Source organism: Panthera uncia, assembly GCF_023721935.1.
Source record: "Panthera uncia isolate 11264 chromosome D3 unlocalized genomic scaffold, Puncia_PCG_1.0 HiC_scaffold_9, whole genome shotgun sequence".
Classification (NCBI taxonomy): Eukaryota; Metazoa; Chordata; class Mammalia; order Carnivora; family Felidae; genus Panthera; species Panthera uncia.
Genome location: NW_026057587.1, coordinates 4,005,512 through 4,062,715, shown reverse-complemented (window position 1 = coordinate 4,062,715; position 57,204 = coordinate 4,005,512). Strand labels below are relative to the sequence as shown.

General features: G+C 52.6%; 3 long non-coding RNA genes across 3 annotated transcripts; 2 read left to right on the top strand and 1 right to left on the bottom strand.

The window, feature by feature from the left end:
- Positions 1 to 24,781: 24,781 nt before the first annotated feature.
- LOC125915053 (uncharacterized) lies at positions 24,782 to 27,396 on the top strand. The gene is made up of 2 exons (XR_007455547.1): positions 24,782 to 25,039; positions 26,837 to 27,396. It is a non-coding gene; the product is annotated as an uncharacterized LOC125915053 (long non-coding RNA).
- A 3,725-nt stretch (positions 27,397 to 31,121) lies between these two features.
- Positions 31,122 to 31,724, top strand: LOC125915052 (uncharacterized). Its single transcript, XR_007455546.1, has 3 exons — positions 31,122 to 31,240; positions 31,440 to 31,512; positions 31,639 to 31,724. It is a non-coding gene; the product is annotated as an uncharacterized LOC125915052 (long non-coding RNA).
- Positions 31,725 to 31,977: 253 nt separating this feature from the next.
- On the bottom strand, positions 31,978 to 37,411 carry LOC125915051 (uncharacterized). Its single transcript, XR_007455545.1, has 4 exons — positions 37,340 to 37,411; positions 35,748 to 36,728; positions 35,566 to 35,641; positions 31,978 to 35,488 (listed from the first exon to the last, which is right to left on the bottom strand). It is a non-coding gene; the product is annotated as an uncharacterized LOC125915051 (long non-coding RNA).
- Positions 37,412 to 57,204: the final 19,793 nt, after the last annotated feature.

Here is a 57,204-nt window from a genome sequence, read left to right as displayed (position 1 = left end):
GTTCCGTTGTCTCGTCCGTGCACACACTTTAGTTTGCCTTATGTTTTTGTGCATGGACAGAAAGTCTCCGAGTGAATTATCCCCAGATGTTTGTGCTTACCCGTGAATAGGTTAATTCCCTTTGTATCAATCATTTCGTCCCACAAGAATTATGTTTGTACAATGGCTTGACCTGGGCAAATATTCACGGTCAAGTTCCCGATTCTCACTGAGCGACAGAGGAGCAGGGAAGAGCGAAGGCAGCTAGTCCGGGAGCTTGGACTCAAAGGCCATCTGTCCCCTTTGCGCCCATGAAACCCCCTCCAGCACCAGCATTGCCACGTGGCAGCCCACGTAGCTCACCCGTAGGCCGTCCCTGAACCCTGGCCACCGGGCAAGGCCCCCGAAAGTAACACCCCTGTGGACTTAAAGGGAAACCTGGACAGAAATGAACCAACGTAATGATCTGCTGTCATCATTAAAAGGGAAATCCCGGGTATAGACGAGTCTTAGAGGAAACTCCTTTTTTTGATACATAAGCTACTTGCATTTCTTCATGGTTAACGTGACTCCATGGGAACTTTCCTCCCTGCGTCTGTGCTCCTGTTCATAGGGCAGGTCAACTGCCTGTAACTTCCCCTCGTCCCATCATCACCCATGCAGCCCCAGGTCCCCGCCCAGGCCTGGCTGCTGCTGGGGGGCAGGTGGGCGCAGGTTCTGTGAGCTGCCATCTCACGAGAGTCAGGGTGCCCTTTTGTCCCTCCCTCTTCATGTCCTGTTGCTGAGGTGAAATGGGCCTTAACACCCATATGCTGGGCTCTTCTGCAAACGCATTCAGAAAAGACACGCGCAGCCAAGCACACGGAACTGTGATGTTGTGGCTGGTGACAGCTGTTAAAACGGGCGAGATTTCCCATGAAGGATGTAATTACATTGTCACTGTGTTAAATGCAGGACGAAAGGCCGTGCAAGCCCACAGCATTACATTAATCTCCTAAAGCTTCCTGTCCTTCCTGAACCGTCAAGGGTGCCAGGCAGGGCTGCTGTTGGCTCATGACGACGAGTGGGCAGAACATGGGTCCCAGGGTGCGCAGGAGAGGAGCAGGCCCCCAAGCCCCAGTGTCACTGCTGGGCGGGTGCCAGCCTAGGACTGTTGATTTAATGGGACACCCACCTCCAAGCTGTGCTAAACGGAAAAAGCTGAACTCTCACAGGGAGGACCTCTAGTTTGGAGAGGCTGGCTGGTGTCCAGGACGAGGAAGGGACCATAATGGCACGTCCGTCTCCTGCCAGAGTTGGGATGTGGCAAAAATCAGGAACCACGAGGGGGGCGCCCCTCTGCGTGTGGTCTGGGGCTCCCTTGCAGAGAAGCTGGCCCCAGCCCACGTCCCCTTCGGGTCTTCAGTACTAGCACTGGGTTAGCAAACAGGGCTGGATGGGCACCTCCCGAGAAGAACCCCCCAGAAGATCCCACCATGGTAGGCCCGGGGCCCACCAGTGTGGTGGCACTGTTTGCAGTGCTCAGACAAGATGACCCAGGCTTTGACTGGATAATTGAAGCTATTAGAGTAAAAAGAGTTGTTTGTCCTCATAGTCCCAAGAGGAAGGGCGTTTGTGTCATTAACTCCTTGAATGTCTCCTCCCCAGGACGGCAACAGCATCTGGCAGCTCCAAATGAAGACCGGAGTGCTAGGGTCTCAGGTCGCCCCAGGCAAAGCCCTACTCACCCCAGGCCCTCAAGTTCGTGACCGGCCACAAACAGCTGCTGCAAGGGCAGATGAAATGTCATATCGTAATGACATAATTACCCATCTTGATTATGTGATTAGTAAAAACACTGTAATTATACCCTTATAACCTGAAGTAATTTATTAGAGAGGCCCTGTTTGTAACTGTAACTGGGCCCATCATCGAGGTCGTGAGCCTTACGCTGTGCCCCGCAGTGTGCAGCCAGGTGACTTCAGCCGGGTGAAGACGGGCCTCAGCAGACGGGCACGACAGCCTCTTCAGTAGGAAAGGGAGATTTGAAGTGCTGGGAGGATCCACAAGTTATAAAAGCCAACACATTACATAAATAGTAGTTTTCAGATGCACTCTACAAACTGCTGCTTTGTCATTGAGGGTTTCAGAATCACCAATTCTTTAGGAGATTGTAAGACACTCTGCTGTTTTTCAAAGACAAGGGTTGGGATTTTTTCTAAGCATCTTAGAAACAGTTGTGAGTGTATATGTGTGTGTGTTCATCTGGGCTTGTGTGTGTATTTGTTTATGGGAAGTGTGTGCTTGTGTATTCGTTTATACCAAGTGTGTGCACCATGCATTTGTTACAGGAAGTGTGTGTGCGCCCGTGTATTTGTTTATACGAAGTGTGTGCACCGCCCATTTGTTCATAGAGCGTGTAGAAACAGAGTGTGCGTGTGTTTATACAAAGGGGGTGCACCCGTGTGTTTATGCATTGTGTGTATGTGAGTGTGTGTACGTGAGTGCGTGTACGTGTGGGGGGACCCCTTTAGGTCAAAGCACTCTGTGTTAGGGCCACGTGCGGGACTGTGCCTCACTGAAGGGTCGTCCTTTGCAGCTGGGTGTGTGCTGGGAGACACCTACACCAGAAGTGGGTTTGAAACCCTTTTAGTTCAGCTCCATGGTGAAGAGGCTGGGCAGTCAGTGACTAAGAGAAGAGAAGGAAGTCTGGTGAAATAAAGAGGCTGCAGGAGGTGAGGGGAGGGATGGGACCATGTCCGTGCCCTTGGCTCGGCCTCTGGGATCTGGGACCTCTGGGCCAGGGTCACACAGACCACACCTGTCCTGATCCTGCATTTCCAGGAAGGAGCACGCTCTCCTGGGCTCTGCCATGATGGGAAATGAATGCTTGCTCAGTCTTGCTTCCTGCTGCCTGACACCCAGTTGGTCCGCATCTCCTGCAACCCCAAGCACTGAAGCTGTCGACAGAGGACCTGACTGGAGATGGTCAGGGGCTCTGCCGCTTGGGGCCGCTGGGGACTTGAGCTGCTCTGGGGTCATCACATTCTCATTGCTGCTCATATTCCCCTGTTTATGAGCAGGTCTGTTTGCAGGACAGGGAGGGATCTCTTGTCCTCCGTGATGGAGATGCCTGTCCTCATCCCCCAGAGGTGGTTCTCCAGGGGAGTCCTATTTACACATAGACAGTAATTGTGAAGGAGACAGGAGATCACCTGAGCACCTGGATCCAGCCATGCCTGAAGGTATTGCTGTGTATTTTTCACTTAAGAGGACCAGTAACACTCCCCCTTTCAAAAGCCAGTTAGAGGGCACCTGGGTGTCTCAGCCCATTGAGTGTCTGACTTCAGCTCAGGTCGTGATCTCATGGCCTGTGGGTTTGAGCCCCATGTTGAGCTCTGTGCTGACAGCCTGCTTCAGATTCTGTGTCTCCCTCTCTCTCTCCTCCTTCCCTGCTCATGCTCTGTCTCTCTCTCTCTCAAAAATAAATAAAAAAATTTTTAAATTGTTTTAAAAATTAAAAAAAAGAAACAGAAATTGGTTCTGTCACTGACAGAGTCCTGATTGAGGACCCGTCTCTGTCCCTCGCACCCCCGCTTCAATCTCCTGAGCCTGAGAATATTTGGAACAGAGAAATTAGGGGACTGCAGAGAGTCGCGTTCTGAGCACGCGGCCGTCGCAGCCCCTTGCTAGCATGCCGTTGGACTGGTGTTTCCGGACCCCATTTCCAGCAAAGCCTCCATAGCGTCCTGTTGCCCGCTGCCCCTGCGAGCTGGAGACCGCTCCCCAGAGCTTCTCTGCCAAGCCCTGAGCCTTTCCTGACCTGACCCCCACCCATCTGGGCCCGCTCCCCACCTTCTGTCTCTGATGTGGACTCCCTCCTCCGGCTGCACTTGGGCCCCTGGGAGGCGGGAGCCCCCTTTCTTGTCCGTGGTTCCTAGGCTCCTGGCAGGGCCCTGGGTCCCTCAGGAATGTTCAGCACGATTCGCCTGCCACCGTAAATACAGCGTGCTGCCGAATTACAAAGGGTATGGGAGGAAAGGACAGATGGGAACCACTGTTACCATCCTGTGGCTTGGGACGCCTCTTCCGGTGATCTAATTAGGTGTCTATTTCAAGCAGAGCCCACACTTCAAAAACTAAAAGTGAAGTAATTCTGTGCAGGAGGAAATGATGGGTTTTCATGTTCAGTTTCCGCCCCGTGCCCCGGAGGCAGGATTCCCCAGGCTGGGAGTCTGTGGTCCTGACCACAGAAGCCCCAGAGGAGACAGCCTGCAGGAGGGGCCGTTCTCTCCATGTCACTCCTGGAAGTCTGCCCCTCCAGGTCTGGATCTCAGAGCATTCCAGCCTGCGGCTCTGCTGGCAGGTGGGTGGGAGGGGACGAGGCCTCTGGAGAGGATCCGGGGGCGGGCGGGGTGACCCGCTCAGACCCTCCTGCCCCCTCCTCACCCTGTCCTGAGACACAGCAGGATGCCCTCTGGGGAGCTCTGCCATGTGCCCCTCGCTGGGACCCACCCCTGCACAGAAAATGGAAGGCAGACACAGCCACCCCTGTGCAGACCCCGGAACCTTCTGGAATGTTCTGTCAGTGTCTTTCACCACAACAGCCAGCCACACACGGGTCCACACCCGAAAAAAGCCACCCATGAGAAAGGCGGCTGCACTAAGACCCTGTCTGTTCGTTTACGTTTGTTGATCTGTTTTCTGGGGACTAGGATGGAGTTGCCATTATTAACGGTTTAGTGCCTAACTGCTGGCAGCCAGTCATTAGTTTCCACTGCAGTGTTTCACTTGGATTTATTTTTACAGCTTGCATGAAGTACCTTATTTATTTTCCTGAGGGACTCCGAAGCCTTAGCTAATTGACTGCTGTAATTGGCCCCTGCAGCTCCCAGACTGTCAGGAAAGGGGAGCTCTAACCCGGTGCACGGAGCATTCCCTTACCCTCGTGTGCTGTGTCATCGTTCCAGAGTTAAGAACAGCTTTGAAGAGGTTGTCGACCTAAGACATGCACATTTTATGACATTATTTGTGAATGATATCTGAATTTTAAAATTTAGCAAGAAAAAGCACTAATATTCACTCTCCCTTAGCGTGGGCTCTGAGCTGTCCTAGAGACATCACCGTGATTTCTTGTGAAATGAATGTTGTTCTCTTTCTGCGAGTTCTGAGGTTTCTGCTCTGAGATGAGATTAGGACCAGCCTGTGGAGAGGCATCAAACCCTCTATGGGCTCTTCCCGGCCCAGGACCCCAGGGACCTCCTCTCCCCATGGGGACCAGGTGATGCCCACCTCTGCTGAATCACCTTTGCCCGGAAAGCTCCCAGCCTCGCCCACCTGCGCCTGTGCTCAAGGCTGGCTGACTGGGTACCGGGAGGGGTGCGCTGCCCTGAGGATAGATTGGCCTTACGAACTGGAATTCAGACATGTCACGGAGCTCTGCGGGAAGGCCAGGTGCCACCCAGACGTGGGGAGAAAGTATGCACAGCCCCCGGGTTGGGGCCTGGCCCTGTGGCCTCCGCTGGCCCAAGGCAGACACCTTGGCGAGGCAGCACCCGTATTGAATCCTGGCCGGACCCAGCCGAAGCAGACAACCATGAGTAAGGAAAGCCCAGGCCTGCACATCCAGGGGACCCCACCCCACCCCAGGTGACCTTGGACCAGCCTCACTCTGGGCTCAGTGGTCACAGTTGTCACGTGGCCTGCACTGACCTGTGGTATGAACCAGCAGGTGCCACGGTGAACCCCTCCCCACCCCAGCCAGGCCTGTGCAGAGCCGGGCTCCGACCTCTGGGCTATGAGTCAGCACAGAGCAGGCACTCCCAGCTCTCAGCAGCCAGGGACCTCACCGCAGGGATTCAGGAACAGGACACGGAGGCACCGTGTGGCCAACAGGGTCAGAGTGTCACCCAGAGAGTAGCAACAGTGAGAGGCCACAATGACCCAGGGGTGAGGCTGGGAGGGAGGTGGTGCCGACAGCCTGGGGTGCTGGAGCCCTGGAGATGGCTGGGCCACAGGAGGCGGAAGGGAGATGCCCCTCCCTCTGTCCACCTGTCTCCCACCCCTGTCTCCCTTGGCCAGCCGACCACAGGGGACTTGGCAGGGTGAGCCCCCCGGACAGTCAGGGGAGCAGAGATGGGTGTAAGCAGACACACTGGGATGTGCTGTCTTTTTAAAAAAAATTTTTTTTTAACGTTTATTTATTTTTGAGACAGAGAGAGACAGAGCATGAACGGGGGAGGGTCAGAGAGAGAGGGAGACACAGAATCTGAAACAGGCTCCAGGCTCTGAGCCGTCAGCACAGAGCCCGACGTGGGGCTCGAACTCACAGACCGCAAGATCATGACCTGAGCCGAAGTCGGATGCCCAACCGACTGAGCCACCCAGGCGCCCCTGGGATGTGCTGTCTTGACCGGCGTCTCTGCGTGTCTGGGGCCTGGCTGCCCCCAGGGCCCTCAGGTCAGCGTGTCAGCCTGAAATGACACAGGAGTTCCCCCTGGGACCCAGGTCAGCGGGATGGACCGGAACCTCTCAGAGGCCAGCACCTCCGGCCCCTCAGCCACAGGCCGGCATCCAGGAATCCTAGACGGTATTCCCGGAGGGGGATGAGTGTTGGAAGGACACCACAGGTGGGGGGTGGGGACATTGAGGAGCGGGCACCGTTTGGAAGGTATCAGGGGAGTGGGGAGAGGCCCCGGCAGATTGGGCAGCTGTGGGCAGGACGCTGGGGTCTCAGGTCAGGGACGGCCCAGGTCTCGAAGAAGGTCGGGGCCTCGGCCATCCTGCGCAGCATGGCCTGCTGGTGACTTTGCGGAGCGAGTCTGGAGAGGAGACGCCTAGGTCAACTCCGGTGGGGCTGACTGGGCGGCTCCACCCATTCTGTGACTGTAGCACAGGGATGTCCCTGCAGTGCCTTCCGTTTCTGAGACTCGAGATCCATGAGCGAGAGAGGAGGTTCTGGCTGAGAGGCTTCCACACACCCCGGGGGACAGTTTTTTCTGAGCAGAGAATGTTCTCGAGGACCCAGGGCCAGGCAGGGGGAGCTTGGCTCACAAGCACCCCCTCAGGGCACCACGATTCGCTGGTGTTTGTTGGTCCATCCGTCCGTCTGTCCGTCCTTCCATCCAGCCATCCCTGCTCAGGCCTGTATTTATTTAGAGTTGCACTACTGATAGAGACCGTGCAAGGGGGTCTGGTCGGGGACTGCGTGGAGGTGGAGACATTGCGGACCTGAGTCCTACCCCTCTCACTCGCTGTGTTACCTGGGGCAGGCTACTCAGCCTCTGGTCCTCCTCCTTGGGGAGTGATAAACCTGCCTCAGGGGTGGTGAGGATGTACAGTCCTGCCTGGCACAGCCACCCTAGTGCCCTGGGGCTTTCTCCACCTAAGCCCCAGCTCGGGGAACCGCTTCCTTGTCTCCCATGGCTGAGGGGGGCCACGCACCTGCCAAGGCTCAGGCTGCCTTGCAGGGGTGAGTGGAGCCTGTCCTCCGCAGGCTCTTCTGAGATTGAGCAGCTGCCCACATTTAATTCTTAAAAATTCAAACACGCATGTGGCCAGGAAACAAGTAACTCAATCTGAACAGGAAACTCACTTTTTTTTTTTTTTTTAAACGTTTACTTATTTACTTTTGAGAGAGAGCATGAGCAGGGGAGGGGCAGAGAGAGAGAGGGAGACACAGAATCAGAAGCAGGCCCTGGGCTCCAAGCTGTCATCACAGAGCCCAGCGTGGGGCTCCAACCCACAGACTGCAAGATCATGACGTGAGCCGAAGCCAGTCGCTTAATTGCCTGAGCCACCCAGGCGCCCCCTGAACAGGAAACTCACTTTAATGCACATGCCATTTATTAGACACAGTTCGACCCGGTGTGCGTGTTGTATTCTCAATATGTTTGCTTCCATTCCACGTGCATTTTGCAAAGCCACGGGTGTTGTGTGTTGTGGGGCCTGGCACATTGTGAGCTGTGGGCAGGTCCCCCTGTGCCCAGCTCCGGACACAGCCCACTGGGAGGTCTGAATCCACACGGGAAGGAGGACTTTATAGCGTGGGGGGAACAGAGACCCACACTGGGTCCCAGCGGCTGTCCCTGAACTGTGGTGGCAGGATCGCCACCAGCACGTGTGCCCCCTGACACGTGTCCTGGTACCTCCCTCTTGTGCACGTCTGAATCCAAAACTTCAGCGTGGGTGAGGGACATCTCACACAGCAGTAGCAAGGCCACTGAGGTCGCCCAGGTGGGAGGGACCAGCACAGCAGCAGGGGACCCGGAACAGTGGACCAGACCTCACTGACTAGATGGGACGGGGCTGGAGAGGGCCTCTGGGCCCGTCACTGTCTCCTCCCGGCCGGAGTGAAGGAGCGCACCTTGTGGGGGACCCCACTCTGTCCTCTGGGGACCAGTCACTTCCTGCCACCAGCTCCCGACCCCCCCCCCCCTTCCCTGACAGCCCCAGACTCACCAGCTAGGGAAATGTTACTTCCACACTTGCCAGGGCAGAGGCCATGTGAGCTGCTGGGCGCAGGTGCTGTGGGGGACTTGTGAGACTTTGGACGCCTCTGCGGTGCTCTAGGCGGGGCTCCCGGTTGCTTCTGGGATCCCAAGGCAGGGCCCCAGCCCTCTGTGCATCCCCTTCTCACTACGGGAAGCCTCCCTGGGTGAGCGGGCCTGCTGCCCCCTCCCAGGGGTCACTGACAGCTCTGAGATGCCATTAACTGCCACCCATTCACCCAGCACTTAATGAGCACCTAGTGTGTGCCAGGCAGTGGGCATGGGTGGTCCTTGAGCACAAGGACCTGAGTCTAGACCTGACGTTCCCTTGTCAGCTGTGCTGAGGGGACGAAGCAGGGGACTGCCCCGGGGTAGGTGACCAGGGGACATAAGAGTGATTCTGGGGGAGGGGCTGGAGCAGAGACCGAGGGGTGACGAGGCACTGACCAGGGCAGGGAGGGCTTGCAGGCAGAGGGGCAGGAGTGTATGGGTGCAGGGGGCAGGGGCTTCCTGTTGATTCAGAGCCCCCGCCCTCCTCTGCTCTGTAAAACAAGCTCCTGGGCTCCCAGAGCAGGACCCTGCCAGGTCCTGACAACAGGGGTGCTGGTGCAGGGGGCCGGCGCCTCTGAAAGAGAGGGTGTCCCTCCAGCTTCACAGCTTCCCTGCAGAGCCCCCTCCGGGGCTCCCAGCCCTGGCCGGGTGCCCTGCCCCCACGGTCCTGCCCCACACAGGGTCCTTCTGCTGAGGACGGCTGGCGGTGGTCCTGCCCTGCCCAGCGCCCGGGGTGCCCCGGCTCTGCTCACACCCCTCACTCCCTCTGCTGGGGCTCAGCTGCAGCTGCTCATGTCCGCATGGGCCTCGGTCATCCTCTGCCCTCCAGCTCTGCCACCATCAGCGTGACCAAGTCCCGCTTTTCTGTCTAGATGCTGGCATCCCTCCACTTTTCTGTCTAGATGCTGGCATCCCTGCGCTTGAGGCTTGGGTGCCAGGGGAAACCACAGCGGCGAGGCAGTGACTGTGTTGGTGATTTAGAGGGCGGGGCGGAGGCACAGGAGAAGGAATGCAGTTAACCTGGCAAAGGTGTGGGTGGCGGGGAAGGCGCAGCCGTGCAGATGGGTCAAGGTGGACACCTTCAATACGGGTTAGGATGGGAGACCCAGAGCCCGTTACACAGAAGGGGAAACTGAGGTTCAGAGAGGCCTGATCACTCCCTGTCCTGGTAACCGGGAGAGGGAACCGCCTGCAGTCCGGTGTCGCACCTGCTGGCCCCAGACCTCCTTCCGAGGCCACCTCTGCGGATGGTGCCTCATTGTCTTGACTCTTCCTGTTTGAGGCCAAGTGAAGCCAAAATGAGAAATGCAGAAAAAAATTGCTGATGGCAAAAGAGCTTCAACCCCCATCGGTCATCGTTACTGTTTCCACAGACTTGTCTGTGTGCACAGAATGTCAATGTCCCGATGTTGAGGAAAGCTTCCCACACCAGGACCGGGCAGGGGTGAGGGCGCATCAGGGAGGGAACTCCAGGGACTCCCTCCCTGCAGGCTCCTCCCCAGGAAGGGGGGGACAGGAGGACGCTGCCCTTCCTGGGGTTCCGTACAGGTGGCCAGGAGACCGGGCCACAGGGAGAGGAAACAACAATGCTCAGATGTCCGGGGGGCCCGGAGCCGGTCATCCCCCCAGCTGAGGAGGGTTGGGGTTTGCATCACTGGGGGCTTCTGGGCTCCACCCAACAGACAAAAGGCCATCAAGCCATCGCCAGACCATCTGTCCGGGCAGATGTGTACTCTGGGCAGGTGTGCTATGTGGCTAAGTCATGAGCCCAGGTGGAAGCCTGGGGCGGGGCCAGGCCAGCGGGCGGGGCTGGAGAGGAGGGACAGTGCCAGACAAGGGTGGGGCTAGAGGGAAAAGGTGGGGTCGGGTCAGAGGGTTGGCTCGAGCAGAAGGGTGGGGCCACATGAGGGTGGGAGTTAGAGGCGGTGGGTGGAGCTAGGGCAGAAGGGCGGGGCTGCACATGGCAGAGCTAGAGGAGACCAGGGGAGGCTGGTCAGGGGCCAGGCCGGAGGGTGGGGCCCACAGTCCTTCCCTGGGGATGGCACAGGCAAAGTGATGACCGCCTCCCAGCGTCTCCCAGCTTCTGTCCTGGCATCTCCTTCGCTGGACCTCAAGGGAAAGGGGCAGGGGAATCACGCGGCTGCCTCTGCACGTGCGCAGCAGCTGCCTGCAGGCACATCCCCCCCGCCCCCCAGCCTCTATTCCACTCCTAATTACGCATTCACTCTTGCCCTTGGGAAACCGTAAAGCTGTGTTTAATAGTATCCTTTTTACTTTCATTGAATTTTTATGTTATGGTTTTGAGGGTGTTTGAGACTCCTAAGATTTCATTCTTAGGAAATCCTTGAACTATCTTTTTATTTGAAAGTGCTCTTGCAAAATGCCCATTGCTGTTTTGTGGGCATATTCTTTAAACACACGTCGATGGCCCTGTGTTCTAGCTTTCATTCTGTTTAGGACACTTATTTTTACAAATGATTGATTGGCACACGTGCTTGTCGGGAAATACGTTCAGGAATTCCTACGCTTCCGTAAACGGGTTAAAGCTTAGAGCAGAGAGCTGCCACAACAGGGCGAAAACGCCCAAGGTGAGCTAGCGAGATATTGTACTGGGATCACGAGAAACTTGTTGCATCACCTGCAGGAAATTACTTTCCATCTGGCACCAGTGTACCTTGATCAAACACTCCTCTTGCCCCCCAGACCATTTGCTTCTTACACACAAGTTAACATTTGCTCTCTGATGGTTTTCTTCACGTTCACCACGTATGTAAGTTCTTGAGAGTTCAGTAAATACGGAGACGAAAACCCTGTTCAGGGCTCTTGTCTCCTCCCAGACATTAGCCTCTCTCATACTCAGTTTTGTGTCTTCTCTCTTGCTGGACAAGAGAGAAATCCAGACCCCTAGTCTGACATGTGCTCCTATGGCCAAGCGTACAGGAGCTCCGTGGTTCAAACCCACGTCGTCCTCCGAGGCTCGCCTTCCCCGGGCTCCCTCTCCACTGTCCCAGGAGACCAGGAGGTGGCGGCCCCCACAACACGCTCAGGGAAGCCCCTGCTGCACGTCCCTGTGGGGCCGGGTCCACATCTCCCTAGGCGCGTGCTGGAAGGACAGGACCGCGAGCCCCTGGCCCCACCTCCTCTCCCACAGACCCGAGGGTCCCACACACCCGCCAGCCAGACGCCGCGGGCCACGAGGAGACCCCGGGCGGGGCGCGACAGTTCTCATCACAGAGACCTCTTCTCCACGGGGGCCACCCCCCATGCGCAGGTCAGGTGCACATCCGAACATGCAGCCGATACTGCAGAGGAACAGGATAGGGACACACCCACGTCATCCCAGGTAGTTTCCTGGAGAGAGATACGCGATGCCGGTTATAGTTTGATTTCGGACGAAGGACGGAGAAAGTTCCCTCTATCTGGGTCCCCTGCGGTGTGCTCCTAAACACGTGGGGCCTGTTGGGAGGGGATGGGCACGTGGACGGGCTCCACCGCTGGTGATGCCCCCTGAGCCCCCGAACGCAGCCCACCCGGGTGGGGTGGGGGTGACCCCAGAGTGACAGGAGCCAGGGGGAGGGAAAAGCACTCAGATGATCCATGAGAACATGGTCCTGTGGCTCCTGTGTCCCTGGAAGATTCTGAGTGTGTGGGAACAAGCTGGAGCCCGCGGTTCGGGGGTGAGTGTGGCAGAGAAGCGGGTGTTCAGCGTGCAAAGGCCTGGCGCGTGTTTGCGTGTTTCACTGCTGAGAGCATCCAGGAGAGCAGGCGGGGCCGCAGGGGAGGGGCGGGCCCTGGGCAGCCAGTCTGGACGCTCCCAGGGGGAGACCTGTCACTTCCTCAGATGCACAGTAAGCTTCGGCTTCCTACGTTCCCCAAAGGGGAGTGGTTCTGGCTCTTCTAGGGAATTCCTGAATCCAAGACGCTATCCTTCAGAATGTCTGGAGTCCCCTTTTTCCCAGCTGAGATCAAGACCAGTGAAGGAAGGAGGGAACCAGGGCTAGAGATTTGACAAGGTTGGTTAGCGTCCAGTTCAAGGTCAGAATGACCCATCACTTGGAGTCCTGGCTGTCTGAACTTCAAGGAGAAACAGCCCCAAGCCCTGTGAATCAGAAACCCCCTCAGATGTGAAGGAATCCACACCTGACAGCCTTCACTCCCTTTTTAGATTCTTCTCCAGAATTCCCTCTGGGTGATGAAACGCGTCTCCATGGAAACACCTTGAGGGTGGATTACCTGGGCTCTTTTAAATGGCACTGAAAAGAATGTGGCAGGTGCAGAATTGCCTTCCAGAACCTTCCAGCTCAGCCTGGCCAGCAGCTGGAAGCAGCTGAGGGAGTGACCCAGCCAGGCCAGGTGGAGCAGAGAGCCACCAGTGGGGCCCCACCGGAAATCTGACCCCAGGACTGTGGGGAGTCAGGAACCACTGACATTTGAAGCCACAACCCTTTTGGAAGGTCTGTCCTGCAAGAAGAGATAACCGACTCAGAGGGGGCACAGGCGGACTGGCCTGGAGTGTCACCAGCGGGGAGGAGCTCCCAGGTGAGGCTGTCATCTCCTGCCTGGACCCGGATCCCCTCCCACTCAGCTGGGCAGCTACAGCTCTGGGGGCGGGGTCACCCTGTGCACGCCCCCTTCTCCAGGAGGTGCTCTGTGGCCCTCCTGGCGGTGACCTTTGGATTCCGCTTCAGCTTTAACGAGTCCTCCTAACAGCGTGCGGTGACGTGTCAAAATTACTTTCTCCACCTGACGCGGAAGGTTTGATCTTTGATTCCTCCTTATCCCCAGGACGCCTGCGGGCACGGCGATGTCTTGATTCATCTGTGATTTAACACGGGGATCTCCCAGTGTGGGGAGTTGCATTCTGTGTCACACGTGCAACAGTGCGGGCCACCTAGTGTCTCCCTAATTCCCCTGCTGTGTTTACACTGACAAGATGTCTCTTAACTCCCTGCAGTGTCTACACTGATGAGGGATGTCTCTCGATTTCCTGTACTGTGTCTGCACTGACCTTGGGTGTCTCCCTGTTCCCCTGCCGTGTCTCTGCTGGGATATCTCTCTAATTCCCCTGATGTGTTATACTGACCTAGGGTGTCTTTACCCAGGTTAGAATGAAGGGAGCTATCTGCAATGACCAAGGCCTCCCTAGTTTCATGGTAAGTCGACAATGACCTGGGCTTCTGCCCTGCATCCCAAGGTGTGTCTACACTGGTGTGGCCCGGCTGTCTCCCTGGTCCCCCAAGTGGGTCTCTACTGGCCTGGAGTATCTTCCTTGTCACCCTCGTGTGATTCAGTGAATAGAATGTCTTCACAGTTTCCCTGACACGTCTACACCAACCTGAGGTGTCTCCCTGGTTTCTTGGTGGTTCCGCACTGAACGGAGGTGTCTGTATGGTCACCCTGATGTGTCCACACTGGATGGCTCCCTGTTTTCTTAGGTGTTGTCTACACTGTCCTGGCATATCCCTCTGGTCTCCCTCGTGTGCTGACACAGACCAGAGGTGTTCTTGTTCCTCTACTGTATGAACACAGACCTCAGATTTCCCCGAAGTTTCTTCTGTGTCTGTCCATTTCTCCATATCTCCTTAGTACTCCTGCTGGGGTTACACTGCCTTGGATGTCTCAGTGCTTCTGCTCCTGTGTCTACACCCACCCTGGTTATCTCCCTCCCCCTGCTTTATTTATACTGACCTGGCGGTCTCCCCACCTCTCCTGCTGAGCCTACACTGAGCCTGCGGTGGCTCCCCAGCCCCCCGGGCCTGCACGGGCCACATGAGCTCCGTCAAGGTTTGCTGGCAAACCAGCCTGGAGCCGGTGCTCAGGGCCCCTCCCCGCCCAGCCCGCGGCTCTCAGCCAGGAGCACTGGCTCCAGTCTGGAGGCGTCAGTTCGGGACTCTTTCCCGGCCTGGGAATCTGCTTCACACAAACTCTTATGTCAGCAAGTTAACAAGCCCCCGCCCCCCGGGGCAGGTGCCGCCTCCTGCCCTCCCCCCAGCCGGACCGCCCAGCGCGGGGCCGCCTGGGCCGGAGCCGGAGCCACAGAGCAGAGGCCCAGTGGCTGGGAGGGAAAGGCTGGCTTCCTCCACCCTGAGGACCGGCCCCGTGTCCCAGGAGGGGGCGGCGGTGCCCGCGGCCCGTGACCCAGGCACCGAGCCCGACGGAAGGGAGGTGAGGTGGGGTCAGCGGTCGAAGCGAGAGGCCTGCCCGAGTCTCAGACGCCTGTCCCTGCATCTCAGGCCGCAGCCCCGAGGGTTCGGGCCCCTTCCCCAGTCGGGGCCTCTGACAGCCCCCTTGAGGCCCCCCCAGGTGAGGCCCCCTAAGTGTGGACCGCCCCCCCTAGTTATGGGCCCCGGGTGAGGATCCCTCGGTACGGACCCCCCCTAGATACGGACCCCAGGTAAGGTTCCCCCAGATGTGGGCTCTCAGGTGAGGCCCCTTGAGAAGCCCCTACAGGTGAGGGCCCAGAGAGCTGCCTTCGGGGGTCTGAGCTCATGCACTTGACGGGGACCAGGCCTGGCCACGCACGGGGTCTTCTGGGAGGGAGGCCCACGCGTCCCCTGCGCTCACCCTCGGGCCGGTCTCTGGGAACGGGGCTGCGCCTCTCTAGACAGTGGGGTTGGCACCAGCAGTCGGGACGCCTGGGTCCCCACGGTTCCCTGGCCTCTGTGCCCCCTGGGGAACTCAGGGTGGGGTCCGTGCATCGCCCACACCTGCCTGAGTCCCCAGGTGAGTGGCTTTGCAGCAAATGCCCGAGCGTGGGTGGGAGGGAGGGAGCCCTGCCAGGGGCGGCCCAGCGCCCTGCTGGGTGTCACCTGCAGCTCAGCCCAGGGATGAAGGGCAGGTGTGTTTGCTGTGCTCCGCGGCCTTAACTGCAGGTGTGAGCAGCAGCAGGAGGAGGAGGGCGTGTGTCAGGAAGGAGTAAGGAGCTCCTCTGTAGGGAGAGGCTCCGGGTTTCCAGAATGTGGAGCCGGCGTCCTGCCTCAGGGCCCAGCCCGCGACTGGATCACAAGGGGACCCGCGTCCTAGACCTCAGGCCGTGGGGCCGCGTTCGGGGGCAGCAGAGCCCGGCTCCAGGGCGAGGACGTCGTCCTTGCGTGATGAACGTGGGTGCAGGTTAGAAGCGCGCGCGGGCAGAAAGCAAGCGGGACGTGCGGCAGGACCCCCCGAGCCCCAACGGTTCCCTCTGAGCCGCCAGATGGAGCCCCGGCTGGTGCCCGTGTGGGCGCTGGGGGGTTTGCTCTGCCCCTGAGGCTGCAGGAGGGACGGGTCTGTGGGGAGCAGGGGTCCTGGGCACCTGCCTGCTCTGGGACCTGAGGGGCTGTGGGGGCGGCTGGGAGCAGGGGTGACTGGGGGCAGGGGCCCCGCCGGAGAAGACCCGACTCAGGAGAGCAGGAAGTGGGGGTGCAGGATGGAGCGGTGCCGTCTGCAGGGCTGGGCCAGCAGGGAGGGGTTTCCCACCGTCCCGAGGGAGGCTGCCCGACGGGTGGTGAGCTCCCCGTCACCGGGAGGATTCGAGCACACATGGGTGATTGGGGCTCTCCTGGCCCCGGGCTCTCAGACAGGAGCCCTGGGGGAGGGGGGGGGGTGGCTGGCACGTCCCGTCTGTGGAGAGGAGCCCTGGTCGGGGATGACCCGGCCTGGAAGGCACTGGCAGCAGGCAGGACTGGGAGAAGTCTGGCCCCCGGCCCACGGCGGGGTCCCTCGGGAGGGGTCTTCCTGTGGGACAGCTCGGGATGTGCTGACTGAGTCACCCCCTCCCTGAGCTGTTGTGTTTGGTGAACTGATAGGGAGGCTCGTTTCTGATTCAGGACCTGGTCCCCCCCAGTCCCCCAGTCCCTCTGTCACAGGTGGGGGAAGGGGAAGGAGGAAGCCAGGGAGCCCTGTCCCCGTGGCAGCCCCCCTTGGCATCGCCCCTGTTAGGCCAGAGTCCTGGTGTCTGGGAGGGGCAGGTGGCCAGGGCAGGGTGTGGTCTCAGGCGTGTCAGGGGATGCCACACAGGGCGGGGGGGGCGGGGGGCAGGCGGGTGCTCAGGATGCTGACTGCTCCTCGTGCTAGGCAGGTGGACAGAAGCAGAGATGGCAGGACACAGTGCAGCCCCAGGAAGGGCCCCCAGTCTGGCCTGCAGGCCCTGCCTGGAGCGGAACCTGTCCTCTCTGGGACAGTCCCTGCACCTGGGGCCACGGCAAGGAGGGACCCCCAGATTCCCACGGGAAGTGATCCCAGCGCCAGGTGCTCGTGGTGTCGCCAGCGGGGCACGGTGGTCGGGACGGCCCGTGGGCTCTGTTGACCCCGCCAGGGTTTGTCCTGCTTGTTGGAGTCCCCGCAGGGGTGGGAGGGGGGCCTGGGCAGGGTCATCGGGTGAGGTTCGAACATCCCTGGGTACCTGACTGAGCCCCGGGCAGGCAGTGCCTGCAGCCCTCAGGGTCACCTTGGCTTCGTGCCCCAGGAGCTGACTCTCCCAGGGGGTGGGAGCGTCTCTCCCCACTGCCTCCTGCCCAGGGCTGCCCTGACAGCCTCCGCCCAGCTCAGGGGGCTGGCAGTGGGGGGGTGGGGGGACTGCACCCGTGTTTGCACAAAACACCTCGGGTGTCTGCTCTGACCCCATTAGAAACCCAGGATTCGGCCACAAACAGCTCGTCCGATACTTTACTAGAGCTCCCGGGTGCTCCAAGCACACAACCCGCAGAAACCCCCCCGACCTCCCGGGGCCGGGACATCTGCACTTCCCTGGGACCCTTCAGCTGGGGAGGAAACATTTGTCGTTCTGCCCTCTGTCAGATTTGGTGATTTATGTCAGAGCTGTGCTGAGTCATTCAGAAGCTGCTAAAAAATGCGATTTGCTTAGAGTTTTACTAAACATTCAGCAGAATGTTAAATTCTTGTATTTTATTTATTTTTGAGAGAGTGCAAGTGGGGGAAGGGGCAGAGAGAGAGAATCTGAAGCTGGCTCCAGCCTCCGAAATGTCAGCACAGAGCCCGACTCTGAGCTCGAACTCACAAACCATGAAATCATGACATGAGCCGAAGTCGGATGCTTACCTGAGTCACCCAGGTGTGCCCAGAACATTAAAATTATATTTTGCGTGAAAATTTAATGTTAATAAAAAAAAGTTTGCTAGAAGGCCGCCTGGGTGGCTCAGTTGGTTAAGCATCTGACTTCGGCTCAGGTCATGATCTCACGGTTCGTGAGTCTGAGCCCCGCGTTGGGCTCTATGCTGAGCTGACAGAGTGGGGCCTCCTTGAGATCCTCTGTCTCCCTCTCTCGCTCTTCCTTCCTGTTCGCTCGCTCTCTCGCGCTCTCTCAAAAATAAGCAAACATGTAAAAAAAAAAGTTGCTAGGATTGTTAAAACTAAGAATATTTCCTAACAACCCAGTGAAGTTAATTCAGGTAATTCAGTAGGAATCATGGAAACCAAACCAGACCTATTTCTGCTTAAGGACAACCCACTTAAAGACTTTGGTTTTTTATTCCCTTAATTTCTCCTTGAGTGCAACCATAAATCCATTTTATTCCATTTTTAATGAATATTAATTTCTTAAAGGAAATACACAGATGTTCTGATTTTCCCCCCAGGTTTGACATATAATTGGCAGAACGTCATGTGAGTTCAGGGTGTACAAGGTGATTATTTGGAGCAAGCATACACTGCAGAACGATGACACTTGGGCTAGTGAACACCGTCATCACGTCCCATGATCACCGGCGGCTTTTCGTACCGCTCAGGGCTTCCCCTCCGCAGCCTTCAACCAGGCAGCGCGGTACCGTTCCCTGTGCTCACCGTGCCGTACGGTAGATCCCCGGGACTTCTTCAGCTCAGAACTGGAAGTTTGTGCCCTTGGACCAACGTCTCTTGTTCTCCCAGGCTCCCGGCCACCGCCGTTCTACCCTCTGTTTCTGGGTTTGGCTTTTTCAGATTCCACATAAGAGAGATCGTGCAGTGTTTGGTTTTCTGCGTGTGACTTATTTCACTGAGCATATGTTGTCTCAAATGGCAGGATTTCCTCCTTCCTCGTGGCTGAATAACATTTGTATGTGTGTGCGCACATGCGCGTGTGCATCACGACTTCCTTGTCCCTTCTTCTGTGGACGGACGTTTGTGTCGTTCCCATGTCCTACCTAGTGTGAGTAATGACGAATTGAACATGGAGATCCTAATTTCATTCCCATTAACTATATACCCAGAGGATTGCTGGATCGTATGCTATTTCCATTTTTAACTTTTTGGGGAACGTCCGTACTGTTTTCCACCGTGGCCACGCCAGTTTGCATTCCCACTGACAGTGCACGAGGTTCCTCCTTCTCCACATCCTCGCCAACACTGCTTTCTGGTCTTTTGGCCGACAGCCATTCTAACAGGTGTGAGGCGGTATCTCATTGTGGTTTCGATGTGCATTTTCTTAATTAGCAAAGTGAAGCCTCTTTTCACCTGTGTACAAGGTGGCCATTTGTATGTCTTCTTTGGAAAAACATCTATTCAGGTCCTCTGACCATTATTTAAAAAGCGAGTTATTTGGTTTTTGGGGATTTTTTTTTGCTAGTGAGTTGCATCAGTTAACAAGATAGATGGTTTGCACATGTTCTCCTATTTTGTAGTTGCCTTTTCATTTCGTTGTGTCTTCTTACTGTGCAGAAGTTTTTAGTTTGGTGTAGTCCTTTATGCATGGGTTAATTTCTGGGCTTTCGATTCTCTTCTGGCATCTGTTTTGAGGCTAGTATAGCACCATTTTGATTACTACTATTTTAATATAGCTTCAGATCAGGAAGTATGCCTCCAGCTTTCTTCTTTTTCTTTTTTTTAATTTTTTTAACGTTTATTTATTTTTGAGACAGAGAGAGACAGAGCACGAACAGGGGAGGGTCAGAGAGAGGGAGACACAGAATCCGAAACAGGCTCCAGGCTCTGAGCCGTCAGCACAGAGCCCGACGCGGGACTCGAACTCACGGACCGCGAGATCATGACCCGAGCCGAAGTCGGCCGCTTAACCGACTGAGCCACCCAGGCGCCCCAGCTTTCTTCTTTTTCATTATTGCTTTAGCTCTCCAGGGTCTTTTGTGGTTCCATACAAATTTTACGATTGTTTTTTCCTGTTTCTGTGAACAACGCCATTGGAGTTCTGATAGGAACCGCACTGAATCTGTAGATGGCTTTGGGTAGTATGGAGATTTTAAACATTAATTCTCATCCATGAGCATGGGATGTCTTTCCACTTGTGTCTTCAGTTTCTTTCATCAAGGTCTTACACTTTTTAGTATACAGATTTTTCACTTGTTTGGTTAGGTTTATTCCCAAATATTTTATTGGTTTTGGTCCTATTGTGAGTGGATTCCCCCTCCACCTCCGCCCCCCGCCAAAGTTTCCTTTTTTTGCATATAGAAAAAGCAACTGATTCTTGTGTGCTGATTTTGTATCCTGCAATGTAACAGAATTACTGCTTAGTTGTAACAGTTTTTCAGTGAAGTCTTTAGGATTTTTTCTATAGAAGATCATATCATCTGCAAATAAAAATAATTCAGTGCCTCCTTTCTGATTTGGAGGTCTTTTGTGTCTTTGTCTTGTCTGATTGCTCTGGCTGGGACTTCCAGTGCTGTGTTGAACAGGAGTGGTGTGAGTGGACATTCTTGTCCTCCTCTGAGCATAGAGGAAAAGTCCTCAACCCTTCACAGTTAACTGTGGGCTTGTCATATATGGCCTTTATTGGGTTCATATACATTCCTTTTAGACCTAATTTGCTGACAGTTTTTATCATAAAAGGATGTTGTGTTTTTTTCAAAACTTCTTCTGAATCTAGTGAAATGGTGTGATTGATCTGTCCTTCTATTAACATGGTGTGTCATGTTTTTGTGTGTGGGATCTTCCTTGCCTCCCATGGATAAATCCCACTTGATCATGGTGTACCACCATTTTAATGTAATGTGGAATTCAGTTGGAGAATATTTGGTCGAGAATCTTTGCATTTATATTCATCATGGATATTGGCCAGCAGATTTCTGGTGGCGTCTTAGCTGGGTCTGGGATCAGGGGAACGCTGGCCTCATAAAAAGAACTGGAGTGTTCCTTCCTCTTCAGGTTTTTGGAAGAGTTTGAGAAGTACTGCCATTAATTCTTTTTTAAATGATTGGTAGAATTAACTAGTTGGCCATCTGGTCCTGGACTTTTATTTGTTGGGATGCTTTTGACTACTGACCGTATCTTCTCACTCATTATTGGTTTGTTCACATTTTCTGTTTCTTCTGGGTTATCCAGTTTGTTGGTTGTATAATTGTTCATATTAGCTTGTTACGATCCTTTGTATTTTTTTTAAGTTTCTTTATTTTTGAGAGAGAGAGGGAGAGAGAGAGAGAGGAGAGGAGCAGAGAGGGAGACACAGAATCTGAAGCAGGCTGTAGGCTCTGACCTGTCAGCACAGAGCCCGATGCGGGGCTTGAACTCATGAACTGTGATATCAGGACTTCAGCCAGAGTTGGATACCCAACCAATGGAGTTACCCAGGCGCCCCTGATCCTTTATATTTCTGTGCTGGGGTCAACTTTATCTTTTCAAAACACCAGCTCTTAGTTTCATTGATCTTGTTTTACTTTTTCTGATACCTATTTATCTCCACTCCAGTCTTCTGCTATTTCTTTCCTTATGATAGACTTGGCCTAGCTTTTTCTTCTTTGCCTCATTCCTTCAGGTATAAAATTAGGCTAGTCATTTGACATCTATTTTTTACATATTTTTTAATGTTTTATTTTTGAGAGAGAGCACGAGTCAGGGAGAGGTAGAGAGAGAGGGAGACACAGAACCTGAAGCAGGCTCCAGGCTCTGCGCTGTCAGCACAGAGCCCAACACAGGGCTCAAAGATCATGACCCGAGCCCAAGTTGGATGCTTAACTGATTCAGCCACCCAGATGCCCCAAGATCTATTTTTTGTAATACATGCATTTATCACTAAAACTTCCCTGCAGGACTGCTTTTGCAGCTTCCCAAAGGTTTTATTGTATTATGACCCATTTCCAGTTGTTTCAAGATTTTAAAAATTTTTTGGTTTCTTTTTTTTTAATGTTTATTTGAGAGAGAAAAAGCATGAGTGGGGAAGGGGCAGAGAGAGAGAGGATATACCAGTCAGGCTCCATGCTATCAGCACAGAGCCCAAAAGCGGGGCTCAAAGTAACAAACCATGAGATCATGACCTGAGCCGAAATCAAGAGTCGGACACTTAACCAATGGAGCCACCCAGGCACCCCTTTTGTTTAGATTTCTTATTTGACCCATTGGTTGTTCCAGAATGTTTTGTTTGGTCTCCACATGTTTATAAATATTCCACCTTCCCTCCTGTTACTGATTTCTAGTTTTGTAACACTGTGGTTGGAAAATGGATGTCAGTCTTCTTAAATTTGCTAAGACTTGTTTTGCAGCCTGTCATATGACCTGCCCTGGAGAATGTTCTGTGTGTATTTGAGAAAAATGTGCATTCTGCTGCTGTAGCTAGAATGTTCTATAAATGTCTATTAGGTCCATTTGGTCTAATGTATGGTTCAAGTCCAATGTCTCCTTGTTGATTTTCTGTCTGGATGATCTATACCCATGGCCGAAAGTGGGCTATTAGAGTCTATTACTATTGTGTTGTCTTTTTTTCCCTTTCAGATCTGTTAGAATTTGTTTAATACATGTAGGTGCTCCAGTAATAAGTGCATATATATAATTGTTACATCCTCTTGATGAGTTGATCCCCTTATCCTTATGTAATGAGTTTTGTTGTGTTTTACTGTTGGGGGCTTAAAGTTTATTTCATCTGACGTCAGTAGAGCTACCCTCTCGTCTTGTGGCTTCCACTTCATGGAAGAGCCTCCTCTTTCCTTCACTTCGAGCCTCTGTGTGTCCTTAAGGCAGGAGCGAGTCTCTTGTGGGTAGCATGTAGTTGGGTCTTGTTTGTTTTTAATTCAGCCACCCTGTGCCAATTCATTGGAGAATTCAACCCATTTACATTTTGAATAACCTTTGACAGGTAAGGATTTTCCTGTGCCATCTTATTGTTTTCCGGCTGTTTGTGGTTCCATAGTTCCTTTTCTTCCTGTCTTCTTCCCCACCTTTGTGGATTGGGGATACTCCATGGTGGGGTTCCCTTGTCTTTATCTTTGTGAATCTCCACTAGGTTTTTGCTTTATGATTACACAAGGCTTACATAAAACACCTAGTAGATAAACTGGTCAACTTACACCGGTAGTGACACCTCTGCCCTTTTGCTCCCTCTTTTTATAGTACTGTCACATTTTTTTACATTAATGTCATGGTTTACCTCTTTTTATTTTAGAGATAGCATGTGAGCAGGGGGAGGGGCAGAGGGGGAGAGAGAGAATCCTAAGCAGGCTCGCGCGGGGCTCAGTCCCACAACCCTGGCATCATGACCTGAGCCGAAACCAGGAATCAGATGCTCAACCGAGTCACCCAGATGCCCCGTTTACCTCTTTGTGTATCGTGTATTAACAAATTACAGTAGGTGTAATTATTTTTGATACTTTCATCCTTTGGCCTTTATTAACACACTATCCAATTACAGAATTAGAGTTTTCTTCATCCGACTGTATATTTACCATTTCCAGTGTGTTCCATATGTTTGTATGTTTTTGTGTCACTGATGAGCATCCCTTCACCTCGGCTGGAAGAATTCCTTTCAGCATTTCTCGTAAGGAGGGTCCAGTGTGATGAACTCTTCCAGCTTTTGTCTGGGAACTTTTTATTTTATTTTATTTTTTTGCCTTCATTTCCGAAGGACAGCTTCACTGGACAGTGTATTCTTGGCTGGCCTTTTTTTTTCTTTCAGCACTGTGAATGTGTCATCCACCCTCTCCTGGTCGGTAAGGTTTCTGCTGAGAAATCCACAGATCTCCAGTGTGGGTTCCTTTGTAGATTACTCTTTTTTCCTCTTGTGCTTTCAGGATTCTACCTTCGATTTCTGACAGTTTCATTATAATGTGTTTTGGGAGAGATTGCTTTGGCTTGAAATAATGAGGTGATCTGTTAATTTCATGAACTTGAATGTCCAAGTCTCTTTGCAGGTCTGGGAAGTTCTCAGGCATGAGATCTCCAAATAGACCTCCATCCCCCTTCTTCCTCTCTTGTCCTTCTGGAATCCCAGCGATACCGGTGGCTCTTTTGATGGTGTTCCACGGATGACATATGCTCTTAGCTTCTTTTCTTTGTTCTCTGGGCTGTTTCAAAGCTCCTGTCCTATATTCACTGATGGCTTTCTTCTTTCTGGTCTGTTCTGGTGATAATACCCTCTCTTTCACCCCTCATTTCATTCACTGACTTCTTCAGTTCCAGAATTTGTTTAGTTCTTTCTCATGATTCTCTTTGTTAAATTTCTCTTTCTGTGTATGTGTGCTTTTCCTGATTTCATTGAATTTCTTTGTGTTTACTTGTAGCTCATTAGCTTCCTCAAAAGAGCTATGTTGAATTCTTTGTCATGTAAGTCACAGATGTCCTCCCTGTCTTTGGGATCAGTTACTGGAAGATAAATGAGGGATCTTTTGGTGATGTCGTGTTTCCTTGGTTCTTTATGTTCCTTTGACTTTTGTGTTGCTCCTTTCACATTGATGTAGCAGTCACCCCTCCGATCTTTACCAGCTGCCTTCAGTTGGGGGGCACTTTTTGATGGCCCTGCTATACAGATTCTGTGGCTTCCTCCAACCTCCCATGGATACATCAGCTCCATGCTTCCTGATCCCTCTTGTGGCAGAATTCCTAAGCTTGTAGGTCTTCCCCTGATCTTACAACACACTAGACCAACTGTTAGAAACCTCTCTTTTGCTTTATTGAAGGTGGTGTTACAGCTCAGGACTGCACTTTCCCCCACGTGCTGGCCTGTTTTCCGTGGGTGCTCCCCGTCCACCCGAGCTTATCTCCTGCTGCCCCGGGAGTGCACACAGGGTGGGGTGGGCGGTGTGAGTTTTGACACTCAGGTGTTGAGGGTGCCCACAGTCCAGTGGAGGGCTCCAAAGATGAGGTTTTCCCAGGGGCTGTGACAGGCTCCGTGTTGGAGTCCAGAATGCAGTCAACAGAAACGGCATCCCTTTAAGGCTCTCTGATACTATGACCTCATCCCTGATCTCCTTCCCCCAATCACAAAGCCCCTTTAACGCCCTGGGCATTGCAAGAGAAAAATGCGTTTCTTTAGCAGCCTCCTGCACAGCGGGGGAAGCGAGACCGTCACCACTGGCCCTTTCCCCTGCAGGAGAGATGCCGCCCGTGTCTCTGAGCTCTGCCGCCTTGGGGGAGGGGTGCTGCTGTAACGTTTTCTTTCCAACAGAATGCTGGAACTTCTCCTCTAGAAACCTGGGTTGCTACAAAGGCTATCTCGCCCATGGGTGGTCTGCCCATGTCAGCATTATCCAGCCGCCCCCAGACTGCAGCCGAGAGGGACCAGAGCCGGCTCACAGGGTCCCGCCAGTGACAAAGCCTGTACCGTGGTCTGCCTGCCCATCGCCCAAAGCATGGTGGTGAGACCCTCCCAGGCAACCTGCGTCAGGTGCTGGATCACACGGCTCCCACAGACGCACGTAAGTTTGGAGATGGAAGCTGAATTTTAGTTGTTAAAGGAAATACCTTTTTTTTATGTGTATTTATTTTTTAGAGACCTGGAGTGCAAGTGGGGGAGGGCCAGAGAGAGGGAGACACAGAACCCGAAGCAGCTCCAGGCTCCGAGCCGTCAGCACAGAGCCCGATGCGGGGCTCGAGCTCACAAACCGTGAGATCATGACCTGAGTCGAAGTCGGACGCTTAACCGACCGAGCCATCTAGGCACCCCAGTTGTTAAAGGAGCTTATCGACAGCTGTCGTGATGCTGTCGTCACTCTGATGGACGTTAATTAAGCTCGCGCTAATCATTCTGCAATATATACGGGCTTCACATGGTCACTGTACGCCTTAAACTTAGATGTAATGTGTCAGTTACGTCTCAAAGTTGGAAAAAGCAATTTGAACCGGGCTCTTTAATTCCCAGGTACGTGTATCTGAGCCGGGAGTCTCCCTTATGCCCCAAGTGTGTCCATACTAATCTGCGGGCTCCGACTCCCCAGGTGTGTCCGCCCTCGCATGGCAGGCAGCCTCCCTAACTCAGTGCCTCTTCTGGGAAGTGGACCGCTCTCCCCAGGTGTGTGTCCGACCGGGAATATTTCCCCGGCACTCGAGGTGCGCTTGCCCCGAACAGCAGTGTCTAATTCCCCAGATGTGTCTGCTTGGACACACAGAGTCTTGCTAAGTGTACAGGTAGGTCTCCGTGAACCTAGGGCGTCCCCTCTGAGTCGAAGTGATTCGTTGTCCTCCGGGCGTATCTACAGCGACCTGAGGTCCACACACTGATATGGCACGTTTCCCTAATTTCCCAGGCGTGTCTCCTCTGCCCTGGATACTTCTCTCCCCGAGCTTATTTACCCCGACGAGGGGAAACGGCCTAGCTCCCCGGGTTTATCTAATCTGTGACCTGCTGATAATGCAGACGTGCCTATCCTTACATAAGATGTCTCCCTAATACCCCGAGTAGGTCTACACACCGTTAGGATGTCTCCTTAAATCCCAGTGTGTTTTCTCTGGCAACCCTGGATGTCTCTGTAATTGTCCAGGTGCATCTCCATTGAACTGGGATGTCTCCCTTCTAGCCAGGGGCCTGCTCTACCTGGGACACCCTAACTCCCCAGGCATGTATTGAGGGACCCGGGGGGCCGCCCTATTTCCCCAGGTGTGTGCCACAGCCTGATTCCAATCTCCCAGGTATGTGTCCCCTGACCTGGGACAGCTCTTTACTTCCGTCGATCTGTCCACCCAGACGTGGGATGTGTGCCTGACTCGAGTGTGTCTGCTCTGAACTGGGAGGTCTCCCTATTTCCATAGCTGAGTCTGTTTTGATCTTGATGTTTCCTTAATTCTGCATTATGTGTCTAACTTGACCTGGATGTCTCCCCAGTTCCCCTTTTGTGTCTTCACCGAACTAGATTTCTAATGCCCAGGTTTATCTACCCAGACATGAAATGCTGCCACCGATTCCCAGGTGTTTTTCCTCTGACCTAGGATATGTTCCTTATTCTCCAGGTTGGCTTTCCCTTACCGGGATGTCTCCCTAGTCCCCACGTGTATGTGCTCACACCTGGGCTCTCTCTTACTTCCCGAGTGTACACACTGATCTGTCTGCCGAATTCCATAGGTGTTGACCCTGACCTGAGATGTTTCTCTTATTCCATGGATGTGTTTTCTGTCTTGGGATTTCTTACTAATTCCCCGATGTGTTTACCATGACTTAGGATGTTTCTCTAATTACCCAGGTGCTTCTACTCTGACCTGAGTGTCTCCCTAATCCCCAGATATGAATACTCTGACTTCCGATGTCTCAAAGTAACCCGGAGTTCTACCCTGACCTGGGATGTCCTGCTAGTTCCCCAGGTGAGTCTACCTGAACTGAGACGTTACCCAGTTCCCTGGGTATAGACACCCTGACATCACTGGTGTCCCTAATAACCCAGGTGTGTCTCCCTAATTCTCAAGGTGCGTGGACACCGAAAAGGGATGTCACTCTAATTCTCCAGTTGTATCTACAGTGACGTAGTCTGTGTATTCTTCAGCTACGTCTGTCTTTATCTTCAGAGTCAGAAGATAATTCTCCAAATGTGCCAACAGTCAAGTGGAATGCTTCTTATTCCCCATGGGAATGGGATGCACTGACATGGGATGTCTCCTTAGAACCCCAAGGAACTCAGACTATGAGATCATGACCTGAGCCAAATTCGGATGCCAAACCAGCTGACCCACTCAGGCGCCCCAGTTGTTAAAGGAGGTACCTTATGCTGCCATGATGCCGGTGTCACTCTGGACACTGATTTTGTATCTTGTACCCTTACTGGATTCACTTATCAGTTCTAAGTTTTCCTGTGGAGTCTGTAGTGTTTTCTCTCTATATAGTATCGTGTCGTCTGCGTAGTGAAAGTTCCACTTCTTCCTTGCCAATTTGGATGCCTTTTATTCCTTTGTCTTGTCTGATTGCTGTGTCCTCCTTCATTGGGATTTTAATATCAGCTTCCAATTTGGCCACCTTCTGACCTTGGAGCTCATTATAAAAATCCTTCCAAATATCTTATTGTAAAAACCTTATTTGTAGGTTTTAGCGGAGATAAACAGTAAATATTCCTGGCAACAGGACACCTTTTTTTTTTTTTTTTTTTGGCTTCTTTTAAACCAAAGGTAGATCAAGTTACTCAAGCAAAACTGATAAGCCTTTTATGACATATCCATGGACTCGAGATGTATGTCCTAGGAGGGTGCAAAAGATTTAGTCTTCCCAAGATCCAGAACTACTCCCAAAGATAGGCAAGATCGAGACAGCAAGACAAATAGGAAAGCAGGAGGTGTCCCTGGGAGGGAGAGGGTCAGTGACCGGAGGGGATCCCTAAACCAAATTCACAACAGTCTGGATTTGAAAGGGAAGAGACAACAGGGAAACTTGACCCCACTCTCTCTGCCGGCCTCTCCGCTTCCTCAGGGTCCTGTGTGTAGGCTCCGGAGCGGGTGCGGTGTCCCAGTGGGTCTCGTCTGGGTCACCAGAGACTGTAGACGAGGAAAAATTAATTTTTCCTCTGCCCTTTGTAGTGTGTTCTTGGCTGAGAACTTGTAACTGGACAAGCTGGTCTAGGTCGCAGGTTTCCGACCACGGCCGCTGCGATTCAGGGCTGCCCTTAGACGCTGCCATTTCTGCCACTGTGTATGCGCTCCGGAACCCCACTTCCCATATAAAGAGCTGGGGCACAAGAATATGGAGCTCTCCGCTCTCTAGAACTTTAGGTCTCATGTCTCCTCAGTGTCTGTCTGGCAGATCTGTCGCTCTTACCTTAGGGTCACACCAAGACCGCCAGTAGTTCCCCAAGTGGAATGGTGGGCCCACCAGCAGAACCCAACACGTCAAGACTGTGGATAACGCAGGGCTTAGGGGCTTCGGGTCCACGTAGAACCACTTGCCAGCTCCAGCTGGCCCACTAAATCCTGGCCAGGAAAAGCCCATCAGACCCGGGAGCTCAAACGCAAACAGAGTAGAGCTCAGATCCAAGAGGAACTTCCCCGCGGCTGTGGAAACATGAGAAAGACCAAGAACTCAAAAGGGCTCAGCAGGCACCCATGCCCACGTTTCTTGTCATCCCCAAAGCCATTAGCAGTCTTTGAATCCCATCCTTGTCATCAACACTATTAAAAGAAAATTTTGGGGGCGCCTGGGTGGCTCAGTTAAGCATCTGACTTCAGGTCATGATCTCCCCGTTCGTGGGTTCGAGCCCCGCGTCGGGCTCTGTGCTGACAGCTCAGAGCCTGGAGCCTGCTTCGGAGTCTGTGTCTCTCTCTCAAAGAAAACATTTTCTAGTCAATTTATGGATCTAGCTGGCTTCTATTTAGTGATCATGAGTCAGGCAGCATGCAACCTAGCGATAGAAAGGAGCACCAAAGAGCTGCACGACGCACGAGATTCTTAGACCACGTGAGCAGGAACGGGCAGATTCGCTGGGCATCTGCTGATGGGTAAGCATGGTTACTCTTATTACATGGGCCCCAGGGAAGTCTCGGAGCAGGTCGGGTACCTTGTGCGGAGCAGGTGAAAGCTGATTAGCTGACCTAGGCCTTCCTCTTCCGGGAGAGCAGAGCATAGACACGTAAGTCTTGGTTTGCTGACACGGGGCTTAACGTTAGTGACTCCATTTTGGGCGTAATCTGGTTACTTTAACGACATTGACGTGAGCTACATCCATAGTAGTTCCCCAAGCGTGGTGGCCCTGATCTGGATTGTATCTCAAGTTCCTCTGGGAAGTATACCTGAGCTGGGATGTCTCCAAAATTCCCCAGTTAGGTCTAACCTGATCTAGTATATGTCCCTAGTCACCGGGGCGTGTATACTGACAGTGGGTGTCTCCCAGTTCTCCAGGTTTGGCTGCCCCGACGCTGGAAGTCTGCCAATTTTCCCGTGGGTCTACACTGATCAAGGATATTCCCCTAAATTTCTAGGTAGGTCTACTCTGACCTGGGAGGTGACCCTTATTCTGTATGTACCCTGATCAATGAGGTCTTTGCAATACAGAGACCTGTGGGGTTTCTCTAATTCTCTGAGTGTGCCTACTCTGGTACGCACTCAGAGACGTATCCCTAATCCTGTGTGTGAACCCTGAAAGGTGGTGTCCCCTAATCACCCAGGGGTGCCCTCCCTGATTTTCTCTCTTTAATAACCAGAAGTGTCTTCTCTGACCTGAGATATACCTTATCATCAATTGTGACTGACCTGGGATGTGTCCCTAATTCACCACGTGTGTCTTCAGTGACACTGGATAGCCCCCTAACCCCCCAGGTGTTTCTACCCTGACCTGAAATGTTTTCCTTGTTCTCCAAGTGTGTCTACCCTAAACTCGTATTATCCCTGAAAAGTCCTGTATCTTCTCTGACCTGGTCCATCCCTAGAGCCCAGTTGTGTCCACATGGGCACGAGTGAATCTCTAATCCCAGATGTTTCTGTCGTGACCTGGTTTGTCTCCCTAACTCTTCAGGTGTTGACCTGGGATGTGTAATTCCTCCTCTGTGTGTCCACTGACTTGAGAGGTCTCGTGTTTATTGGTACCACTCTGGAAGTCCCCTCTCTGTTCTGTTGTACTCTGACGCAGCACGTCTGCTTACTTCCCCGAGTCCACCTACCCTGACCTTCAGGGTCTCCACGACTCCTGAGATGTTATCTCAGCTCACCTGGACCGCTGACTAGTTCCCCAGATGTGTCTACAAAAAGCGGTATTTTATTGTAATATACCAGTTATGTCTACACTGACCTGAGCGGTCTTAATTCCCCAAGTGTGTCAACACTAACCTAGTCTGATTCCATAGATTCCCAGCTGCGTCTGCCTCGACATTGGATGTCTCCACTTGACCTGCTGTGACTACCTAGTATCTCAGGCATGTCCACTCTGACCCGGAACATCTAACACCTCAGGTGTGGCCACTTTGCCCTGGAGCCTCCCTGGTTCCCCAGTTGTGCCTGCCGTAACCTGAGATGTCAAACTCAGACGTGTCTACTCATACCTGGGATGTCTAATCCACAGATGTGTCCACGCTGAACAGGGATGGCTTCCTAAAACCCCAGCTGTGTCTATCCTGACCCGGGATGTGTCCCAAATTTTCAAGGTGTGTCCATACTGAGGTGTGGTGTCCCTCTGGTTTCGCAGGAGTGTCTACGCTGACCTTTTCGTTCACATAAAACCCCAGTGGTGTATGTCTGAGCGGGGATCTCTCCCTAATTCCTCGGGCAGGCCTACCCTGCATCGGAATGTCTCACATTCCCCGTGTCCAGCTGACCTGCGAGATCTCCCTGGTCTCCCAGGCATGTCTACTCTGATCTGTGGTCTCCCTAACCCCCCAAGTGTGTCTCCTCTGACCTGGGTTGTCTCCCTGCTTCGTCGTAAGTGTCCGCCTTGACACGGTGTATCTCCCCGGTTACTCTAACGTGACCGAGGTGTCCAATTCCACGGTGAATCTATGACCTGGGACGACCCGTTTCCCCAAGTATTTCTACTCCGACCAAAGAGGTCTCCTTGGCTCCACAGGAGTGTCTGCTCTGAGCTGGGATGTCTCATTCTCCAGATTTCTCTCTCTGGACCTTGAACGTCTCCGTTCTTCAGGACTGTCCAGCGTATCCTGGGACGTATGCCTTTGTCCTTCGCCGTGTCTACTGTGAATCTGGAGGTCTCGTTCCTCAGGTGTGTTGACACAGACTTGGGCTCTTTCTCTTATTCCCAGTTGCATCTAATCTCACCTGGGAGGTCTCCCTAGTTACCAAGGTGTGTCTGTATTGTTCAAGAAGGGCTGTTCCCCCAGGTCATCCACCTTGACCAGTGAAGTCTCCCGAACTCCAGAAGTGTGTTCACAGTGACCTGAGGTATCTCCCTATCTCTCCAGGTGTTCTGATCTGTGATGTCTCTAAGTCCCCAGGCGTGTCTGCATTGATTACAGTGACCCTTGAATGCACCAGGTAGGTCAGCCTGACTTGGGATCCCTCCCTAACTTAGGGAAGTGTCTTCCCTGACTTAGGATGTCACACTGCTACCCCCCACCCCCCACTGTGTCTAGCCTGATCTCGAATCTCTCTCCCATCAAGGCTCTCCCCAGGTCCCCAGATGTGTCTACCCTGATACGTGATGTCCCCTGAGTTCCCCTGTTTCTATTTTGATGTGGAATGTCTACAGTAACCTGGAATGTCTCCTTAATTCCCCAGGTATGTCTACCCTTACCGGGATATCTGTTTAATAACTCAGATGTGTCTACACAGATGGGGCGTGTCTACTTTCTTACAAAGTAAGTGCATCTCTTTTGACCAGGGATGTTTCCCTAGTATCCCAGGTTGTGTCTACCCTAAGATGGCCCCGTTTCCCCAGGGGAAGATACCATGATTTGGGACGTCACCTTGATTCCTCGGGAATTTCTATACTAACCTGAGAAACCGGTTTCCCCACGTGTGTTCTCTCACTTCAGAGGTCTTGAATTCTCTGGCTCCGTCTACTCTGACCCGGAACGTCTCCCTGTTTACCCTGCTGTATGCCAGCCGCACCTCGATGCCTCCTTAATAATCAGCTGTGTGTACATGTACCTGCATAGCTTTTCCCCTGCTCTTATCTGAACTCTACCCAGGAGGGTCTACACTTGAGGATGTCTACCTAATTTCCCATGTGGCTCTTCTGACCTTTGTTGTAACCTTATTCCCTGCTATGTCCACACTCACATGGGGTGTCTTCATAATTCTCAAGATGAGTTGAGTATTTCTCAGGATGGTCCCTACATCCCCGGTCTGCCTCCCCTGACCTAGAGTTTCTCTCGAAGCCCCAACATTACTCCTCCTACTCCCCTCATGTGTCTACTTGACCAGTAATGTCTCCCTGCAACACAGATGTGTCTGCTCTGACCTCGTGGATCTGCCTAATTCCCCCGGTGTGTCTATACTGATGGGATGTCTAATTCCCAAAGTGCTTCTATACTAATCTGGGATTTTGACCTGGTTGCCTAGGAGTGCCTACCTTTATAAGGTATTTCTCCAAGATTCCCTTGGTGGGTCTATCTACTGAAGAATACCTACAGTTACATAAGAATCTGTTACCACTTTTACATTGTGGGTTTTTAATGTTTATTTTGTGTGCACACAGGCAGGGCGGCAGGGGTAGGGGGCGGGCAGAGAGACTCCCAAGCAGGCTCCATGCTGTCAGCACAGAGCCCAACGCCGGGCTCGATCCCACGACCTTGGGATCATGACCCAAGCTGAAATCCGGAGTCAGACGTTCAATAGGCTGAGCCACCCAGGCGCCCCGTCATGTTGTGCCTACATACATAACTCAGAAAATTAAAACCCAATTGCACATTATAAAAAACAATGCAGATTGACTTGTAAAAGTAAAAACAATCTCATTATAACCAATTTGATCTTTCCAGGTGGTTAAACTTGGGCAAATGGGAATCTTGGATTTGGGGTATTTTCCAGACATTTGCTATTATCCTCCTGTTTCTTGTGTTAATACCCGTTATTGTGTATCTTTTCAAGAGTCATCAGTAAACACTAATCGTGATCTCCATGCGAGCTGAAGAACCTAATGAGATTCTGGTTCATGATCTTCAATGGCCAAAGAAGGGTCACGTGATGCTAAACAGTAAACTGCTCTCCGTTCAACAGGGAGAGTGATTGACGGGAAGGAACTGGTTTTTATGTTAATGTTTATTTTTAAGAGAGGTGCAGAGAGAGAGGAGGACAGAGGCTCTGAAGCGGGCTCCACACTGACAGCAGAGAGCGTGACACGGGGCTCAAACTCATGAACCATGAGATCATGACCTGGGCCAAAGTCAGACACAACCCACTGAGCCACCCAGGAGCGCTGGAAGGGATTTTTTTTTTTTTTTTTTAATGAAATGGAGGGGTGCCCAGTGGCTCAGTCGGTTAAGTGTCCCAATTCTTGATTTTGGCTCAGGTCATCTTGATTTTGGCTCAGGTCATGATCTCAGGGTTGTGGGATCGAGCCCCACATCAGGATCCACATTGAGCATGGAGCCTGCTTGGGATTCTCTCTCTCCCTTTCTCTCAAAAGTAAAATAAAATCTTAAAAGACAAATGAAACCGAGGGGCGCCTGGGTGGCTCAGTAGGTTGAGTGTCCAACCGGCTCAGGTCTTGATCTTGCAGTCGACGAGTCTGAGCCCCGCTGGGGGCCTCTGTGCTGACAGCTCGGAGCCCGGAGCCTGCTTCGGATTCCGTGTCTCCCTCTCTCTCTGCCCCTCCCCTGCTCATGCTCCGTCTCTGTCTCAAAAATAAAATAAACATTAAAAAAAATAAAACAAGTGGAGACCACAGGTTGGGTATGCCCCCATACCAGACTCATAGTCACCTAACCAGATTTTCAAACTGTCCTGATTCCAAAAATGCTAATAACTCCAATTTTAAACAACACTTGAGCTTTCTTCGAGTCAGCATGACTTTACAGATTCCCAACTAATCAGCTATATTCAAGTAAGCTGATGCACTGAAAAGCCATGTCAGTCACCAACTCCAGTCACAATGGAAAGTGTTGGACTTGCACATTCCTGCTTTACAGACGGGCCTGTGACAGCTGAGAGCCGCTTCGTAGCCACTTGCCGTTTGAATGTGTCCCCATTTCCAAAATGCTGGTTTCTCAGTAAAATACTCAGCTCAAGTAAAGCGCTCTGGATTTTAGTTTTCTAGTAGACTCACCTACAGAACTCGACATCCCACGTGGGTGCAGATACACCAGATGAAGCAGGGGGGTGAGAAGGCATCCTACAGTAGGGGGACACCCTGGAGACCTAGGCAGACATCCCAGGCAAGAAGTGACAAACCTGGGGAATAAGGCATCGAAGGTCAAAGTAGGCAGAGCCAGGGAGCTAGGGAGACAACTCAGGTCAACGTAGACAAAACGGGGAATTAGGGAGACCTCCCAAGTCAGGTTGACAAGACCTCGCCGGTCAGAGTAGACCCAGCTGGGAAACGAGACATCCCAGGTCAGCAGAGAAACTCACGGGGACTAAGGGAGACCTCCCGCGACAATGTAGACATTCGTTGGGAACCAGGGAGACAGGCCAATTCGGCGTAGACTCAGGAGACCTCTCTGGTCAGACTACACACACCCAAAAAAGCCCTCCCAGGTCAGTGTAGACACACCTGGGGTTTTAGGGAGACCTATGAGGTCAGTAGAGGCATATGGGGAAATAAAGATAGATGCCAGGCAAGAGTAGACACATTTTGTGAATTAGGGAGAAAATCCGGCTCAGGACGGTTACAGCTGGGAGTTAGGGTGACATCCCTGGTTGACATTTCAGGGGAACAGAGAAGACGTTCCTTGTCAGCGAAGACACACTTGGAAAACAAGACCACACAGATCAGCACTGACACACCAGCATAATTGGGTGTACAGACACACCCGAGGAATTAGTGAAAAGTCCCGGTTCAGGGTAAACACACCTGGAGAATTAGACAACTCTCAGGTCAGTGTAGACATACCTGGGATATCAATGGGACATTCTAGGTCAGAACAGATACAAATAGGGAATTAAACATCCCAGATGAGTGTTGACACGCCAGAGTAGAGAGACAACCAGATCAGGGGATAAATAGGGAGTCGTTCCAGGTCACTGAAGATGTACCTGAAAACTAGAGTGACATCCCAAGCCAGGACAGACACACTTTGGGTATTAAGGAAACATCTCAAGTCCGTTTAGGCAAACCTGAGGAACTGGGGAGCTGTCCAAGGTTGCTACAGAAACACCCGGGAACAAGAGATAATCGAGTCTAGGACACACCCGGTGACCGAGACAATCCCAGGCCAAAGGAGAAGTACCTTGTGGATTAGGGAGACATTCCAAGTTGGTGTAGACCTGCCTGGGGAACTTGGGAGACATAAGTTCACGTAGACAAACCCGGGGGATTAGGGAGGAGCCCAGTTAAGTCTAGATCCACCTAGGAAATAGATATCCTGGGTCAGAGCAGACATTCCTGGGGAATTAGAGAAATGCCCCAGGTCAGGGTAGACATACCTGAGGAATTTGGGATACATCCCAGATCAGGGTGGATGCTTGAATTAGGGGACATCCCAGATTACGGTAGAGACACCTGGTGATAAGACATCCAAGATAAGAGAAGGCAAACACACAGAAACAGAGATACCTCCGAGTCAGAGAAGACCCCCCTGGGAAATGACACGTCAGTGTAGATGCACCTGAGGAATTACGGAAATATGCCAGCTCAAAGTTAATGCCACTGGGAAATCAGGCAGTGTACCAGGTAATCGTAGACCTCTGAAGAAATCGGTATACTTCCAAAATCGGTGTAGATATGACTAGGGAACTGGAGGTCATCTAAGGCTAGTGGAGACCCAGCTGGGTTAGTAAGGAGGCCGCCGAGTTCAGAGACGACCTACCTGGGAAATAGACATCCCACACAAGAGAAAAGACCTCCCAAGTAAGGAAGTAGGCATCACCATTCAGAGAAGACACTCCTGGAGAGGCAGTAAAGTCCTAGAACAGTCACACCTGGTGAGGTGGGGACGCATCTCAGGTCAGCTTAGATTCATTGGTGACGTCAGTGTACATCCCAGGTCAGTGTTTACACAACCGGGGCACTGCCGAGAGGACAGCAACTCAGGCAAGTCGGTCTTGGAAAATAAGGGCCTCGGTGCAGGTGTGGGCAGACCCATCTGGACAATCAGGAGGCCTCCCCGCAAGGGAGGCAGCCGAGCACTGAGAGAGGCCCTGCTGGGCACGCTGGGGAACTGAGGAGAACCCCAGTCCGGGGCAGACACGGCTGGGCATCATGCGGACATCCTCTTCAGGAATCAGACACATCCCGGTGTAGACACACTTGGGGAACTGCCGTACCGAGGCGGTGACATCCGTAGATGTTTGAGGGAACTTCAGACATAAACTTCCCTGAATTAGGGAGACCTCACTGATTAGCGCAGACTCTCTTGGGGAACGAGGGGGATGTTCTAGCCAGATTCAAAACAGGGAAAAATTCAGACTTCTAGGTCAGAGTAGACCCATGGAGAATTAGGGAGAAGGGAGACATGCCACGCAGAAGAACGCAATTGGAAATTAACGAGACTTCTCAAGGCAGTAGAGACACATCTGGGAAACTGGGTGCAAACCAGGAGTTAGAGCCTCCGTCAGAGTGGACACACCTGTGCAAGTGAGGCGCCGTCCTAGGTGAAAGCAAGCACACGCGAAGAATTAGAAGGTAATCCCGTTAAGGATACAGGCACAAGTGATCACGGATACACCCAGGTGAGGGCAGAAACACCTGGGGGTTAGGGAGTCATCCTGGGCTAGGGGAGATACCCCTGGGGTATCAGAGATCTATCCCAGGTTAGGACAGACAAACATGGAGAAAAAGACCACCCAGGGCATATGCCCTGTAAGAGCGCTGGTGAGATAACGGTCGGAGAAGACACACACAGGAAAGTATAAAGACAGCCCAGGTCAGTGGAGGCACACCTACGGACTTCTGGCTACGCACCGGGTCAGGATATACACTCCTTGGGAACAGCCAGATATGCCAAGTCACAAAAGACCCGCAGTAAGAATTAGAGACCTCCCAGGTCAGTTTAGACCAACGTGGGGAAACTATTTCAAGGTCAGCGGAGATCTACTTTGGAAATTAAGGAGACAACCCAGGTCACAACAGACACACCAGTGGATTTAAGGAGACCTATCTGGACAGAGAAGACACACCAGAGGAGACAGGAAGAAATCCAAGGTCAGTGAAGACTCTCGTGAGGGATGAGGGTCATACTCCGGGTCAGCGCAGACCTACCTGGAGATTTCAAAAGACATCCAAGGTCTGAGTAGAGACATACGGGAAAGCACGCAGACCTGCCAGGTAAGAAGAGACCTCATTTCTTAGTGTGACATACCATGGAGTCAGGGAGCCATCAGTAGGTCAGAGTAGATGCACTAGTGTAATTAAGGAGACCGCCAATGTCAAGATCAACAGAACTGGGGAACGGGGAGACATCACAGGTTAGAGCAGAAACGCCGGTGACATCCTAGGTCACAGTAGTCACATCTGTGGTCTTAGACACGTTCCAGGTCAGTGTTGACAACGCTGGGAAAGTAGGGAGGCCTCCCAGGACGGTGTGGCCTGACCTGGGGAAAGGAAGACGCTAAGCTCTGCAGACACAACCGGGACCCAGGAAGACCACACAGACCACACAGGTCCGAGGCACAGAGCTGGGAAGGTAAGGACACCTCCAAGGTCACTGTAGACACTCCTGGGAATTTATAGAGACCTCCCAGGTCTGTGTGCAAGACCCGGAGGATTAAGCAGATAAGTGAGATCAGGGAAGACCCATTCTGGAATTAGCAACATGCCCCAGGACACGGAAGACGCATCTGGGAAATTAATATGAATTCTAAGTGTAGTCTCACAAGCAGAATTTGTGAAATAGTCCAGTTCAGAGTAGACACACCTGGGGAATTAGGAGAATCCCAAACCATGCTACGCAGACAGGGCTATGAGACACCTAATGACAGTGTTGACACACCTGGGGAGATAGCCCAGGTAGTGTAGACACAAGTAAGGAATTAGGAGGATATGCCAGGTCAGAGTAAACACATCTGATGTGTGTGGAGTTATCCCGGGTTTGAGACGGACACGTGTGCCATTAGGAAGCTATCCCGGGTCAGCGCAGACACACTTGTGTCAGGGATACATCCATGACAGCGCACACAGAACTGTGGAAATAAGACGACAGCCCATGTCAGTGTCGTAGCCCGAGAAGGAGGGGGAGATCTCAGTTTTGTGTAGACATCCTCGGTTAACCAGGGACACATCCCAGGTTAGAATGACCCTTGTGGGAGGTAAGGAAGTACCCATGTCAGGACAGACACACCTGGGGTATTAGCGAAACCTCCAAAGACCATGTAAGCACACTTGGGATATGCTGAGACATCAAGGTCAGAGTAGACACCCATGGGGAATTAGAGGGTAGTCCTAGTGTAGACATGCCTGCCGTATTAGGGAGACATTCCAGGCAGCGTAGACACTCAGGGGGACTTAAGGAGATGACCCGTTCCACTTCAGATCCTCTGGCACTGTTAGACACTTACCCCGAGTCAGTGTAGACACACACGAGGCTCTAGAGAGGCCTCACTGGTCAGGACAGACACCCCTGCAGACTCAGAAAGGCGAACTATTACAGAGTCAACACCTCTGAGAATTAGATATATCTCCCACCAGTTTAGACACACCTGAAATCGGGGAGATATTTCAGAAAATCCAAGGCGATAGGGAGGCACGTGAGGTTTGAGTAGACACGCCGCTAGAATTAAGGAGCTAGCTCTCGAGAACACATACCCGGACGATTAGGGAGACGTCCCAAAGTGGTGTAGACAACCGAGTCAAGTATGGACACACCTGGGGAGCTAGCGGGATAGCCAGGTCAGGGTAGACGCTCTTGAAAAGTAGACGTTCCAGGCCAGGATGGACAAACTTGGGATATTAGAGATCAGGGTAGACACGTCTTTACAGAGAGAGGGAAAAAAAAAAAAAAGGTTAAAGCAAAAACACCTGGGGTTCTCCGTAGATACACCAGGTCAGAGAAGGCACACAAGACCCTAGTCAGTGTTGACTCACCTGAGAAAGCAGAGAATCATCTGAAGTCAGTGTAAACATGCCTAGGGAAATACGGAAACACCCAACTCAGGATAAAAGCACGTGTGGATCTATGAAGAGACACCATGTCAGAGTAGACACACCTATGGGCAGCGTAGACACATCTGGGGATAAGACACCTTTAGTCATAACTGACACACCTGGGGATTGAGAGCAATATCCCAGGTCTGTATAGACACACGTGGGGAATTAGGGAGACATCCCGAGTCAAGGCAGACACTCTTAGGGAATTAGACTAGATCAGGGGAATGTGAGCCACACCCACACCAGAGGAGACGCATCTGGGGAACTAGGTAGATGCCCCACATTAGAGGAGACACAGCTGGGGAGATATGGACACAACCTAGACCAGTGGACACACTCCAGGGGGAATTAAGAGATCTCGTACGTCACAGGAGACTCCCTGGAGAACTAGGGAGACATCCAAGGTCAGAGTTAGACATGCCTGGAGAGTCAGGGTGGCAACCTCGGGAGCTTCCCAGGTGAAATCTGAGACCAGCATTCCTGCCTGGAGGGCAGAGAGAGACAAAGAAAGAGGCAGATCATTCCAGGTTGGTAGGTGGCGGGTTTAATAAGCAAGAGAACTTACATTCAAGGCTTGTCTTGGGTAGATCTCTTCACCCACTCGCCAAACCCTGAAAGTTTAAATAGAGACCTTAACTGGGTTCAGTCACATATTACCATCTAGATGGTTTCAACACCACATCACAATCGATCGATCGATCGATCGAAGGCTATGTCCTTGGGGCAGCTTCTGAGAACAAAGCAGAGAAGGCGAGCAGAAGGTACATGCTAATGAGCGGGGGGTGGGGAGGGTGACGAGTCTCCAGTTGCCTGGTGTAGCTCATGCATCAGCTGGTGGTCACATCCTCTTGGTGGCCAGCTCCAACGTTTTGGGTCAGAGTAAACACACGTTAGGGAAAAGAGAGACATCTCGTGTCAGTGTAGAAAACTGGGAAATAGAAAGTTATGCCAGGTCAGGGAAGATGCACCTAGTAATCTGGGGAGACATACAATGTCAGAGTCAACATACCTGGGGAACGAGGAAGATTCCCAAGTCCGAGGAAACCAAACCGGGAACTGGATTCCAGGTCAGAACAGACACATGGGGTTCATCATGGAGACATAGCCGGTCAGGGTCGGCAACCTGAGATCTTAGGCAGATATCAAGGGACATCTTAGGTAAATATAGATATTCTTGGAGAATTTAGAAGTCATCCAAGGTCAGTGTAGTCACAACTTGGGAATTAAGGAAACATTTCTGGTCAGTATAGATATTCCAAAGGATTTAGAGAGACTTTTCGGGTAAACCAGACATACCCGAGGGAACTATAGACTTACTAGTTCAGTGTAGACACACCTGGGGAATTAAGATGATATCAAAGGTCAATACAAACACCCCTTGGACAATGAGAAGCTATCCCAGACACACCTGGGAAATTAGGGAGATACCCAGGTAATTAGAAATACCCGGAAATTTAGAGTGACAGCTAACATTAAAGTAGACACAAACAGGGAATTAGGGAGACATCCCAGGTCAGGTAGGAAATACTAGGGAATTAGGGAGACGTCCAAGATCAAAGTGGAAATGAAGGAATTAGACATCCTTGATAAGAGCAGATTAACCTGGGGGATTAGGGAAACATTGCAGGTCAGTGTAGACACACCTGGGGGATTTGGGAGATCTCCCAAGTCAGTGTAAGCACAACTGAGGAATTAAGAGAAACGTCCCAGGTAATAACAGACACACCTGGGGTTCTAGGGAGTCATTCTCATTCTGTATAGAAATTCCTGTGAAATTAGGCATACATCCTACGATAAGGTAAACTCCTGAATAACCAGAGATGTATTGCAGGTCAGTGTAGACACATCTGTGGAATTAGGGAGACATCCCAGGTCAGGTCAGTGAACACAAACCTGGGGAATTAGGGAGACATTCCACATCACAGTAGACACGTGTGCAAATTTGGGAGACATCACCGGGCAGGGTAAACACACGGGAAAGAAGGGATACGAGCCAATTCAGAGTGATCAAACCTGAGGAATTAGAGAGACACCCTTCATCAGTGTGGACAGGCCCAAGGAATTGAGCAGACAACCAACCTGTGTTGGACACATGTGGGGAAAGAGAGAAACAGCCTAGGTCAGTGTAGATACAACTGGAGAATCATGCAATTATCCGTGGTAAGAGTTGACACGTCCGGGTAATCAGGTAGACATCCGTGTTTGGGTAGGCACACCTGGGCAAAATTAGGGAGCTATCTGAGGTCAAAGACAAAGTTAAGGAACAGCTTGACATCTTCCATCATGGTAGATACATAAGGAGAATTATGGAGACATCCCGGGTCACGGATACACACATGAGAAATTAGGGAAACACCACTGGTTAGAATTCACACCCTGGGAACTAGGGAGACATCCCAGGTCACGGTAGACACAATTTGGGATTTACACCAACATCCCAGATCAGTGGAGACACACCTGGGTTATTAGACTGGCCTCTCGGGTCTGAGTAGACTTACCTGAGTAGTCACGGAGGCATCCAAAGCCAGGGTATACGATCCTGTGAAACTCGAGATGTGTCACAGGTCGGTGTAAACACACAGGCAGTTAGGAAGGCATCTAGTTCACTGCAGACAAAACCGAAGAATTAGGTAAATAACCCTTGTCAGAGTAGACACACAGGAGAATTAAGGAGATATCCCGAGTCCTTGTTGACACATCTGTGGAATTGGGCATCCCAAGTCAGGACACATACCTTGGGATTTAACAGAACATCCCAAGACCTGTTTACACACAGGAGGAATTAGGGAGACATCTCAGGCTATTGCGGACCCACTAAGAAATGAGGGAGACATCCTCAGAGTTGACACAGCTGGGCAATGAGGGAGATATCCCTGGTCAGTGTGGACACCGTGAACTGGGGAGACATCCAGCTTTAAGGCAGATACGCGCTGGAGTAAGAGACGTTCCAGACTGGAGTAGACACACCTACAGAATCAGGGAGGCGGAGAGGACACACGTGTAGTTCTAGGGACGTCACGTACAATGTGTGCACCGGCGCGGAACCACGGAAGCCTTCTAGGGAAGTGTAGAAACACCTGTGGAATTTGAGACACATCCTGGTCACAGTAAACACACCTGGGAAATCAGGGAGACATTCCTGGCCAGTGTTGACACAGTCACGGAACTAGATTTCCAAGGTCAGTGCCGACACAACTCAGGAATTACGGAGCTATCTCCAGTTAGGGTAGACAAATCTGAGGAAATGAGGCTATGTCCCGGGTCACGACAGCACAACTAGGTAATGAGAAAGAAATCAGAAAGCAATGTGCACATAATAAAGGTAAGAGAGCCGTGAGGGGTCACGGCACACCTGGATGATGTCTGTTACACACCAGGTCAGGTCAGACATCCACTGGAAGTAGGGACAGAGTAGCCACAACGGGGGTCCTAATGAGCTGTCCCAACTCAAGGGGGACAAAACTGAGCAATATGAGAAAGATCCCAGAACACAGTATACAAAGCTGGGGTATTAGGAACGCGTCCCTGGTCAGTGGAGACACATCTCGGCAGCTAGAAACATGTCCCGGGTCAGTGTGTAAAAATGGGGAATTAGGGAGAAAACCCATGCCACAGTAGACACGTTTGCTGATTAAGGAAACAACTCAGGTCAGTGTAGACACTTGGAATATTATGGGGGCTCCAAGGTCAGGGACATACACCTAGAGAACTAGGAAGACATCAGGTCAAAGTAGACACACTGGGGAATTAGGCGGCCATAGCAGGTCAGGATAGGCAGACCAGAGAGCTAGGAAAACATTCTGGAAGAGTGTACACATACAGGGAGTTACTGACACATCCCCAACATCCCCAGTGAGCACAGACACACCTGGGGATCAGACAACCCATATCGGAGCAATACACCTGGGGGATTAGAGACACGTCACAGCAGGGTGGACTAATCAGGGACTAATTAGGGAGCCATCCCGAGTACAGGTGGATCCACAGGGGGGGATGGGGTGACAGCCCAGGCGAGGGGAGACATGCCTGCGTATTACGGAGCGCGACCTGTTCAGAGCAGACACCTCTAGGGAATTAGGGGGTTCACTGGTTAGTTTAGGCAAAGTGGGGAATTAGTAAGGCAGCCCAAATCAGGAAAGAAACCTTTGGGGCATTACAGCAACATACCGGTTCAGTATAGCAACTCCTGGGAATGAGGGAGATCTGCAAGGCCAGTGTAGACGGACCCATGGAATTAGAGAGACATCCCTGGTCATGAAAGAGGGGAAAATCCCAAAGCAGAGTAAACACATCCAGAAGTTAGGAAGATATCCCAGGCCAGTGTAGACACACTTGTTTGGATTCTTCCTGCACTGCTGCCTGCACATACAGGGTTTAACCCCTCCCCCCCGCCCAAGGCTGCCCTTGCTCGGGGAAACATCCGGAACTTTATAATGGCTGGGAGATCTAATCTCGAAACACTGAAACGTGTAAGCTTGGGGGAGACAAATCCCATAAGCTTCCTCTTCACCTCCTGGATTCATGGCACTAACTCATCACAATATGTGTGGTTGTCATGGTAACAGGTGTCGGGGACAAAAATCCTGAAAAGCTTGGAGAAGATCATTTTTTAAGTTTGGACTCTTAGCTGCAAGACTTCAACCTGGTTCTTGCTGACTTAAGAAAACAGGGCTTTTTGTTACTCTTCCTTCTCTGCGTGCTTGAAAAGGCCGAGTACTGACAGCAAACACAGCTGCGGTCGGGGCTCAGTAGCATCACGACGACCCCAGGCCCTGCCTCCTTCTTAATGTTTTTTCATTTTTGAGAGAGCGCCAGTGGGGAAGGGGCAGAGAGAGGGGCAGAGGACCCAAAGCGGACTCTTCGCGGGCAGCAGCGAGCCCAATGTGGGGCTTGAACTCACGAACCGCAAGATCATGACCTCAGCCGAAGTCGGACGCCCAGCCGACTGAGCCCCCCACGTGCCCGTCTACCTCCGTCACTGCAGCCGGTGTCCGGCCTGGCGAGCGTCACCGAGGCCCGGACTCAGATCATCCCCGGGAGTAGCAGGCCCAGACCTTAACAGGCCATCGCCAGCCACCTCGTGCTAAATACCGCAAAGACCAAGTACTGAAGGAGAAGTCCGGCCACGTCTGGGGGGTGCCGTGAAGGTGTCAAGACCTAAAGATTAAACGGCCTAACCACAGGGCGATGCAGGTAGAGGGACCGCACACATGTGGCTTCTGGCTCTGAAGAACTGATCCCCGGTCGAGGCGGGGAGTGTGTGTGACCAGCCTGGGGCATCTTGAGGTTTCATGAGGCAAGGCCTCCACGAAAGGTCAGGGAACTGTGTCAGCAGGACGCAGGAGCCGCACGAGGGATCCTGCTGGGCAGGGGGGAGTTCATTCAAACATCAAAAAGAACAACGGCTGCCGTAACAGATCAAAAGTCATTGGGCATATAAAAATCCCGGCCTAGAAATCAGGAATGACTGCAAATGACTGTTTACCTATTACTGTTTACAGAGACAAAAGGACCCTGTGAGAATACTGTGGACAGCTGCACACTAACACATAGATGCCCGACGTGAAGTGTACACGTTTCTAGAACACACAAACCACCACAACTGACTCAAGAGGAAACAGAAAATCTGATGAGACCTATGACAAGCAAAGAGAGTGAATCACTAATGAAAAATCTCAGGGGGCGCCTGGGTGGCTCGGTCGGTTGAGCCAACTTCGAGGTGTCCAACTTCAGCTCAGGTCACGATCTCGTGGTCAGTGGGTTCAAGGCCCACGTCGGGCTCTGTGCCGACAGCTGGGAGCCTGGAGCTGCTTCGGATTCTGTGTCTCCCTCTCTCTCTGCCTCTCTCCCTCCCTTTCTGTCTCTCTCAAAAATAAAATTAAAAAAAGAAAAAGAACAGAAAAAGCTCTGAAAACAGAGAAGCCCAGGACCAGCTGGGTCCACTGGGGGGGAGGTGGGGTGGGTGGGGGGGGACATGCCACATCTTAAAAGCCGGCGCGGTGCCCACTGACCTGCTTCGCAGATGACCCAGCACCTTCCGCCAGCTTTTGCCACACAAGTGCTTGCACGTCTGACTCCAGCTGCCCGAGTCCCTCCCCCTCCCCCTGCCCCTCCCCCCTGCCCCCCAGGGGCCCCGCCCAACCAAAGCCCCAGGACCAGCACCAGACGCCATCACAGGCTCCCTGACTGACTGAAGGGGCACGACCCCCTCCTAGAGCCCGTGGCTGGTGGCCGCCACCGTGTGCGCGCTCAGCACCAGCCTCTGCACCTGCGCCCACCAGCCTGACGCCCTTCACCACCGGCTCCACCGTGGTGCGCGTGCCCAGGGGCAGACCGTGCGGCTGCGGAAGGGCACACTGACGGCCGGGGCCCCTGCAGCCACCAGCGTGCCCACGGTAATTCCCGGACCTGCTGTGCACTTTGGTTCCCCACCCCCCACCCCGCGCCCAGCGACTCTGGGCGTCTTTGCGACTGCTTCCCACCGCTGTGCACACCCTTCCAGCCGTGCCTGCAGCCGAGTGTGCACAGACCCCTGGCCCCAACGGTCGCTGCTGCCGGCCCTGGAGGCTCCACTGGGGACTTAGCAGCCCTCGTGGCATCTGTGGCCCCGAGACAACACTCACCAAGGACCACGCGGTTGTCAGCGCTGTGGGCCCCAGCGACATCAACAAGTGAGTCACCAGACCATCCTGGAGTCGGTGCCACCACACACTTCCGTACCAGGCACCCTGCCCCCCTAGGCCCAGGGTCACGGCACAACCTCCTGGCCATCAGCTCTGGGCCTCACCGCCCCAAAACCATCTGCCAGGGAAGGTCTTTCCCCCCTGAAGTCCGTCCACGAAGTCTACAACGGTAACTGCTGCTTCAAATGCACACACACCACGTAAGGCTACACGGATCAGGAGGAATCAGGAAATGTGGCTTCGCCAAAGGAATGCGTTTAAACCTTCAGTAACTTGCCCTTAAGAAACAGAGACCCAGAAGCTGCCTGACAATTCAGAGTAGCTGTTGTAAAGATGCTCAGAGAGCTACAAGTGAATGCAAGTAATTTAATGAAATCTGGAAAACGGTACAAGGTCACAAGAAGGTGGTCAAAGAAGAAACAGAAAACATAAAAAACCAAACAGTTTGCGACTATGTGGATGGAACGAGAGGGTGTTGTGCTAAGCGAAAGTAGTCTGAGAAAGACAAATACCTGACGACTTCACTCTTAGGAGGACTTTAAGATACAAGACAGATGAACATAAGGGAAGGGAAGGAAAAATAATATAAAAACAGGGAGGGGGACAAAACAGAAGAGCCTCTTAAATATGGAGAACAAACTGAGGGTTACTGGAGGGGTGGTGGGAGGGGGCATGGGCTAAATGGGCAAAGGGCACTAAGGAATCTACTCCTGAAATCACTGTCGCACTATATGCTAACTTGGGTGTAAATTTAAAAGATAAATTATATATATAAAAAAAGAACCAAACAAATCTTGGAGCTGAAGATTTCAATGACTGGTGTGAAGAATTTAAGAGAGAAGCTTCAGAATCATCTAGACCGAGCAGAAGAAAATTCAGTGAGCTCAGAAACAGGACATTTTTCTCAGCAACACTGTCCTTCAGAAATAAAGGCCAGACAGGCTTTCCCATGCAAACAACAGCTTCAGGACTGCATCAACACCAGGCCTGCCTACGAGACCTGCTGAAGGACGCCTGTCACATGGGACAAAAGGATGCTAACCGGCAACGTGAGAAATGTGAAAATAAACAGCACGCTGGTAAAGGCAAGTACACAGTCAAGTTCAGAAAACTCTAGAAATACAGTGTGGTGGTGTGTGCTAACCACTGGAGTATAAAGGTTGAAGGACAGAAGTGTTATAAACAGTTACAGCTACAATATCTTAACAGATCCACAATATAAAAAGATTAAAAAGTGTGACATCAGGGGCTCTTGGTGGGGGGGGGGGGGGGGGGGGCGCAGTCGGTTAGGCGTCCGGCTCTTGATTTCAGCTCAGATCGTGATCTCACAGTTCATGAGTTCGATCCCCATGTTGGGCTCTGTGCTGACAGTGTGGAGCCTGCTTGGGATTCTCTGTCTCCCTTTCTCTGCTTTTCCCCAGCTCACATTCTCTCTCTCTCAAAAATAAATATTTAAAAAAAAAAAAAGGTCTGAAGACAGATACTGGTAATAACAATATGAATGTACTTAATATCACTGAATTGTACACTTAAAATTATTAAGACGGTAAATTTTACAGTATGTGTATTTTACCACAATAAAAAAAATCAATGATTTTTTAAAAAGCTTTGCATAACATCATACTCAATATCATACTCAACGCTTAAAGATGAAACTCTTAGAGTTCAGGAACAGGACAAGGATGCCTGCTTATGCCTTCTACTCAACATTCTGGTATTGCTAATCAGAAAAAAAAAATAGAGAAGAAAAAGAAATAAAACATACACATTGGAAATGAAGAAGAAAAGTCTCTCCTACTTGCAGAGGACTTGATCTTGTATCCGGAAAACCCTAAAGAATCCACACACACACACACACACACACACACACACACTGCCAGGGTCAGTGAAAGAATTTAGCACTCACAGGACACAAGACCAAACCACCACCATCAGCTGGACATTCACACACTAGTCAGAAGTTATTTAAAAATTAGGGTGCCTGGGGGCTCCTTCAGCTGGGCATCCGACTTTGGCTCAGCTCGTGATCTCACAATTTGTGGGTTCAAGCTCCCCATCGGGCTCTCTGCTGTCAGCGCAGAACCCACTTTGGATCCTCTGTGTCCCTCTCTCTGTGCCCCTCCCCCATTCTTATATGCTCTCTCTCTCTCAAAAATAAATATTTAAAAAATTAAGAAAATTATTCCATTTACTATTGCACCAAAATAATAAAACCCATGGGAATAAATTTCATCAAGGAGGTATAAGATTTCAATGCTGAAAATGCAAAACAGCTGAAAGAAATTTCAAAAGACCTAAATAAATGGAAATACATCCTGTGTTCACTGAAGATTTAATATTGTTAAGTCAAAACTATCCAAAGCAATCTACAGATTCAATGCATTGTCTGCTAACGTCCCAAAGGGCCTTTTTTGGCAAAAATGGGAAACCAGACCCTAAAATGCACACAGCATTGCAAGTTATCCCAAATAGCTAAGACAATCTTGAAAAATAACCAAGTTGGAGGACTGACATTTCCCTGTTTCGAAGCTTCTACAGAGCCGTGGTAATCAAAAAAAGTGCACTATCAGTACAATGATGGACAAATGGGATGAGAGTCCAGAAAGAAACCCGTATCATCAGGGGTCAGGAGGTTTTTGACAAAGATTCCAAGTCCATTCTATGGGAAAACAACAATCCCTTTAACAAATGGTGCGGGGACAACTGGATAACCCATGCACAAGAAAAGGTGGAACTCTATCTCACTCTACATACAAAGATTACCCAAAATGGATCAAATATCCAAATTTAAGAGCTAAAACCATGTATTTCTCTGGAGAAAACCTCATGGCCTCAGATTTGAAAATGAATCCTTAGATAGGACACCAAAAGCACAGATGACAAAAGAAAAAACTAAACTGGCCTTCAACAAAATCTAAAACTCTTGTGCATTAAAAGACACTATTGGGGTGCCTGCGTGGCTCAGTCGGTTAAGCGTCCGACTCTTGGTTTCGGCTCAGCTCATGATCTCATGGTTTCGGGAATTCAAGCTCTGCGTCGGGCGCTGCGCTGAGCACGGAGCCTGCTTGGGATTCTCTCTCCCTCTTCCCCTCTCCCTCACTCGCGCACTCTGTCTCAAACAACAACAACAAAGACGCTATCGTGAATGGGAAGACAGCCTGTGTGACGGAGGCAGCGTGTGCAAATCATCAATCTGATACGGGCGGAGTATCCGGAATATACCAAGAACTCTTACATCTCAACAACAAAAGACAAACAACCCAATTAAACATCGGGCAAATGAGTTGAACAGACATTTCGCCAAAGAAGATACACAAATGGCCGAGAAAAGACGCTCGGCACGGTAGCCACCGGGAAAAGCAAATCAAAACAACAGCGAGATTCCAGTTTACAGCCAGTAGGAGGGCTGTAGTGATAATTTTTGAAAACAGAAAGTAACAAGTGTCGGCAAAGGTGTGAAGAAAGCGGAAACCTCAAACACTGCTGACGGGAACGTAAAACGGTGCAGCCGGTGTGGAAAACGGCTGAGCATTTCCTCAAAGAGTTAAGTGTAGGATTAGCAGTTCCACTCTGATACTTGTCCATGAGCATTCTTGCCAACGCTACACTTAGCAGCCGACGTGTGAAGACCATCCAAATATTTGTCACCCATGAATGGATTAACAAGTGGTCTACCCACACGATGGGATACTGTTCAGCCACGCGAGTGAATTAGTGCTAATAATGCTACAACATGGGTGAAACCCGAAAACGTTACCCCGACTGAAAGAAGTCAGAAACAAAAAGTCACGTACCGTACGATTACCTTCATATGAAACGTCCAGAGTGTGCAAATGTGGGAACCCTGGGTGGCTCGGTCGGTTAGGCACCTGACTCTTGACCTTAGCTCAGGTCTTGATCTCAGGGTCATGACTTCAAGTCCTGCTCTGGGATCCACGCTGGGTATAAAGCCCACTTTAAAAAATAAAGAGAAGAACTCAAATAATATCAGAGGAAATGAAGAGAACTCCAAGTTTCAAAACCCTACTGAAAAATCAGTTCTGATCATTTCAGCGGATGTTAAAACCCTCAGGTGGAAGGTTCCGTGAAGCCTACCTGGGGGCAGACTGTTACCACCTGAATCACCGAGCGGCCTCAGCATCCTAGGAAGTGAGGTGGACAGCCGGGACGCGCCTCCCGACAAGACCGACGCCACCTTCGGCTGTGAAGTAGTCACAGAGACAAACCAACCTGAGTCGATGCGGCTGTTAAGAGTTCATTTCAAGCTGCAGGAGTGTGGGAGCCTAAAATGAGAACACGGGGCGCTGGAACAGAGACCCCCGCCCCCTGCACGATTTCATCTGCTAGTCGACCTGGGGGGTGGAAACCCATGATGTGGGAGAGGGAGGGACCGCGACCAGATCTGGAGGGACTCGGGGGACGCGGTGTTCATACATGACACAGAGTCTGTCTGGACCTCGGTTCAAATGAACCCACTATGAAATTACAGTTTAGAACGGGATCTGCACGTGGGCTAGCATTACATTCGAGTGAGGAATTCTGTTAATGAACCGTGACAAAGCGTGCTGGGGCAGACAGCTTCTGTTTGGAGGCACGGTGACGCGTCCAGGAGTGCGATGACAGGACACACGCGGTTTGCTGACAACATCGCAGCTGCTCTGGGTGTCCTTCCAGCTGCAGGTATCTTCCCCGCGAGGTCGCGCCCAGGTGGCGCCCAGGGTCCACACCGAGGGCGCCCCAGGAGGGAAGCCCGCTGACGACATCTCAGGCTCCAACAAGACAGCAGTGGTGACTTCACCCCCGGGGGTGTGCGCACAATGAAATACTCTAATGCTTTTTAAAACAGGGTGTGGACCTATATTCACCAGGACGCTGCTCGTGGAACAGAGTTAAATTAAACTAAGAACTTTCTGTGTATCGTGGCCCACTTTTGTGCCCTAGACACGTGTGACATTTATAGGCAAAATATTCAAAATACTGGAAAAGAATCGGCAGCCCACCCATGGGTGGGGTCTGAGGGCACAGGCCCCCCATTTTCCTCCATGCACTTTCGTGTCATTTACGTTTTCCAGCGAGGGGAGTCCGTGCCTGTGACATGCACCAAAGCCACGCGTGGGTTCTAGGTGGGGGGTTGAAGCCCCCCTGCCTGTACAGCAGGCCCTGCCTGGCTCAGCGTCCCCGGGGCCACCCTGGGAGGACAAGCTCAGGAGGTGCCCCCCCCAGGGGCTCACAGGGCCCCACGGAGCCAGGAGCTGCCCAGGGCTTCTTGTGCTGGGAGGACCACATCTGCTCAGGAGGCCGTAAGTGGCAGCTGGCGTGGCAACAGGTCCCGGCCACCCACACACGGCTGCCGTGTCCAGCTCCCAGGCTGTGGCCCAGCTGGAAGCCCCAAGTTAGTGGAACAGGTGGCCACATGGAGCCTGTTGTAGCCTCTGGAGGAGCCTCCATTCTCTTTGGGGACCACCCGATGGCTCACGTACCTCCCACGCGGCCCCAGGATGCGCCTCTCAGGAATTCCTGGGCCAGACGCCCCGTCCTCCCCTTCTGTGCCCCGCCGGCCTCAGCTGACCTCGGCCTGCCTGCAGGAAAGGCCCGCACAAGGGCCACATCGTGGCCCCAATGGCGTGGGAGGCGGGCACTGTCTGACCTTGTGATCCGGTCCCGAATGCTAGTTCAGGGGCAAAGTCCAGACACAGACGCACAGATGGTTCCCTTTACTGGAGGGGGAGGTTGATTTCTTTGTCAGACGGGGGAGGGATTCATGAGGCATCTCTTTGTTTTGTTTAATCCAGGCGCTGTCTGTCCCTGTCCCAGCAGGAAATACAGCACCCGGAGGTTCAGAGGAAGACACAAGACATGTGACAGAAGGGGCTCCTTTCGGAGGATCCAGCAGAGAAGTTAGGAAACCAGAGAGGAGCCCGCGGGAGCTGCTTCCCTGGGCCTGAGAGGCAGGGAAGGGACAGCGCTGCAAGATCGGGAGAGATGGCAGGGCTCACAGGCTCGGTGGCCCTGGGCTGTTGACCAGAGTTCCTGCCCCTGGCACAGCCAGCAGGGATGACCCAGCCTCTCTCCCCACCCCCAGCTCTGGGGGCTCCCGCGGGTGGGGCCTGACCACAAGGCAGGAGGTGGGAGCCCCGGCCACACGGCCCGCAGGTCAAGGCGCGGGGAGGGAGTGGGGTGAACACGGGGGACAGTGGATCCGGGGCGACAGAGGGTGTGTTGCACGAGAGCCACCTGGACACACCCGAGCTCTCACCTGAGGGTGCCACACCTGGACGCTCTTGAACGGTCGCGGGCTCGTCAACGCTGGACTCCGTCCACCGGGCAACCACCAGGGTCCCCTCGGGGTGGGGGTGGGGGTAGGGGGGCGCAAGCTCTGGTCCCCACCGCCCCGCCTGGCTGCCCCGTCCCGTGTCCCGACGGCCCTCTGCCACCCGAGGCTCCGCACTGCCGCGCGATGTGGAAGAACCACACGGCACGGAGGTGGGGAATCTGACTCTCTCCTCCAACTGCCCTGGTTCCACCGAGACCAGCAGTAAAGAGGAAGCGCAATAATAAACCTGCCCGCGGAAAACCAATAAGAAGCGGGGCCTCGTGCCTTTGGCAAGAGGAGCCCAGAAATGCAGTAACTTTTTGCCTTAACTTCCCCTCCACAGGCTCTCGGGAAGGATTATCTGCTCGGATCCCAAGATGAGCCATTACGAGAGCCTGCTGCTTGAGCGGAACGCCTCTGGTCTGCAGAGAAACGTAGTTTTGCAAAGCGCCAGATCTCAAGACCTGGGGCTTGGCCGCTCTCCAGGGGCGGGAGGCCGGCCCCCCCGGGAGAGACGGGGTCGGGGAAGGGACCCCGCCGCAGAGCTGACCGCACGAGCAGGCGCAGGTGGCCGTGGTGTCCCCCGGGCGGGCCGATGCCGGGGGGGCCACACGGGGTCACTTCTCCCTCGCGGCCGCCGTGCTCACGAACCACGAGTACCTCGTAAACCCCTAGGAGTGGGATCGCTGGGCCACATGGGTCTTTCCGAGACTCCCCTGTGTTTCCGTGGGGGATGTTGGTCTCCCGCACCCACCGGCAACGCGCTCGGCCGTCGGCGTCACAACCTGGGCGTCACGTCCCGGCCGACGCTCGCTGTGCTGCGCTTCTGATGGTTGTGGGACCTCGCGATTGTCCTGTGTCCCCTGGTGAGGAGTGAGGGGAGTTCCAGTCGGGCGCTGACCGGCCATCTGTGCGTCGTCTCTGGAGACAGACTTGGCCCATCTTTTAATGGGATCGTTCCTTTGTCGCCGAGCAGTTTTTACAGATCCTGGGTGTCGGCCCCTCATCAGGTGAGGGAGACGTTTTCTCCCGTTCTGTGGGCTCTTTAACTCCCCTGATGGAGCCCTCTGATGCCCCAAAGTGCTTCCTTTTGTGAAAGTCCAATTTATCTGTTTTTCTAGTTGCCTGTGCTTCGGGTGTTAGAGCCAATAAATCACCACAAATGCAACATCACGAATCTTCTCTCCTGTGTGTTCTTCTAAGAGTCTTACGGTCTTAGCTCTTACGCTTGGGTATTTGACCCCATTTCTGCTGATTTGGGCATATGGTGTCACGTAAGGGAGAGACACGTAAGGGTGTCACGTAAGGTGCCTCTTTCTCTCGCGCACGTGGGGATGTTCAGTTTTCCCAACACCATTTGTTAAAGAAAAACCTGTCTTTTCCCCCGTTGAATAGTTTTGGCACTCTTGTTGGAAATCCGTTGACCAAGTTTATGCGGCCTTCTTTCTGGGTTTTCTCCTCCAATCCGCTCGTCTCTACTTGTGTTTTATGCCAGAACAACACTGTTTCTATTGCTGTAATTTTGCAGTGAATTTTGAAATCAAGAAGCGTGAGTCCTCCAACTTTTTCCTTGTCAAAATTATTTCGCGTATTCCGGGTCCCTTGAAACGCCGTATGAAATTTGGAACGTATTTTTCTGTATCTACAAAAAAAGTGTCCAGGGCTTCGGGGGTGATGGCAGTGAACCTGCAGAGGAACCAGCATTTCGGGAACACGGTCGTCCTAGCGGCGTCCCGTCACCCGGCCGTGAACACAGGACATCTGTCCGCGTATTAACGCCTTCCGTGGTCGTTCAGTAACACGGTGTAGTTCCCGTGAACAAGTCTCCTGTCTCGTTGGCCTAACTTGTTTCTAAATGTCTTACTCTTTTTGACGCCATTTTAAAAGGAATTGTTTCCTTAATCTGAAATGCGAGTGACTTCTGCCGCCTTCCTGAGTCTGTCAGCGCTGACGGTGGTTTCCCGTTGGAGACTTCAGGGTTTCCTACATGTGAGACCGCGCTGCTGTGAACACGGGACCTCGGGTCTCCCTTCCCAGGCCACCTCCCCCACCCACACAGCTGTCCCCCCGCGGCCCCCCCCCCCGGTGGCCCCCTGCCCGCCCACAGTCCCGGCTGCCAGTTTCTGCTTCTCGAGGCCGCAGAGTCCGATCTGTTCAGAGGAACTAAGTAGACGCGCTCACTCGGCTCAACTCACCTGCTCGACGGGCCGCGTCCGGCTGGGGTTTTCTTTCCAGGCTCCGATCACGCCGTGTCGGAGTTCCCCACCTCCGTCGGACCCCGGGCTTGTCCTGCGGCCCAAAGAGGCCTGGGGCCGCCCCGCTGCAGAGACTCAAGGCCACGCGGCAGAAGGAATCCGGGGACATGGCGCTCTGTTCCCCCCGAGACCGCGTGCAGATGGCCCTGAAGCCGCTCTTCTGCTTCCAGCACCACACGGGCCTTCACGCGAGGCTGCGTCTCCCCCCGGTAGGAGCCTCGGCGAGGGGCTGTGGGGATGGAGACGAAGGACCCCAAGCCGGGCAGGAGCACGTGCCACAGAAACCACCCAGAATCCACCGGGGGGAGCAGGCGAATGTGCAGCGTCTGCTCAATCTGATGGAGGGGCTCGCGGCTGGCTGCTCCCGGTGCCCATGGAAGTGCCCACGCGGGGACGCTGAGCACCACCCCCCCCTCAGGTTCTAAGCGGCTTTTCTGGAACGGACTCCTCGGGAACAAGGGCGGACGTGAAGCGATGTAGACACAGCCCGAGTCACCAGCAACGAGGGCCCGTGGGAAGAGTCCCGGCCCACCTGTCGCTGGAGCCCACCCGGCCCAGACCCGGCCCCTTCTCCTGCAGAAGCACCGCCCCGCTCGTTCGAAGGCCCCGGGACGTTTCCAGCCCACTGCTTCCGGCTACTGTTGCCAGACACACGGGGCAGGTGTTTCTGCGGGGCCTCCGCACCTGCCGATGCCGGAGGAAAGGCTGCGGGGTCCTGTCCGCGGGCGGCCTCGTTTCTGACCCGAGCGCAGGTCACACCCGGTGCTCACTGTGAAAATCTGCTGCGTCGTGCACTTGGGATTTGTGACGTAAACTTTAGTAGAAGGAAGACAGACGGGTCATTCCCGGAGACGATCGGGGACGCGCTCTTTTAGGAAAGGGACTGGGACGGGTCCCACTGTTTTTATCGGCATCTCCTCCTTGGGACAGGGTTATGGGTCCCAACCCTGCCGGACTCAGGCGCGCCCCAGCGACCCTGCTGTGGCCAAGTAAGTGTGGGGGGGAGTTATGTGTGTCACTTCTTCCTTTCAGAGGCCGCTCCCGCCATTCTCTCCCTTCTCCTCCCTCCTCCTCCCTCCTCCTCCCTCCTTCCTCCTCCTCCCTCCTCCTCTTGCTGGTCCACTGGTCGGTGGTGTCTTACCTGTGCCAGTGGATGGCTTCGCATGGGCAAGAGGCAGAGGGGGAAAGCCAGCAACAATGGTGTGCGTTAAAGGTGGCCTGGAGTCACAGCAGGGAGAGGGAGGAGGAGGAGGAGGAGGGGTGAGGATGAAGAGGAGGGGAGGAGGGGACAAGGAGGGGGAGGGAGTAAGAGGGAGGAGGGGGAGGGAGGGGGAGGGGGAGGAGGAGGGTGAAGGAGCCAGAACCAGAACCGGCAGAGTGTGGGCCTTGAGGAAGAGCTGGGAGTGTGGGAGTCAGGAGGAGGCTGACGGTAAGGTGAGGAACTGTTAGGGATGTGCTGAGCTCCGTGTGGCCAGCACACCGGACGGTGGCTGAGGTCGGGACGAGCAGATCCCCACGTGTGCATCACCCTCCAAGTCAAACCCTCCCTCACACCGCACACCACACCTACTGATGGCTTGTGCTAACTTTCTTTTTACACTTTTCATTACAATGGCTCACTTTTAACAAAGGGAATTGAAACACAGCACCATTTACATTAGCAACCAAAAAGTGGAATATTTAGGTATAAATCTAAGAAAACATGACAAGATCTATATGACCAAAACTGTAAAACTGATACATGAAATCACAGAACTAGATAGATATTCCAGGCCACGAACAGGGAGTCTCAACATCGCCAAGATGTCAGTTTTTCCCAAAGTGATGTATGGATTCAACACCATCCCAGTGAAATCCCAGCAAGTTATTCTGCGAATGTGAGCAAGCTGATTCTAAGCATTATAGAGAGACGGAAACACCCAGAATAGTCAACATGATGTTAATGGAAAAGAAGAAAATAACAGGACCACTGGCCCCTGACTTCCAGCTCCAGTGTGGACAGTGTGGGGTTGGCGAGAACAGACACCTGGCTCAGTGGGGTGGAGCCCAGAGACAGACCCAATAACACAGTCACCGACTTCTGGCAGGAGAGCACACGGCACTCGAACAGCTGGACGTCCTCACAGAGACACCAACCGAGTCCAGACACAGACCGCACACATTTCACAAGACTCAACTCAAGATGCATCACAGGCCTAAAGCACGAAACTCTGAAGTTTCTAGAAGATAACTCGGGAGAAAACCCAGGCGGCCCTGGGCAAGATGACGAATTTTCAGCAGTGACGCTGAAGACACGCCCCGTGAAGGAAAAGACTGATAAGCTGCACTTGATTAAAGTTAGAAACCTGTGTTCTGTGAAGGTCACTGTCAAGAGGTTGGGAAGACAAACCTCGTCTGATAGAACACTATCACCCAAAACATAAACACTCTTAAAACACACTAATGACAGAACAAACAACCCAATTTAAAAATGGGCCAAAGAGCCACCTGGGTGGCTCAGTCGGTTAAACATCTGACTTTGGCTCAGTTCATGATCTCACGGTTCGTGAGTTCGAGCCCCACATCGGGCTCTGTGCTGACAGCTTGGAGCCTGGAGCTGCTTCAGACTCTGTGTCTCCTTCTCTCTCTGCCCCTCCCCCACTCACACTCTGTCTCTCTCTCAAAAATAAATAAGAATTTTTCAAAAAATGGGCCAAAGACCTTAAGAGACACCTCACCAAAGGAGAGATA